This window comes from Peromyscus leucopus, chromosome 11 (genome assembly GCF_004664715.2).
Source record: "Peromyscus leucopus breed LL Stock chromosome 11, UCI_PerLeu_2.1, whole genome shotgun sequence".
NCBI lineage: Eukaryota > Metazoa > Chordata > Mammalia > Rodentia > Cricetidae > Peromyscus > Peromyscus leucopus.
Genome location: NC_051072.1, coordinates 26569461 through 26641549, shown reverse-complemented (window position 1 = coordinate 26641549; position 72089 = coordinate 26569461).

The following is a 72089-nucleotide window of genomic DNA, read 5'->3' as shown; positions in this document are numbered from 1 at the left end:
ACGTTTTCTCTACTGCCAATGTCTTTAGTGTGGAAAAGACAATATCTCTAGTTGGTGGCTAATTGTCTCATCTAAAAGTAAAGATGGATGTCCAGGATGGTGGAACATGTGTGAACCTAGAACTTGGGAAGCAGGAGCAGAAAGAACAGGAGTTGAATGCCAGCATCAGTTAGATAGCAAATCCCAGTCAACCTTGGTAACATGAGACCCAGCCTCAAACAGGCCAAACCAGGGGTTGGCTCAGAGGTTAACAGTGGGTATTGTTTTCACAAAAGGCCTGAGGTTAGTTCCTGGAACCCACATCAGTTGGCTCACACCTCCTGTATTTTCAGTTCCAGAGGATCCTCTGCTCTTTTCTGGACTCTATAGGCACCTGCATTCACATGCACACACCCAGAGAAACACACATAAGTGTAATTTAAAATCATTACAACATTTTTTAATTATAAAGAATAAAGATGTGCTGGGGGCACACTCTATGGTAGAATACTCACCTAGTCTATACAGGATTCTGGGTTCAATTCCAGTAGTGTCAAATTAACAAAAAACAGTAACAATAATGACAAAAGATTTCGAAGTATTAGGACAAATGGCCCCAGTATTCCTTTGGAGGACTGAACTGATGTTGAGTTCAGTACACTCTGCAGAGGGCTTTGGACTTGTCTTCTCTGAGATTCACTTTCCTCCTGTACAATGCCCCAGTGCTCAGCAGAACAGGAAACAGAGTCCAGTTCCCAAGCTTTGGATCTAAAAATTATGGTGTCACTTTCTCATCATTGGTTCCAATTTTGTATTTTGGTTTATGTTGCATAAAACGTATTACGAAAAACAAACTTTCAAGTTGTACTGCTGAGCCCTTAAAAGTAACCTCATTTGCTGAATATAAAGTTTTATGACTTCAGAAAATAAGCTTTAGTTATCTAAAATATCTTAAATCCACAAATCATAATTTGATAGCATGTGTAAGTGAATAATAGCCACAGTGGCAAGAGAAGTAATTCCATTACTTCCTATGAACATCTTGTTTAAGACTCATATTGGCAATGTGGGATTATTTGCTCCACCAACATACTTAAAACACAGCACACAGTTTGTAGACTGTAACATTAATCTCCATCCTTCACTCAGTCTTGACCCTCCAAATTCCTACTTGCTGAGAACAGCTGTATGCCCTGTTCTTTCTCTGGGACAGGCTTTAAACATTGGTTCTGGCCTTTTCCTGTCTGTGCTGAACTTCTCTGTATTTTGAAGTGATGGAAACTGCAATACTATTTGTTAAATGCGCATTCTACCACAGATTCTGTTGAAGTGTTTTGCTCTTTGTTAGAGTGATGCTTGGGTCTAGGTTTTCTTCCTGTGAACATTATCATGAAATTTTCAGTGAGTGAGTCCCACAGGTCTCATATCAAAGCCTAGAATCTCTATTTTGCAGGCAGGAAATAACTCCTTTTTGATAAATTCCAAATTCTAGTCTTCTGTTGCATGTAGAGTGTTGCCAAATCAGAGTGCCCTGTCTCAATAAACTATCCAATATTGTAGAAAACAAAATTCAACTCTTCCAGGGCTATATAGTCTTGATCTGCCATTCTCCCCCCTCCCTCCCCCACTCCTTCCCTCTCATCCCATATAACTGGCATACATCCTAAGAAAAAAGGGAGAAAAACAATTTTTCTATAAAGGTCAGGTTGGAAATCGTCTTTGCGTATGGATGTCAAGTGTATTTGGTATATTTCTTTGGAAACTACAACTGATAAAGTTGTTTGCACAACCCTGTGAAATTATAGTGGAGTGTTACTCTTTAACCTACCTTTGATCTGATTTGTGAGATTCATTTTGGAGCAAATGACCTCCCTAGTGAGGGGGTGATCTGCATTCTCATTCCTTACACCAGATCATTCATTTGACTGAAATAAGAGCAGGGCTCCAGGAGCACACCATAATGGGTAGTGCCCTTAGTGATACTGCTGGGCCTGTACTTGAGGTTATAACCAGAAGAGAAAACACAGCACAACAAAAACAGCTCTCACCACCTTTTTTTTCCTTTCTACTCACCTGGATTTCTATGTTCTGCAATGCAGATCAGCTTTTCCTGTTCACAGCAGTTCTGGGGGGAAAAAAACGACATTAGACCTGGTAAGAGGGCTTAGCAGGTAAAGAAACATGCTATCAGGCTTAAAAAACTGTGTTCACCAGAGTTAATGCAGTTTGTTTTTTAAAGAGAACAATCTGTTCTTTATTAGAGGGAGGAGTATATATGGAGCTGTTTACACATGTGTAGAAAATATATATATATATACACACATACACACACACACACACACACACACACACACACATATATATATATATATATATATATATATATATATATATATGCTGTGATATATATGCTGTAATAACTAAAAAGAAAGAAAAACCTAGATTCACATGATGGAACAAGAGAACTGACTCCTGTAAAACTCTGACATCCACATTCACAGAGTGGCAGGCATGTCTCCACACACATAAACACATATACACACAGTAAATAAACTATTACAATTTCTTTCCCAGGAAAAAATGACATTCTTCAGCCCAGAGGAGATGATATGGGGTCTCCGATAAAGTTAGCACAAGAATGTAGACTGCTTTTTGTGTGTATGTTTTTGTCTTCCCCCTCCCCCGCCACTTTAAGTTAGTCTTTGCCCATGAGGACACTGTAAGCACCTTGAGGAGTTCCTGTCTCATCTGTTGCTCACTCTCTTTCTTCCTTTCCTTCTCCCTCCTAATCTTCTTCGTCCTCATCCTTCTCATTCTCCTTCTTCTTTCTCACTGCCCACTACCCCTGAGGATAGGAGCCCATACTTAGCAGGTACTCCATATTCATTTAATTGATTAATTTGGAGTAGAAAAAATAGACAAATCTAAAACTATCCCTTAAATCATTAATTTATTTTGTAGTTCAGCGTATTATTACCAACACTGTGTTACTTCTATGACATAAAAATAATAGATACACACGTCTTGTCTATCATTAAGCTTATCTGTAGATATTCAATGGGAAGACTTAAGTACTACAGTGGTACTTTAATCGCCATGACCCTAAAATACTACATTACTAAATTTTTATAATGATTCATTGGAGTGTTATAGACAATGTAAGCACTGATATTAGTCAAAATGATAATTTTGCACTACAAACAATATTATTATAAGTAATGATACTTAATTTTTGAAAGAGACCACTGATGTATTTCCCTATTTTAAATAATTTAAAATAGTATTCAATATTGAGTTTTATATAGCTATAATTTTTGTTTTGACTTTTAAAATATTTTTATTCTTTAGAAATTTCATACAATGTATTTTGGTCATATATATTCCCATGACCCTAACTCATTTCAAGTCTACTTCCACTTTCTTACTACCCAACATTGTGCCCTTCTTTAAAAAAACAAAATTAAAACTCATCAACTTTATATTGTACTGCCAATGTGTTCCTGGATATGTGGTCATTCACTTGAGCATGGTCAACCTACAGGAGCCATACACTTAAAGAAAACTGATTCCCTTTCCCACAGAAGTCTCAGTTGTGGGTGACTTAGCTCCTTAATTATGGTTGAGAGCTCACGAACCACTTCTTCTTGCTAGAATATTCACCAGCTTGATCTTGCACAGGTCTTATGTAGGCAACCATAGCTACTATGAGTTCTTTAGTACAGTGATGCTATCATGTCCAAAAGACACTGTTTTGTTTTGGTAGTCCCCAACCTATGACTCCTGCAATGTTTTCACCCCTGTTTCATGACAGTCTCTGAACCTTGAAGAGGGGTGTGATATAGATGGCTCATCTTTGACTGACCACTCTATTGGTGTTTTGACAAGTTGTGAGGTTAACTGTGTTAACTGTGTTAACTGTGTTAACTGCTGTCCAAGACACAAAGAAATTTCTCTGATGATGTCTGAAAGCTGTACACATCTATGGGTAGATAGAGATGAATTTCACAAGCAGTTTGGTACTATATTCACATATATAGGTTCCTGTCTAAGGACTGTGAACTCTCAGCCATTGTTTCTTGGTTATATTTACTCTACCAATACTGTTTTTATTTTCTGTGGAGTAGACCTTAAACTAAGCTATGGGTTACTCCCATAGCTTTTGGGCTACCATTGCACTAATGAGTATACCTTGCTTGGCTGCTCATCATTGAATTTACATTGGTCACAAGTGGGTACAACTATTGATTTTTTTTTTTTGCCCCAGCAGCCTGCAAAGCACCTTCCAGTACTCTCAAAGCTAAACATCAAGGATGAAGCTTCCTGGTCAGTAGTAACTTGATTTCTCCATGTCATGTCACTAATGTATATGGTATCAACAGTAACAGGGTCTTACAATTAAGTACTTTTATTGACAACCAAGAGCAATAATAATAAGTTATACTTTTTTGTAGGGTTTCCAGGATACCCTTGATAAACAACTCAAGGAAAGAATTCACACACCTGGTACTGTGTATGGTTTCCTATGAAGCTTATAATAAAACAATAGGTTTAGCCGGGCGGTGGTGGCGCACGCCTTTAATCCCAGCACTCGGGAGGCAGAGGCAGGCGGATCTCTGTGAGTTCGAGGCCAGCCTGGTCTACCAAGTGAGTTCCAGGAAAGGCGCAAAGCTACACAGAGAAACCCTGTCTCGAAAAACCAAAAAAAAAAAAAAAAAAAAAAAAAAATAGGTATAAAAATAGTAAGCTTACATATAGCTTTTCCAAACATCCTTAGCATGAATTCTCCCTCTCCTATCCATGCCTCTGCCTGTTTTGACTTTTTTTTAAAAAAAAAGTTTTACTCTGTATTCTAAGTCAGATGGAACTTGTGATCTTACTGCCTCTGCCTACAGAGTTTATGGTATTACAGGCATGGAAGACATGTTTCCTGGCTCAAATCAGAACAATTTAATCAATTCCTGTTAATAATCAAATTAGCAATTTCATTATTTAAACAAAATAATCCAAACAATTGTGATCAATTCCTCATTAATGAGGAAATATCCATAGACAATTTTGTCCAACATTTTTGATTAAATGTTGACTCCTTTCATACTGATGAAAAAAATCTACCAGTGTCCCTCAGCACCATGGTGCTTTCCAAATGTCACTTTATGAGCTATTTGTACAAATTCTTAGGTCTCAGTCATGAAGAAAATCTTAATCAAAAAGAAAGTAAAAGCTACACTTCAGTGAAATAATAACTGATAAGCACAAAGTTCAGCCCTGTCATACAACTAATTCAAGACACCACTGCCTGACAATTAGGCAAGAAAAACTACAAGAATGTAGAGCTGAGGATTCACAGATTAAATTTCAACCAGGGCGCTTGGGAAATCACGTGATCAGAATTGGTCTGTTGTCTTTAAATAAGCCATGGTGATCTCTGGAAGCAAGAGATGAAAGATTGAGGGTGACTCTCATGGAAAATTCCACTTGTTTGGGAATCAATTTCTCTTTCTGTAAAAAGAAAATGAAATGTTCTATCTACCTGAATAAGAATGCCTTGAATGGCTTCACAAAAACCAACTCAATGCTGGGAGCAGCTACTGCCCAGAAAGAACACTAATGAGGAGCCACAAGAGCTATCATGACCCCAGCACACATGTTATTTAAATAGCAGGATATCTGGTTAGGTTGTAATACAAATTCTGAGCTCCTGAATGACCTCTGGGTTTTTTTTTCTTTATTTTAGTCCCCAAACTCCAGATAACATTGAAAATTACATGTGATAAGGGTGGGAAAGCACCTTTCTCTCTTGGAAAATTCCAAAAGATAATTTTAAATATTTTCTATAGTTTGTCATTTCAATGTAACTCATGGATATACACTTAAATATATGACCAGGCTTTTGTTATCAGAAATGATATCAGAGATGATAGAGTACTCCCCTATTTTTATCTATTATCGGCCTCTTAAAGGAATGCATACACTTTGTCATAGCACTAAGGGAACGTCAGAACTCCCTAACTGAAAATAACGTAATTTAACTTTGAGATATAAGATAAATGTAGTTCCAAGAAGGCATGAATTAGAAGACATACATTCTCCACTGATGCAGATTTTACCAATTTGTATGGGTTAAAAGTGGACTGGAAAATTCTTTCGAGACTTTCATTTGGACATTTTCCTACAAATCCATTTGTGTAACTTTGAGTAATTGTGGATTTTCACACTTATTTCTTTCCCAAATTCTCCCCACAAACAGTGATTTAATTAATTGCATTCTTACATTCATTGGTAAACACAACCAACATAAAGTAAGGGTAACTACCAGGGGAAAAAGATGTTTGGTTTCCAAGTTTAGTCTGACTTCCCCACATGGTATTTGTTAAAAAGCCTGTATCTGAGCTGTGCTATTAATCAAGGTGTTATGTTAGGAACCTGGAAACTTAGGGATCCAAATGCCTTTTACCCACAAAGACAAATGTTATACTCTATTTAAAAGCATCAGGAATATCCCCAAACTTTTAACTTAGTTATCCTTTCTCTTTTCACATATATATACAAAATCCATTATTGTAAAAGTGAACATATGATATTGTGCTTATATTCTGTGAAAAATTCCAAAAATTATAAAATTATAACTACTTCTTACAGCTCAGTGGTTAAATGTGTTAATTTCATTTCGTACTGCTGTGGTAAAATAGCATGACAGAAGCAGGAAGTCATGCAAGGAAAAAAATTGTCAAGGCCTGTGAGTATCATCACTGTGATATCTATTGTTGGGAGAGGGTTTCATGTGGCTCCAAATTCTAGGTTACTGTCCATCACTATGAGAAACTTGAAGTAGACAGTCACATTACATTCACAGTCAAGACCAGAGAACAATGAATTAATGCATGCTAGTGTTCAGCTTGTGTTCTCTACTCATTTACAGTTCAGAATCCCTTGCTTAGGGAATGGTGCCACCCATACTGAACTGGCTTTTCCCATCTCTGTTAACATAATCAAGATAATGCCCCACTGACAGTCCCTCATTTAGACTGTTTCTAGGGTGATTATAGATTGTACCAATTGACAATTTAAACTAATCATCTCATTAACATATTTTTCTATTGATACAGAAGCATGTGTGTTTTCCAGTATTTGAACGATGGGTTTGTAATTCATCTCAAACTAACATTTTTAGGCAAGCTAGTTCAAATACCTGAGATGAAAATAATTCTAGGATAAAATATCACATGCAAAAAACAAGTAAAAATTGCAATATACATTAAAAGGGGCTATCTAGTCACTGTAGATTTAAAAGATAATTATTTCAAATAGTAACTTGAAAATCTTCAAAGAGAAATATTATAAACTCTGATATCCTTTGTATCACATAGCTCCCTACAGCTTCTTCAAAGTATAAAAGAGATATCTAGAAGTCATGGGAAAAAGAAAATGAGGAGAAATGAGGAAAAGAAAACCAGGACATAGTAAAAAGACATCACAATGATGATAGTTACATGTCTTGATTTTTTTCCTTTTCTGCCTTGCTGCTTGATACTTGTGTCTAATTAAAAACTAGTTCAGTGTTTTGTGAGTCTTCTGCCTCACAAGAGCAGAGTTCTTTTCTATCCAACTCATGATTTAGGTTGTGGAAGTGGGAATAGGATGGTTCTTCATGCTGTTGCAGTCTCCCAAATGTAATATAGCACAGAGAGATGAACACATCAACTTCCACGATATTGCAACCATCAATTTTTTTTCTTAATTTTTTTTGAAACTCAGATAGTAAACAGCCCCTATATCCAAAGAATGAGGTTGATAATTCTGAAACAAATGCCATGACACTTTCACTCTTGATATCTTCCTGCTGGAAAGGAAGGGAGGGAGGGAGGGAGGGAGGGAGGGAGGGAGGGAGGGAGGGAGGGAGGGAGGGAGGGAGGAAGAGGAATAATGAGACAATGAGAGAACTTTTTTCTTTTTGTTTGTTTGTTAGTTTGTTTAAGACTGGATTTCTCTGTGTAGTTTTGGTGCCTTTCCTGGATCTCGCTTTGTAGACCAGGCTGGCCTCAAACTCACAGTTTCTCCTAGCTCTGCCTCCAGAGTGCTGGGATTAAATGCATGTGCCATCATCGCCCGGCTGCCATTTTACTTATATAAGAGTTTAAAATGTAATATTTTAGGATGAGCCCTTTATTAGTTCTTTGTAAACTACAAAACAGCCACACAAGAAATGTGTATTTTTTTCTGGCATAATTCAGGATATTGGTGAATCAATGTCAGTCTTTCAATTTCACCCTCTGCTCATTCACATAAACATGACAAACAGATTTCCTGGAAACTAGAAATTCTATGCTGGGAAATATGAATTCTTGAAAGAGGAGAAATACTCACTCATTTTGGTCTTCATGGAAGTGTTTGCATGTCAGGATCTTTAAAGTGGCCTCTATGCTACAACTGGTTTTTGTTTTGCTCCAATAACCCCCAAATAACCTAGATTTGTGATTCTGTAGATAAGATTTTTGGTAGTCCACATTTGCCCACACATAAATCAAGTACTTTTTAAGATTCCGATTACATGCAATATATTAGAGTGAATGCTGTATGGCATATAAAAATAGTGTGCCTATCAAGTAAATTGGAATAAAATAGAAGACATTAATACCCATACAAAACAGCATTTACACATGTATTATTCTTTCTCAGATAATGACACTGCTAATAATTGATCTCAAGCTAGAAAACTCATGGACAACTGAGGTATCATAGCCAATTTTCCCTTCTCCCTTGTACATTATTTACCACTGGGGATAAGACCTTGTATAATTCTAAAGTGTCTCTGGTGTTTTCACCGCCATTGTTCATAAACTTAATGATTTAGTGTGGTTGATAACTTACTGTCTGTGTCAGGAATAAGCACTTTTCATAGAAGTAACAAAGTCATTGATGAAGAGAAACAAGAAAGGATTTAAATTAAAAATTGATTGCAACATAGAATTCTCAAAAACTTAGTTTATTGTCTTATTTAGGGTCATGAGAAACAGGACATGGTAGTTTGAATGTGATTGGCCCCTATAATCTCATAGGGAGTGACACATTAGGAGGTGTGGCTTTGTTGTAGTGGGTGTGGCCTTGTTAGAGGAAGTGTGTCACTGTGGGGGTGGGCTTTGAGGTTTGCTATGTTTTGGATACTGCCCAGTGTGTCAGTCCACTTTCTGTTGCCTGCAAGATGGAGGATGTTAACTAATCCTGCAGCACCATGTCTGCTTGCATTCTGCCATGCTCCCTGCTATAACGATAATGGACTAACCCTCTGAAATTGTAAGCAAGCCCCCTCAATTAAATTTTTCCTTGTAAGAATTGCCATGGTCCTGGTGTCTTTTCACAGCAGTAGAAAGTCTTAACTAAGACATAGTCCACATTAGAACTTCTTGACAAGTCAGCTGAGCATCTGTGAACTCACTGTGTTATAATGGGTATGTGTGTTAAAACAAGGGTATGCAACTCAAGTTCTCTTTTAAGATGTAGGGGTAAACTGCAAAAGATATGCCAGAAAGCTATAAAAATCCTTATGTGTGGTCTGGGACTTTGATCCAAGGAGTACCACAATGGGGAAAGTCGGATGAACATGACAAAATCTTGCTTCTCTGTTCTTGAACCACAGAACCAAAAGAATTCAAAAGATGCAGCTGTACTTGGAGGCTTTTCTCTGTCCTGCCCCATCCCATAGCCATTTCCAAATAATCACTCAGAGGCTTATATTAATTATAAATGTTTGGCTGGTAGCTCAGGCTTATTACTAACTAGCTCTTATACTTAACCGATTTCTATTCATCTGTGCATCACCATGTGGCCCATGGCTTACCAGTGCTCTGGCATCTTGCTCTTTGGGAGGCTGCTGGCATCTCCTCACCCCACCATTCTCTTCCCTTTCTTTGTTTGGTGGTCTCACCCATATTTCCTGCCTGGCTACCAGCCAATCAGCTTTATTATTAACAATGAGAGCAACACATATTCACAGCATACAGAAGGATATCCCATAGCAGCAGCAAATAATTCAGCTGTTTTCAACACTAGCATTTGGGAGCTGAGGCAGGAGGTTTGTGGGTGAATTCAATGTCAGGCTACAATATATGGCAAGTACCAAAACCTCCAAAAAATATATTTGGGTCAAACATATTTATCTGAGCCTGGCTGTGGTGCCACATGCCTTTAATCCCAGCACTCGGGAGGCAGAGCCAGGCAGGTCTCTATGAGTTTGAGGCCAGTCTGGTCTACAGAGCAAGATCCAGGACAGCCACCAAAACTACACGGAGAAACCCTGTCTCAAAAAACAATAACAACAACAAAATGATCTGAATCTGTAGAAAGACACACTAAATGTGAAGGTTTTGCATCATCTGTTAACATGTGCAAGAAGTCAATGTTCACAAGTGAAATACTAAACCACTAAGTGCGCAAAATTATTTGATCAGAGCAACTATCATTGTCCACACAGGCCTGGCAAAAAAAGTACCAGAAAAGCTGGCCATAGTGGAAAATAGTATCAAGAATCAGAGCACCACTCCTACTAAATATGCACTTTGCCAAAAATGAACAACACTAGAATTCCAACGTGTTGTAATCCCTAAAGAAACCCAATAGACACTTGTTGCACCATTAATTACTAGTACACATAGCCCAGAGAATTGTATTTATAGAAATATGTGAATATTGTTTGCATGTTTTCTTCCCTCTTCCTAGGCTCTCAACCAATATCACTATTCAAAATCTCAAATTTGATTTATTAATATGTGATCCAATATAATATAGCAACCATGAGTAAGATACCTAGATAACTAGGAGTAATCACAAAAACTGGGAGAGTAAAAAAGGATCATGGTGGGAAGCTGCTCTAGAATAATAGTCCATGAGTACTCTGCAGGGGGCCATGGGAAGGACTTTAACTGGAAAAGAGGGAGGAGGGACATACAGTGAGAGTGAGGAATGATAAATATCTCTAAGGAAGTTTAAAAAATCCCTTCTGGCACTCTTGGTGGCACCATGGTGGTCAGCACTGCAATCACCCAATAAAAGAAGGCAAGAAGGGAGTCAAGAGGAAAGAGGTGTAGCACCTTCAGATACCACAAGGATCAGTCCTCAGGGAGGACCTCCAGATCATTTCCATCTTGATTCTGCCTAGTCCTGTGACTGGAGTGCATGGTGTCTTCAGCAATAGGATCTTTATGTCCTGGGAGGTGACCAAAGGCAACAATAACACATTGTTTTGAGAGTCTCCTGGGTAACCCTGACAAATAATTTGAAGAGATGTTTGCCATGCTGAGCACTGGAAGTTCCATTGATAGTCTATGGCTCTTAAAAGGGGCCAAGTGGCATAACTCCATTGAAAAACACAAATAAGTATTTAATACATATTTAAATATGTGTGTTTTTAAAGTACTATATATAATGTACTTTTAAATATACATATTTAATATATGTGTACTTTTAAGTAAATGCAAAACATTTCCCTATGGAATTAGTCAGTTTGGTTTCACAAAGTGAACTTTTTATTTGTCATTATTAACACTGGGTTTTAAAATGGATTCTTGGACCATTTGTTCATCTCCATCAGCTGATTCAACTTTAGAGCTTGTCTGCTCATCAGCACCCTTCTCAGAACTTCTACCTACACATGGAACTCTGACAGTTTCCCAACTGAAATATAGCCTTCTCTTCTTTAGCACATTTACTTTTCTAATGAAGACATTGTAGAAATGATAAGTGGACTAGCAAGCCTCTTCTATGTCATTACCAATGCTGCCCAGAATCAATTCATTAGTCATCTTTTCCTGAGTCATTTGTCTCCACTTCTCCAGCCATGATTTGCAACATCTTCTTCTGGATCAGGTGGACCTGTTGGTACTGTGCCTGAGAGGTCCTGAATATCTGGTCATTGCATAACCCTGGAATCTTCATAGTTAGGAATTCACAACCTTTAAAAAGGAGGAACATTTTATGCACAACACAAAATTTTTCCACCAGTCTATCAATTATGATTCCACTTTGGGCACTTTAAACAATTCTCAGCAGGTAAAATGGAGCCTATTCAACGGTCGAGGGAAAGAGAGTGGGAGATCCTAGCTGGATCAAGAAAAGAGAGGGAGAACAAGGAATAGGAGACCATGGTAAATGAAGACCACATGAGAACGGGAGGGAGCAGAGAGTTAGGGAGGCCCACGGAGATCCACAAAGATACCCCCACAAAAGACTGCTGGCAATGGTCGAGAGACGGCCGGGACTGACCTACTCTGGTGATGGGATGGCCAGACACCCTAATAGTTGTGCCATAAACCCCATCCAAGGACTGAGGAATCTGGATGCAGACATCCATGGCTGGGCCCCTGGTGGAGCACTGGGAGTCTAATTAGTGAGAACGAAGAGGGTTTATATGAGCGAGAATTGTTGAAGCCAAGGTTGGATAAAGCACAGGGACAAATAACCAAATGAATGGAAGCACAGGATCTATGAACCAAAGGCTGAGGGGCCCCAACTGGATCAGGCCCCTGAATGGGTGAGACAGTCATTTGGCTTGATCTGTTTGGGAGGCAGCTGTGCGTTGGTGCCGGGTCCTGGGCTCGTTGCATGAGTTGGCTGTTTGAATCCTGGGACTTATGCAGGGACGCTTGGCTCAGTCTGGGAGGGGGGGACTGGACCTGCCTGGACTGAGTCTACCAGGTCGATCCCGGTCCTCGGGGGAGACCTTGATCTGGAGGAGGTGGGAATGGGGGGTAGGTTGGGGGGAGGGGGAGGGGGCGACAGGGGGAGAACAGGGGAATCTGTGGCTATTATGTTGAACTGAATGGTGTTGTAAAATAAATAAAAAAATAGAGATTTAAAAAAAATGGAGCCTATTGACTAGTAACAAACATTGGCTATTCAAGGGAAGGGAGGCATGCTGTTACAGAAGGTAGAAAGGGAAGAGTATATTTAATTTAGAATTGAAGTTTTTATTATAACCTTTCCTAATTGTGATATTGAATGGATGAGTACAGCAATCATGGTTTGATAAAGCATTTTCATAAAAAATAATGAAATTCCCCATAATCTAGAACATACCCTGCAACTATAATAAAGAGTTGGTCATGACCACAAAATTAGATACCATGGAGAGAGCTATAACATTAGCATAATGGAGTTATTTCCCAATTATAATAGGTCTCAGCAGTGTGTGCATACACTGGTAGACACTAAGATATCTTATATGGTGCCTAATTATAGGGTCTGTGGTCAATAGGCAGTCTTAGACTGTCAGTCACTTCATTAGAGGACAGCCAATTTCCATGAGGTCATGTCTTTCCCTGGGTACCTATTCAATTACTAACTGAGATTAGGTTAATCCATTTCTGTCCAGTGCAATCTATGGGCCACTTTGGCTGCAGTTCCCTAAAGGAAGCTGTTACCATGCCCTTGCTTTGCTCTGAGTGTGGTGGCACAATCATTGCATGTACCACTACATTCAGAGTGCATTCCCAAGAAAACTCTCAATGTAGAAAGTAACATTATGTTTGGTACCAACCTTGGTAGGTGAAATATAGCATTAAACTGCAATGAATTAAATCATCCTGAATCAGAATGCTGGAATAAGATTGAATTTGTAATACTTTAGAAATTCATTTTCTATTATTCACTCTACATGAGCTTATAGTATAAGTATAGCAAAATATTATTTGATTGTAAAGAACAAAAACGTAAGGTAACGATAGCCAACATCTCATTATGATGCTATGCTCTTGCAATTTAAGAGATTCTGATCCACGATTCCAGTTCTATGAACAAATATCCATGAAAGATGCATTTACACCCTCTTTTTCTACCTCCTTCTCTGATTGTGAGAAGCAATGGCATGAATGGTTGTCCTTTTATAATTTAGAATAATCTTCCCATGGCTGGTACACATTACTTCCTCTCTGGTAGGAAAGCTAACGAGTCCTCACCTACTTGGGAAATTATTCTGATGTGAGAGAATAAGAGTAACTTTTAGTCAATTTGTTTGCTTTTAGTCTGATCTACAATCTCCAAAAGTGCTCCATCAGTTGGAAAGGTACTTTTCTACATACGTATCTCTGATAGGTAGAGGCTATTTAAACCATGACCCCTACCTGACCCCTAGCCATTGAGTCCTTGCCTAACATTTTACAAGACTCTGTTCTGCTTGGGCCTTCATCACCTCTGCCAACACTTTTGATCAATTCCTTTTCACATCTTTTATGACAAAATGTCAGCTTGGGTCTTTACTCTCGGGGAGGCAGGGAAATTCAGAGCTAACACATATAAACAGAATCAAAAATATTTTTGCTTCTTAACCCATGTGTTTCCTCTACCTGTAGCCTCCATGACAGGAAACCAGTCCTAATAGGCATGCATTTCTCTGTTAAGGTAGGAAGGCCTATCTGATGTCATAAATTCATGACTACCCATCGATCTTTCATTCTATGGTTTGCTTTTGAAGACTTCTAACGATGACTTTTTTCTTATTATTTTACTGCACTTTTTAAGGGGGGTTAAACTTTGCTTCACAAAAATCTGTCTTAAATAACAATTATAGCAGCTTTGAAAAATAGTTAAATAGCAAGTTACATTATTTTCCAATATTCAGTTTGCCTAGTGGCTCTCCACTGGCTTCACATAGCATCTAGAAAAGAGAAGCAAATAAATAATTTAAGTTCTCAGATATATTTTGAGGTAATAATGATGTTACAGTCCCTAAAGACAGTTTTTAATGATATTTTTAATTAAAAAAAGATTTTTCATATTTAAAAAGATTTCTATCTGAGGCTGACTCTACCAGAGAGAATCCATGCCTAAAATACTCTCTTTCTGGGGAGCTTCTGGGCATTCTCCTAACCCTGGTCAAAAACCTATGCCTGGGGAGATTAAAGGACCTGCTAGAAGACATTGATTATATTGATTAACATATAACAAATTAACAGAATATCAAACAAGATTCCAAATATTTTTATTTTTATATAGAGAAAGACAAATGTGATCACCAAACTTAATCAGAGAACCAAACTTGATGCTTGCAAGCCAAGCACTTTATCTGCTTAGCTATATCCTCAGTCCACATCCTAAAATTGAAAATTGTGAGACCTCATGTGCCACTCTTTACTGACATCACTTTGACTATGAGCAGTCTTGAGAGCCTACATGAATATTAGCAAAAAATGTATTTATTTCTGCAAAAACAATGCATTAAAATTTGGCAGAAATTGCACTGCCTCATCAATTGCTTTGGGTTGTTTAAGTATATCGTCAATATTGCTTTTCAGTCCATGAGCATACTGTTCTCTTTTCAGAAGAGTGCATCTTCCTTATTCTCTTTTAACAATAGTTTAAAGTTTCAAATATACAGTTATTCTTCCTTAACTGTCTCTTACATAATTTTTTTTGGTTTTTGATGCCATTAAAATTGAACCTGCCATCTTAATTTACTTTTCAGATTGTTCATTGTTATTATGTATGAACAAAAATCATCTTGAAGAGTTGATTTTTGTTCAGAATAATTTGTGAGTTTCTTTGACTAATTATAATTCTCTTTGTGTGTGAGAGATAGAGGGAGAAAGAGAGGTGTGTATGTGTGTGAGAGAAAGAAAAAGAGAGAGAGAGACAGAGACAGAGAGACAGATATCACTTACAGGGTCCATTTAGTGTTGCTTATATACTTGCATTTTTCTGGTCCAGCCACTTGATATTAAGTCACCAATTATGGGGCTCATTCCTGGGAAAGACTCATTCTCTCTCATTTAGCAATTCTTACTTGTTGGAGCCCACCTAGTTTTTCTAGAGGCTTTACGCAGCAAGACTGCATAAGAGGAAGACTGGACCATGGGCCTGAGTACCAGGTATGTGGAAGGATCTATACTTGGCTGTATCTAGCAAGGGGGAAGTCTTTTGCCCCTCCCCTTGGCATTGTTATAAAAAGCCCTTTTGAATAAAGCTCTGGGCCCAATGGATTAGGATCCAGGCCCTCCTGAGACTACTCTCTTGTTTCTGTCTATCTCTCTCTAGCTATATTTCTATCTAATATTTCCTGCTGCTCTTGCTCAAGAGTACCCTGGGTAAAGTTGAGGGGGGATGGTCCCCCACACTTACTTACCTGTAGTTCTGTGTCTGGAGGTAGAGGTCCCCCGAGACTTCCCTTTCCACATTAACATGCCTATTAATGTTGTCATTAATTTAGTCATATTTATGCAGCCATATTGTTGTGGTAGAGGGTAGCTCCTCTGTCACTTCTAGGAGACACATCTCACTGCAGACTTTGGGTTCCTCTGGTTCGCATGATCTTTCCATCCCCTCTTCCATGATGAGCCCCAAGCCTTAGGTTCAGGAATTGTGTTGTAGATGTGCCCATTGGGGCTGGATACTCCAGGACAAGTTGCTGTCTTATTTTGACTAGTTGCAGTATTCTGTGATGGTTTCCTACCATTGTCATTTTACTAGACCAGCATAATTCCTTATCATTATATCTATGAATAAATGTAGCTTTTACACATCATCAAAGAAGCTTTTCTTTGTATCAGGTCCTTCAGTTTCTTCCTATTGCAGAATGTTCGCCCTTAAGAGCCTAGGTATATTTTAAAAAGTGGTTTCTCTACTCAGTAGAGAAAAACAATGACATCATGAGGTTTGCAGGCAAATGGATAGATCTAGAAAAAATCATTCTGAGTGAGGTAACCCAGACTCAGAAAGACAAACATGGTATTTACTCACTCATAGGAGGATACTAGATGTAAAACAAAGATGACTAGACTGCTACTCACAACTCCAGGGAGGCTACCTAGAAAACAGAACCCCAAGAAAGACACAGGGATTGCCCAATGACAGAGAAATGGATGAGATCTACATGAACAACCTGGACGTGAGTGGGAGTAAGGAAGGGCAAGGGTCGAGGTAAAGAGAGCTTAGGGGAGCAGGAGATCCTACCTGGATCAAGAACAGAGAGGGAAAACAAGGAATAAAAGACCATGATAAACGAAGACCACATGAGAACAGGAAGAAGCAAAATCCTAGAGAGGTCCACAAAAATCCACAAAGATAGCCCCACAATAGACTACTGGCAATGGTCGAGAGACAACTGGAACTGACCTATGCTGATGATAGGATGGCCAAACATCCTAATTGTCATGCTAGAAACCCCATCCAATGACTGAGAGAACTGGATGCAGAGATCCACAGCCAGGCCCCAGGTGGCGCTCCAGGAGTCCAACTGGTGAGAAAGAGGAGGGTTTGTATGAGCGAGAATTGTTGAGACCAAGGTTGGAAAAAGCACAGGGACAAATATACAAATGAAAGGAAACACATGAACTATGAACCAATAGCTGAGGAGCCCCAACTGAATCAGGCCCTCTGGATAAATAAGACAGTTGATTAGCTTGATCTGCTTGGGAGGCATCCAGGCAGTGGGACTGGGTCCTGTCCTCAGTGCATGAACTGACTGTTTGGAACCTGGGGCTTATACAGGGACACTTGGCTCAGCCTGGGAGGAGAGGACTGGACCTGCCTGGACTGAATCTACCAGGTTGAACTCAATCCTCAGGGAAGTCTTTGCCCTGGAGGAGATGGGAATGGGGGCGGGGGCGCTGGAGGGAAGATGGAGGAAGTGGGAGGGGGGAGAACAAGGAAATCCATGGCTGATATGTAAAATTAAATTTAATAAATAATTTTTTTTTTAAAAAGTGGTGCAAGTAAGCATCCTTGTCTGGTTTCTAATCTGAAGAAAAACTTTGTGTTACACCATTGAGTATGAGTATGATATTAACAGCAGATTTTCATAGGTAGTCTTTGTTATGTCAACATAATTTCCTTCCACTTATAATTAACTGAGTGCTTTTATTATTGGCATTTATCAAGTTCTTTAACCCTGCATCAAGTAGATGAACATATAGGTTTCATTTTTCATTTTCTAAACATGGTATACTTACTGTTTTGATTTATTTCATGTGATGAGTCATCCTTTCATACAGGGATAAAACCCTGTAAAACACATTATGGATAATGCCTTTAATGTATCATTTAATTTGGTTTGCTGGCATTTTATTGAAGATATTGCAACTGATAGTCATGGGGAATGTTGGGCTGTACCTTGCCCTTCTTGTAAATACTTTTTCTCCCTGGGGTATCATAGTATGGCTAGCTGTACAGAATTTATTCACAAATAAACTATCTCGCTTAATTTTTTCAAGAGTTTAATAGAGGGAGGTGGCTTGTTTTGATTCTTGTTTTATATTTTTGTTTTTTTTTTAAGTTATTGATTCAATCTCAGTTGTAGGTTCATGCCAAGTTTGTGTTTTTTACATGCCAGTATTAGCAGGCTGTATTTTCCCTTCTGTGGCCTAGGCTTCACTTTTATTGAGGATGTGGGTTTCTGGCTCTCTTCTGCATTACCTCCCATATCCTCTGAGTCTCTCTCAGCTCTTAGGCCTTGTTGGGCTACATATTTCTGGGAATTTGTCTGTCTTACATAGGTTATTTGATCTATTAGCATGACACTATCTGTAGTAGTTTGTCTGTAACTCCAGAAGTTTAGAGACTAAGCCAGGAAGACTATGATTTGAGACTGTCCCAAATCTTGCCTATTTCTTCTTGTAGTTTTACCAAGCCTTACATCCACTTGCATCCAACAGTCTAAATGTGCAAATAGGTTACACAAAAGTCAGTCACCAGGCAGCTTGCATACAGGTTAGAACATCACAAATTTCATCCTCTCTTCTCTCAGGCTCCCCAAAGAAAAGGGAGAACGTGGAACAAGAGTGGATGTATACATGTCATAAGCTTCATATAATTTTTAATATAGACTCTTATAGTTGGGATTTTAATTGGTTCATGTATCAAGCATGCCAAGCCCTTTGACACTGCAGCATGACAGACTGACCTCTATGAAGGTCGCTCAAAAATCTTAGAATCAAGTTGCAAAAGATAATGAAAAAAAAACACATGTTTTAAATAAGCAAGGTTACAATTTTGTGTTGAGCCATACTGATAGCTATCCTTGGCTACATGTGGTTCATGGGCTATTGATTGAGTATCCCTGGAAACTCTACTGATTTTCAGAGATCATATATGATTAATTTAATGAATTTAATGCTGCTTTGGAGAACTAGCACCTAGATCTTCCCAGTCCTCCATCCTGGGGCTAGAAGATTAGGTAAATAAGAAATTTCTGGCCTCATATGAATGTGGGTGCTATGTTCAAACCTCAGTAAGAAAAAAACAGTTCTCCATCTTGGTGAGTTCACTAGTGTAACTTTTTGATGGGCTTTGCACCCTTACTAGAGCATTCCTTATAATTGTCACCTGAATGCCTCTAAAGATAGTGTTCATGAATTAAAAAGATGTAAAGCCACTGTCTTTCATTATTTTAATAACTGTACTTGTGATAACAATCTAAGTATGGTATGCCAGGGAGTCTAGTTCTGACAGGACTGAACACAGAATAGATTTCTTAGAGACAGACCCCATTGATAAATACTACAATAGGCAATGTAATAGGGCACATTATGATGGACATACTTGACCTTCATCAACCAGTAAAGACTGTTTTAAATGGGTATCAGCTAAAAGTGGGCCATGTTTGCCTCCTATAGAGCTTTGCTTTAAATATTCTCTGTAGAAACAATTACAACCTACTACCATTAAATCACACTCCTTCAAAAAGAGAGTAGGAAAGTAGCAGCCAGGAATCCAATGGCAAACAGTTGCCATGTTCAAAAAAAAGATAATTTGAGGAGGGTTAATTTTGACAGTAAGAGGAACCATGAAGATTATTATAATGCTCTGGTGTTGGTGATAAGTGATCCATTGCTATCCTTTCAGAAGTTACCCAAAACTTACAAAGAAGGAGTCATAGAAAGTCCACAGCATTTCAAGACCAGTGACCTTTGCAAAGTGTTATTCCAAAATTTTTGGCAGGGAGGAAGCAAGAGTAAGAGATGTCCTGATATGACCCTCTCTCCTTCCAGTTTCCCTGAGATCCCAAAGGACAGAACACAATAGCAAATCAGAGGCCCAGATAGCCTGGTATATTGCGTGCAAGTGTTGGAGATAATTCAGAACAGGGTGGAGAATCTTCAATGTCCAAACAGTAGATGTCCTACATTGGGGACCAGCAGTATTGTTCCAAGGGCTAAAATGCAGGAATCTTGTTTTTTCTCTCTTTATGGGTCTCCTGTTCCTCCTCTTTCTCTTCCTCCTCCTCCATGGATGTGAATAATAAGTATAGTAATAAATCTTTGGGAAAATCACAACAAAATATTTATACAAGCAGAAAGCCTATAAATAGGAAATTGTCAGCAACAAAATGTTTTGCATAGACTATATATCAAGTATGCTGTTGGTCCCCTAGAGGCATTTTCACCAGTAAAGTAGTGACCTAAACAGACTCAGTATAAGCAGTTTGGATAATACTGTTTGACGCTTAGTCAGTGAGCAGTTTGAGAATGTTACCATATAGAAGCCAGTATTGATAAGCTTATGAAAACCTGCAACCTACATGCTCTAATGAGATATTTTTCATTAATTTTGACAGAAAATATTGCTCAGAGATGAATATTACAAGTTTTCAGAGGCAAGTTTGCAGCCAGTCAACACAGGAAGAGCCTGAGAATGAGACTGGGCTACGCAACCATCTGTTTGCACTGTCCCCATAGCTTTGGGTGAAACACTATCCCAGTTGTGGTTTTCGACATAGGACATGAGGAAATCTGAGTTTAGCTGGAGCCTTTTAGTCTCCTCTTACCCCCTATATTTAGTAATCTGGAGCCTTTGTGTCTAGATAAAATGTCTTAAGTGCCTCTGAAGCTCACTATCTGAAGAGCTACAAAAAAAGTTAATAACTATTTTTATCTTGTTTCTTTTCTTTCAATAAAATAGGAATTGATACCACACTTGGAACAACAATTTAAAAATTAACACATGCACATTTTGATATTTGAGACATTTATCTCTCATGAGAAAAAGCGATATTACTACTTGGCCAGGTTACTCCTCTAGGGAGAAAACATCTACATTCCCAATGTGTTTAAAAAGAGCCAATAACTGTTAGTGACAAGACTTCTTCATTATGTGCTCTCAGTTCCCCAGAAGACTTCAAAGAAACCTCTGTTGACTAAATCAGTCTAAATTAACTAGGTTTACCTACAGATGTGTAGAGTAACAACAGAACAGAATCTTAATAGTGTCTTGGAATGGAAAGTCCAAGAATATGTATACTGTAATTAGCATGACTATCAACCAAGAAAATTATTTATTAGAGTTTAATCAGAAGATGGTATGCTCATACTCTCATAGTTTTGAATCAATAGAAGATAGCAAAATGGTAAGTGGTGGAGACAGAGGAAGAGAGAGCTTCCTACACTCATTCTGTATTATAAAAATGATTTTCTTCTTTCCCATTGAATAAAAAAGTAATTCCATGCCAAAGGGATGGGAATTAAATGTGAATTCAGTTGGTTTCTGTGTATGTCACTCCATAGACATGTTCAAGAATCCTTCTGGAAGAAATGTGCATCTCTCTGATCTTTAAATTATTTCCTCAGAACTAGATGGAATATAAATCCTATAAAAGTCATGTCCTATAACTAACCTTTGTCATTTTTACTTAATAGTGGACATTTGTGCAATTTACTTTTCTCCTTATTGGGGCCAAGGTCTGACAAGACGTAACTTCAAGAGGGAAGGGTTTGCTTTGGCTTAGAAGGGATACACTCTATCATGATGGAGAAAACATGGCAGCCAGAGCAAGATGGAGCTCTGGTAACAGGGCAGTTAGGGAAGTAGTTATGAAACCTTAAGGTCTGCCCCAGAAAATCGCTTCTCCAGCAAGACTCCATCTCCTAAATGGTCCACAACCTTGCAAAACAGTGCCACCCTCTGGAGAACAAGTGTTTACAAACATGTAAGCTTATAGGGGGAAGTTTCACATTCAAACCACATTATTAGTATCTTCGTTTTTGTTATTGAAGTCTGAAGCAACCGTTTTAGGGGCAAATGTTTACTTTCCCCTGAAATTGTTTCCCAAACATTTAATAATGATAACTAAAAGGTAATCAAAGGAAATTATAATTTCAAGAATGTACACTGAAATCCCAGAGTAATTCTCATTTTTATATAAAGAAACATCCATTAGAAAGACACTATCCACTTAAAGGTAAAAAAAATATATATTTAAATTAATCTAGAACCTGGAGATTAAAATGGAACAGATTTTATCCTTGTAACTCAAAAAGGACCAGAAATGACAGCACATTGGTTTTACTCTTCTGTCCTCTATATAAAACTATAAGAAAAGAAATTTGCATGATTTTTAAACAACCAAGTTTGTAGTCAGTCCTGACAGCCTCACAAAGAAATTAATGCACCCATTTTGCCTGTCTTTTCTGAATCCTGGAGAATATACTGGAAAATGCAGTGTTTTGGAAAGGGAAAATAATTCTCGACAGGGAAATACCACAATAGAGAGGTAGCAGCCCATAGAGACTCTTCCAACTGTGGGTCTGCCTCAAAGAATTTCATTTCTTTGCAGACTATCAAATGCAATTTGAAAAGTGTTTTGAATTGCCTAAATGTTGAGACTTGTACTCTCTTCACTCCAAGGTCAAGAGTAGGCAAGGCTGGGTAAGTAATGAAAATATTCATAGAGTGGTCTTCTGGTTAGAGCCTATGAAATATTTGTCTTAGGGTTTCTATTGCTAGGGTGAAGCACCATGTCCAAAGCAAATTGGGAAGGAAAAGGTTTAGCTTAAACTTCCAAATCATTGTTCATTATTGAAGCAAATCAGAACAGGAACTCAACAGGAGCTATAGTTGGAAGTTTTTCTATGTCCCACAGCCACTCAGTCCCACATAAACACTCAGAGGTTTATGATTAATTCCAAACTGTTTGGTCTATGGCTCAGGCTTATTGCTAACTAGTCTGACATCTTAAATGAATCCATTTCTATTAATCTACATTTTGTCACATAGCTGTGGCGTTACTTGTATGCTTGCATCTTGTTCCTTGGGCAGCTGATGGTGTCTGCCTTGACTCCACCCTTCTGCCTGTCTCTCTGCTTGGATTTCCCACCTGGCTCTTATCCTGCCTTACCTTAGGTCAAAGTAGCTTTATTTATTAACCAATGGGAGCAACACATATTCACAGCATACAGAAAGATTATCCCACAGCACTCCCCCTTTCTGTCTAATCAGAAAGGACGGTTTTCATTTTAACATAGTAAAATTATACATAACAAAACAGTTACCAAATAAGAATTACAGTTATAATATCTAGTCTATTTGTATTTGGCAAAATTATATAAAATAATCTATCATCTATCCTATCTTTGTAAGTCTAAAGTTTTATATGTAATTTACCTTTTATCATAACTAAGAAAAACTATAATTGTAATTATCTAGTCTTCAACTCCATCAAGTACTTCCAAAGGACATAATATTACCTAACTAAACAGGAGGTGCATCGTAAGCAACTTTCAAAATTCTAGAAATGACAGAGACATTTGGCTACCTGGACAGTTGTGGTGGAACTGTGTTCCCCAAAATATTGTGTACCTTAATAAACTTATCTGGGGTCAGAGAACAGAAAAGCCACTAGATACTTAAGATAGGCAGTGATAGCACATGCCATTAATCCTAGCATTCCAGAGGCAGAAATCCATGTGTTCAAGGATACAGCCAAGCATGGTGATTCACACCTTTAATCCCAGAAAGCGAGCCTTTAATCCCAGGGAGTGATGGTAGAAAGCAGAAAGGTATGTAAGGCATGAGGATCAGAAACTAGAAGCATTTGGCCTGGCTAAGCATTTGGCCTGGTTAAGCATTCAGGCTTTTGAGCAACAGTTCAGCTGAGACCCATTCTGGATGAGGACTCAGAGGCCTCCAGTCTGAGGAAGCAAGACCAGCTGAGGATCCGGCGAGGTGAGGTAGCTGTGGCTTGTTCTGTCTCTCCAATCTTTCAGAATTCACCCCAATAACTGGTGTCAGGTTTGATTTTATTAATAAGAACTTTTAAGATTCATGCCACAGACAGTCATCCAAATTTTCTCTGTAACATTGGGGCACCTATCAACAGCCTACAGGCTTAGAGTCTCTGGAATACTTTTCAGTGAAGCAGAAATTAGAAGGACTGTTCCATCTAATAGCAAAGTTCAGTCACTTTCCTCTGTGTTCTGCAGAATATCTGGTAGTTTCTTTTGCAAAGCAGGAATCTGAAGGACCATCCAGCCTTGTTTTGGCAAAGTTCAGTGGCCAATTTCCTATGGGTCCTGCATGTCCAGTTTATACAACACTGTCAAGTAGTCCAAGCAAGAGCAGTTTCTTGCCCAAATGGCTAGCCTTTTCTATATTGCAAGCAAACTCCATAGCAAGTTCCTTCAACACCCATCTTCCTCTTTGAAGTAAATTGGTGCTGCCAGGAGCAGACGTGTCTCATTGTCCAGAAAAGCCTAAGTTCTTAAAACATTTTAAATGCCATATTCTGTAGGTCTTTGAAGTGTTTAAAGACAATCTATCTAATTAAAATATATCTTTGTATACCAAAAAACTTAACTAACATGTCTATAAGTTTGATTATCATAAATGACTATTAATTTGTATTTCTTAATGATATATTCCAATTTTAAATGAGTTACATAAACATAATTCCTTAAACAAAAGTATAAACATACATACAGTATAACAAAATTGACCTTAAATTTGTATTAATAAGCCAAAATCCATACAATGTAAAGAATTTTGAGATCAAGAGTGGTTTTTATGGATTAAAATAGATTTAATAATCTTTTTTCACCTATATCATATCCACCTTTAAATAAAAACAAATATTTATAAACAATATTTTGGGAATTTGGGCATAGCTTTCTATCTATGCTACTTCCTGCTGACTGGTGGCACAGACAACCTTAAGGGGATCCTGAGAAAATTTAGGATTATAGTCAAGTCCTGACTAAGGTAGTCTGTGAGGCTGCATCATCTCAGACAGCTGACTTGAAGCTGTTCTGGATGTTGAATCATCTGAAGACCTCTCAGGGAGTCTTCCTTGATGGAACCATATTAACATGGAAGGAATCCACAGCTTCTCATCTTCTGTGGAAAAAAAGCAAAACCTCTTTTCCAAAGCAACACACCCTTAGACCAAAATTTTGAAGTCAAGATACCTTTAAGATATGTACGTTGGTTTAACTGAGCAGCCCCTAAAATCAAATGTTTCTCTGCAGTTAAAAAAAAATCCAAATACAACACAGTAATATACAGTATCCAGATTCTCTGTGTATTTTCCATCTTTACGTGGCCTTTTTTAAATTACTCTATTTCTTTAAGTACTTTCTCTACCAATTTTCTTTTCTCTCTCAAGCCTACATATGTTTTTAAACACACCATTTAGAGGGTTTTTTCTGAATCTGTTTTATTGTGTATCTGTAATCATTTTCTGACCATTGCTTTAAACTTCAGCATGGCTAGGACCAAAACAGTGGCTCTGTCCCACTCTGCCTTCCAACATGGTGGAGGTACGTTCACTGCCAGCTCTGGGAGTCATGCTCTCCAACCCAACTCTGGGAAACAGAAGGTTCATGCCATCACCAAACAGCTTGCAGCATGCTGCCCACAACTCCCAAAAGAGCTGTCCATGCCATCAGCACAAACCAGAAAGCTGTCTCTTAAAGTAGCCATGAATCTTTTAGCTGCCAGCAACAGAGCCTATCTAAAAATTTTCAGCTACCAAGAAGCTGCGCTTGACTCCTGTTTCTTGTGGATCTAGAAACCCTCTTTTTTAAGTTTTTTTAGGCTTTATGTGGATACACATGCACCACATTGGTGTCAAATGTGGATGGAAGTTTTCCTGTGTCCTGCAGCTGCTCAATCCCAAATAAACACACAGAGGCTTATTATTAATTATAAACTGTTTGGTGCATGACTCAGGCTTATTGCTAGCTACCTCTGACATTTTAAATTAACCCATTTCTATTAATCTATATTTTGCCATTTGGCTGCAGCATTACTGGTCTGCTGGCATCTTGTTCCTTGGGCAGCTGGATGATGTCTGCATTGACTCCACCCTTCTTCTCCCTATTTCTCTGCTTGGATTTTCCACCTGGTTCTTATTCTGCCTTACCATAGGCCAAGGCAGCTTTATTTATTAACCAATGAGAGCAACATATACTCACAGCATACAGAAAGATCATCCCACAGAGGGATAGAGAAACTTCAGTCTACAGGAACCTCCAGGGAGGAGCTGATGCAGAGGACATGTAGCTCCTTGAGTTGTTTCTTATGGTTTCCTCGGTCTGCTTTCTTGTGGAACCCAGATACTCCACCCTGCTGAAAGGGCACTCACAATAGGCTTTCCCCATCAATCACTAATTAAGAAAATGCCTTCTCTGCAAGCTTGCTTAGATTTTATTGAGGCATTTTCTCAATTACAGCTCTCTCTTGTCTAGTGACTCTAGCTTGTGTCAAGTGGACATAAAACTAGCCAGCACACTTAATGACATCATTGTTTTTTAACAGCTGAATAATAAATATTCCATTGTGAGAATAATATTCCATCTAGCTATTCTTCCATTGAGGGGCATCTAAGGTATTTCCAGTTTCTGTCTATTATGAATAAAGCTGCTATGAATAAAGTTGAGCAAGTATCCTTGTGGTATCTGTGGAGCATTCTTTGGGGATGTGCCTAAGAGTGGTATAGCTGGGTCTTAAGGTAGGCTGATTTCCAGTTTTCTGAGAAACTGCCGTATTGATTTCCAAAGTGGCTGTAAAAGTTTGTACTCCCACCAGCAATAGAGGAGTTCTCCCCTTGCTCTACATTCTTGACAGTGTGAGCTGTTACTTCAGTTTTTGATCTTATCCATTATGACAAGTATAAGATGGAATCTCAGAGTCATTTTGATTTGCATTTGCCTGATGGCTAAGGATGGTGAATATTTAAGTGTTTCTCAGCCATTTGAGACTCCTCTGTTGAGAATCCTTTGTTTATATATGTACCCCATTTTTAAATTGGATTATTTAGTTTGTTGAGGTCTAGTTTCTTGGGTTCTTTATATATTTTGGATATCAGCTCTCTGTCAGATGTGGGATTCATGATCTTTTCCCATTCTATAGGGTACCATTTTGTCTATTTGATGATGTCCTTTGTCTTACAGAAGCTTTTCAGTTTTATGAGGTTAGGCAGAGCTTGGGGAATCCTGTGGAAGAGGAAGGATTGTAGGAGCCAGAGGGGTCAAGGACACCATAAGAAAACCCAGAGAATCAACTAACCTTGGCTCGTAGGGTTCAAAGAGGTTGAACCAACAACCAGGGAGCCTGTATGGGACTGAGCTTGGCCCTCTGCATACATGTTACAGTTGTATAGTTTGGTCTTCTTATGGGACTCCTAACTGTGGAAGCAGGGGCTCTCTCTGAATCTACTGCCTGCTTTTGGGACCCTTTCCTCCTACTGGGTTGCCTTGTCCAGCTTTAATAGGAGAGGAAGTGCCTAGTCTTACTGCAACTTTATATGCCATGGATGGTTGATATCTGCTCTTTCCTGAAGAGAAATGTAGGAAAAGTGGTGGGGAGGTCAGAGGCCAGGACTTGGAGGAGGGGAGAAAGGGGAAACTGCTTTAAGGATGTATGATGGATAGATAGATAGATAGATAGATAGATAGATAGATAGATACATACATACATACATACATACATACATACATACAACTAGCTAGCACACTCTTCTGTTTTGAAAATTGTAACATCATAAGGGAGCAGAGTCCATGTTGAGTTAGATGACTATTCCATTGCCTTGTGGTTCTTTAGAGCTTGCACTTTGTCAGTAATACTGATTTTGTGGATCTTACAAAAGGATTAGAAACTGCCTCCTTTTACCAGTACAATATGCCTGTGAAATTCTGGGTGTGTCACACCCATGGTACTACATTTGATTCACTTGTTTCCTGTGGTATCAGCCTTTCTTTATCTCTTTCTCTTCCTTATAACAATAATAATAGCTTTGATGGTTGTGGTGGTTTGAAAGAAAATGGCCCCCAAAGGGAATGGTACTTGTTAGAGTAAGTGTAGCCTTTTTGGAGGAAGTGAGGGCAGGCTTTGAGGTCTCATATATGCTCAGGCTACACCCAGTATGGTAGGCAGCTCACTTCCTGTTGCCAGTAGATCAAGATGTAGAAGTCTCAGCTCCTTCTCCAGCACTATGTCTGCCTGCATGCAACCATGTTTCTTGCCATAATGGACTAAGCCTCTGAAACTGTAAGCAAGCCTCAATTAAATGTTTTCCTTTATTTCTTTTTTTTATTAAGAAATTGTCTATTCACTTTACATACCAACCACAGATCTCTCCTCTTCCCTCTTCCCTCTTCCCACCCCCAGCCTTCCCCCTCATGTCACCCCCCACCCCCAGATTTTCCAAGTCAAGGTCAGCAGAGCCTGGCACACTCAGCTGAGGCAGGTCCAAGCCCCTCCCCCCTGCACCAAGGCTGTGCAAGATGTCACACCCTAGGCTGGGCTCCAAAAAGCCCACCCATGCACCAGGGATGGATACTGATCCTCCTGCCCGGGGGCCTCCTAAACAGTTCAAGCTTTTCCTTTATAAAAGTTGCTGTGGTCATGGTGTTTCTTCACAACAATAGAAGCCCTAAATAAGACAATGATTGTCAAAGAATAATGTAAAAACATTCACCACATCATTTTCATACATTTAAATAATAATCACACTGTTTTATTTAATCCATGAGTAAAGGAAAACTTTAAAAACAAGAATTACTAAATTACTAAATAGCATTCCTAAATTCGATGCCAAATGAGTGGTGTCTTACAAGGCAACCTACTACCTGTTCATTTGGGGATCATTAACCACATAATTACATTTTATCTCTTATACAACTTAAATTCTTGTCTTGGGGCTCCCTAATTCTCTCTAATTTTACAATTGAATGCCACTTAGGATTGAAGTCATTGTACTTTTCATAATCCTGAGCAATGAACTTTCCTAGCACTGGTCAGAACATTCAGAGCTTAGCAAAGGCTCCCTGTGCATAGCCACTGGTAGGGCAAGTTGCTGGAGAAACAGCAGTTTCAGTTGAGCACTCCAGTTGAAAATGAGTGCTTAGAAAATCAGGAAAACAAACTTTAACAGAGGGGATTCTAATTTTTACATTATGAAAAGAGAACAACAAATGTAAGTCTGGCTGACTGATGGTGGTGATGCCCGTGAGGTAGCTCAGCTTTGTTTTGGTGGAGCACAAATGAAAAGTTCTAATATTGTGCCAACTGAGATCAAGCTCACTCATAAGTGTAAGAAAGAAATCTCAAACAGCATTGGCTTAAACACAGGGAAATTTAATATTTTCCTTTAAGTTAAAGTTCAGATACTGATTTTTAAGATGTTCCCATGCATCCAGGATATTGAAGGATTCTGACAGGACATTGTTCCATCATCTTTGAGTATCAGTCTCAGAATAGCAAGAGATACAGTGATATTCAGTGTTATTGCTTTTTGTTTGTTTTTTGTTTTGTTTTTCATTCTTAAATAAAATAAGCAACGAATGTGTTGAGGTGGGGATTAGAGTTAGAAACTCTCTCCCTCTCCCTCTCCCTCTCCCTCTCCCTCTCCCTCTCCCTCTCCCTCTCCCTCTCCCTCTTCCTCTCCCCCTCCCTCCCTCCCTCCCTCCCACCCCCTCTCTCTCTCCCCTTCTCTGTAAAACTAGATGACTCTATTATTGCACATTCAACTTCATAGAGCCACTGTTTTCGATGCAATAAGTCTTGCAAATGAAAATCAAGTTAACTAGCCAGTCTGAAATAGAGACTCCAAAATAATGAATAACAAATGGCAATAGACAGCAGGATACAACAGTCCAGTTTCGTTCACATGTCTTCATTTTGGGAAGTTCTGTTTCTATTCACTTACATCTGAGGGATTCAACCATGAGAAAACAAACTTTAAACTTCCAGAAATTGCCTTCATGTTCATAAACTTGGGATCACAGCCTGGTTTCTAGAGTTTTAATTACTGCAGTGTGATAGGGCCTTACTCTACAGTAAACACATCTTTAAGACTATCTCCACATTGATATAGACCTAGGCCAAATTATAGTGGGTTGTATGGTGCAAGAATTTCTAGGTACATGTTTAACTTTCTTATGCATACTAATCTTGTATTAAATTTGCTGCTACTATATTGAATGACAACATGCTAGTTTCATTTCTTAGCTTTAAGAAAGAGGAATGTTTTCTGTTTCAGTGATCCTGAGTTAATCTACACGAGATGATTTGTCAACACTTTCCAAAATGTACTCATAGACTTGATCACTTGAGAAAGGACTAATCAGATGAGAGGAAACAATTCTTTTATGCCTCTAAATATATGCCTTCTCATTTTAAATTTGTGACTGGTTACTCTTTTATTGAATAATGATCAATGGATCACTTGGAAAGAAAACATTTATTTTGAAGGGTTGAATGGGGTTTCGACTTTAGAATATTGACTTACCAAACAAAACTAAAACAGACACTTGGTGATATGATCTTTAAATCTTAAACCATTGAGGTTAGACTTGGACAATCTGTGGTAAAGAACAATTTCTCCTGTGAATACTACACCCACAAGCATCTTCCTATCATTAGGGATATGTCTCTGGAGAAGAAAACAGGATGGTTGTGAGTTAGAGGCCAAAAAGGGCTATGTAGCAAGGCTCTAAATCAAATTGTCTATTATCATCATTGTCCTCACCATCATCAAATAATTATTCTCCTTGTTTCTTGGAAGAAAATTCACTTCACAACAGAGAAAGGTATTGGTTTGTCCTATGATCTGTTGTACAAAATATTTTACATTATTTTAAGTAATTAAAAGAAAATAAGAATTGCATGCAGAATGGTATGAAAAAAAGAAGACATCTAAGAAAATCAACCAATAGTCTCTATAATAAATACAGTGTAGTAAGAAATACAGAAAAAACAATGAATAAAAATATATAGCTCTTTGGAATATCCCCCTGAAAATGAGAAATGAAGGCTCATACTATTCTATAAGAGCTGAAATCTAACTGGAGGATTTGAGGTTATTTAAATATGTACTCTCCATTCTCAAAGAGACAAGTTAGGATAAATAAATATACAAGCAGTGTTTTAGATTCAAAGTCGGCCTACATTTTTTTCACCTTAAATTACAATCTATATCTTAGTACCAGTTTTTGGAAAATAGCCTCTTGAGCCAAAAGAACCTCTATGCACATAGCATTCAGACTCTTACATTTTTTGAAAGGAAAGAGAGTGATTTTTATTTTCTTTTAGATCAAAATTAATTTTGTAATGCATATTGTCTTTTTTTGTAACGTCTAATTTTGTAATGCAAATTGCTAATAAAAAGCCAACTGTATCCCTTGGAGAATTATTCTAATATACACAGGTCTGATATTCAAGATTTGTCCAGTCCCCTCACTAGGTTACTGCTTTCTGTCTCCATTTCTCGTTCTTATTCATCTTAATGAATGCATTGAAAAAAGGGAGTGTGTATCTACCTGGAGTCATCCTGTAGGCAAATGTTCTTCAGAAGATCAACACAATCCAGTGGACATCTCTATTAGGTTTGTGTTTACTGAGGATACTTCCTCTCTGAGATTCTAGAGTGCAATTTCCTTCTATCCAACAACTTTTAAGGCCATCAGAATTCTCTCCTAGGTCTCAGAAGGTGGGCAGAAACTGGAGGAAGAAAATAAGTTCACACACAAACTTTCTTGCCAAGACATTTAAGATACAAGCACTTTTCCTTCCATATTTCATAAGGCCACACCTAATCAGCTTCACGGGAAGATAGATTTACAGTCTAGGTGTTCAGAAAGAAAAACAAAGGGTGTAGGTAACATCTGGCTAGACACTTCAAAAGCATAGAATGTGTTCTTTCTCAAACATACATATTTAACAAATTTACATAAAATAATTTCAATTCCCAGCATGTAGATATTAGAGTAAAATTCAAAAAGGAAAAACTGTTCCACCAGCAATTATATTATGTGATTGTGGCTGTTTGGGATGTCTCCTGTTCTTGCTCACATCTTTTTGTACTTACTGCACTCTGAATATGAAAGATGTATTTCATAAAAGGACATCTGGCTCTCCTTAATATCTAAATTATTGAATTTTTATGCATCTATGTCATACCCTTGGGTGTTTACTTTGAAAGAGGTTCAAGTAAAGTTCACTTTGATAGAGAGCCAGAATGCCTTCATGCATTAATTAGCATATTCTAATCTTGAAAGCACTAAATGAATCATCACTTCTGCTTATTAGTCCTTTCAGGACCAGCTTTGCCACTGTCTTGGCTGTATTTTTTTTTTAATATCTGAGGCTCATTGTTCCCAGCTGTGACTCAGCAGTGATCCGTGGGTAGGTATAGTGGGTCATTATAATTCTCTAATGTCTACCAAACTCCAATACTTCTGAAGCTTGCCAGTGACTCCAGAGGACTGCAGAGTAGAGAAGCAAAATGAACACCAGAAAGTTTGTGTTCAATGTGGTGGTATTGTGTTCACCAAAATATTGTGTACTCTAATAAATTTATCTGGGGTCAGAGAACAGACAGTCACTAGCTACAAAGGCTAGAAAATGGTGGCACTCACACCTTTAATCCTAGCATTCCAGAGATAGAAATCCCTCTGGATCTCTGTAAGTTCAAGGCCACATTGGAAAAAGCCAAGCATGGTGACACACGCCTTTAATCCCAGAAAGCCAGCCTTTAATCCCAGGGAGTGGTGGTAGAAAGCAGGAAGATATATAAGGCATGAGGGCGAGAAACTAGAAGCATTTTGGCCTGGTTAGGCATTTTGACTGGTTAAGCATTCAGGCTTCTAGCAGCAATCAGCTGAGAGCCATTGGGATGAGGACACAGAAGCTTCCAGTCTGAGGAAACAGGACCAGCTGAGGAACTGGCAAGGTGAGATAGCTGTGGCTTGTTCTGTCTCTCTGACCTACCAGCATGAACCCCAATAACTCGCCTCAGGTTTGATTAATAAGAACTTTTAAGATTCCTGCAACAGTTCAACAGCTTACACTCATACCTATGACTGAAGTGGTGTTCCAATCCTGAGTGATCTGACTCATTTGAGTCAGTTAAAATTTCTCCACCAGTAGATCCATGGGTCTATTTTTTCCCAAAGTGAGTATGCACACACACTAATAGGTCAGCCACTAGCTAGAAGAAGAGATCAAAATATCAGAGTTTGTATATATGTATTAGATACTTTTTTTTGTCATCGAGACAAAATAGCTAACAACATCATAATGAGGGATGGGTTTATTTTGGCTCACAGTGTGAGGGTACAGTCCATCACTGAAGGGAAGGCATGCAGCAGGAGGGGGAGGTAGCTAATCATATTACATCTATGCTCAGAGGGAGACAAATACTGCTGCCCAGTTCACTTTCTCTCTCAATTTTTTTTATTCAGTCTAAGCCTCCATCCCATGAAGTGACACTGCTTGATGTTTAGAGTGGTTTCTGCATATCAGTTAAGCTAATATAGAACATCCTCCACAGATAGGATCAGAGGTTTGTCTCCTGGTTGGTTCTAGTCACTGTCAAGTTGAAGGATAAATTAAATTATGTTATATTAACATTTAATTTATCAGTTCCTGCAGTTGAATTCATGTAGTACGCTGTGGCCTAAGAGAAGGAGTTATTCTGAAATAAAAGGGAAAGTCTTGTCCCTGGAGGAGAATCCAGGTAGGTAGATTAGTGGATCAGCATAGGCACTTATAATTAATGTAAATTTCATTTAACAAACGTGAGGATGTGTCCTTAAGGTATTCCTCCAAGATGGTGACACATACTTGTAATCCTAACACTTGGAAGGCTGAGGCAGGAGGCTTAAAGTTTAAAAACCAGCCTAAGCTATAGAGAGAGTTCTCAAAACAAACTAATAAAATAGTCTAAGAAATTGGAATTGAACATAAACACATATACATAAACATGTCACGTCATACACCACAAAATGGGAGAACTGATTTCCCTTGCTGTCTTTGGGAATGACTACCGGGAGGAAATGAAAAGTAATGGTCTGATCAGCTACACAGCAAGTGCTTGAGGGAAGAAAGGCAAAGGCTTATCATCATTCCTACACTATAAAGAAGATGTATATATGAGTCATTGAAGGAAGAAGTAATTGCTTTTTTTTGAAGAATCTATACTATAAAAAAAGAGCATTTTGAAAACAAATTGGAAAAGTTCCCATTGCTGCCTGACTTAGACACAGAATGCAATTACAGTGTATAATGTTGAAAAAGCAAGCAAGCAAACAAACAAGGATTTGCTGTGATGATTAATTGTGTTTTGACTTGATTGGCTATTTCATGTGCAGATAAATGGTAAAGTATTATTTCTGTTATGTGTCTGAGAGGATGTTTCTGCAAAATTAGCATTTAAGACAGTAGATTTATTAAACATTCCCCACGAATTTGGCAGGTATTATCCAATCCACTGAAGGTAGAGAGAAAGTACCGAAGGAGTGATTCATTTTCTTATTAATTCTCTCTCTCTACCCCATGTCTTCCCCTCCTTCTCTAGCACTCTTCCTTCCTTGCACACTCACTGACTCACTGATTCATCCCACACCCCCTCCTCTTTCTCCTTGATCTGAAACACTCACTTCTACCTCAGACAAAGTTCTCTGACTGACTGGGTATATTACCAGATTCCTTGATTCTCCAGCATGTTCATGGCAGAAAGTGAGACTTGATGATCATAATCCATAAACCAACTCCCATCATAAATGATTTATTCTCTGTTCTCTAACCAATTGTTAGTTCCTGCGTGAAATACCACCCACTTTACAAAGAAACTTCTTTGATGAGGTCTGATAGTATACAAATATTGGCCATAATACTGACATGTTGAGCTAAATGTGCTTACTGGCACAATAGTGACATGATGTGATGAGGTAACTTCCCACTCCCTGATTGGATTGGAGACCTGCTCTTCAGGAGGGAATTATACGTCCAGTTCTGCAATCCTGCTCCAAACCCATGGATGGAAAGAGAGGTCATAGGCCCTAGAATAGAGCCTCCCATTGTTATTTTGTTAAATGGTTGTGCTGTCAAATTGCCTTCTAAATATTTATGTTTGCACCCATAGACTTCAGATGCTTTCAATCTTGATCAGAGATGCTTCTTTTGCTGCGGGCAGCAGTTAATGGAGAGATGCATAACTGGTCAAAATGCTAAGAATAAGAAACTCCATGCTCAGCCCTACAAAGGACATCTATTTTAAGCCCCTCCCCCCACACACACCAAGGCTCAGGGAACATCTCAAAAAAGGAAGAGAAAGGAATGGGAGAGTTGGAACATGGAAAGGAGTGTTACGAAATGCTGTCATCTGGACATAATATAGCTATCACAATTATCAGCTTATAGCAGCTGTGTTACTTGAATATAAACTGCATGAGATCAAGACAGCTAACATCCGGGCATAGGTCCAGTATCCATCACATACTGAGTGTCTATTCACAGTAGACAGCTGCAGGGGGAAGTGGAATCACTCCTTTTGAAGATGTGGTAGGTTTTCAATGCTCTACTATGTGGTTCTATGCCCATAAACACATAGATAGCATTAACTAGACTTAGGAAATTATCAAAAATAAGAGATGAAGTTGGGAGGAACTTCATATATATGAGGATATTGGGGATAATTAAGGGGAAATGAATGGTTAGATATGATCATATCCCACTGTGTATATGTATGAAAAATAGTTTCTTAAATCAAAATTGTATTAATATTGGATATCATGAAATTATCATAGATAAACAGATAAAATTTTAAGTCTAAATATTTAAACAGATGAACAGATGTAAACTGGAGAAAGTATGTTCTTAACATCATGGTACCATATCTGAGGATACATAAAAAGGAGTTTCTCAAAATATATGACATCCTAATAAATACATACTCCTAGTTCTCTCATAGCTTGAAGGAAAAGCTCTCTGGATTTTGAAGATTGTTAAATTATCTGTGTGTGTGTGTGTGTGTGTGTGTGTGTGTGTGTGTGTCTGTGTATGTTACAGCAATTTCCCATGTTGGTTCCAAATATCACCTTGTTGTTCAGGATGTGGTGACTTAACTTCATCTAATAAACCATTGGCCTCAAGAGTTTGGAAGGGATTAATCAGAGGGAAGACAGAGTTAGAAAGTAGGAGTCCAAAGACCTATTTTTCTCATATGTTAGATAAAATTCTTCTAGAAGGTTCTATAATTTCCAATTCAAGTTTGTTGACCTGTTTTTTCAAAGTCCATGTTAAAACTTCATTTAAAGTAATGAGAACATAGAAAAAGAATAGGAGCAAGGAAATGAGAAGGCATTGTGTTTAATTTTCATTCACAGACATCTTGGAAATTTATAGGACTAATTTTAGTGACCTACATCTAGTAGAACAATAGGTTATCAGTTTTGTATCAGTACAGTTGTCACATAGACTGATACAAATATATTTTGATCCTTCAGAAGTCAGGATTCAAATCAAGGAAAAATACAAAACAAAGCAAAGAAAGAACCATTAACTAGAAATTGTACAAAATTAGACTAAAGAGTTATCTTGGAGCTTTATTTATAATTCTGTTTTGGAGGGACAACTGCCATATTCTTTTCCTAATGTGGCTTCTCCCTAATTGGTTTGAATATTTACTTATTAAAATAAATAAAAGGTACATATGTTTTTTTTCACAGATAAGTTATTATGGAGAGGCAAAAGTAAAAGTTAGAATTGCATTTAATCTTAGCATACTGTTTGGCTTCAGTTTTGTTTTGTTTTTTTTTTTTTTTTTTGTGTGTGTGTTTGTGTGTGTGTGTGTGTGGTTATGGTGAATTTATTCCCACAATGATGTCAGTGACATGGAAATGATTTATTAATATGATCATGTCACTAAATTCAATTAAATGATTCAAAAATATATCTACTGTGCAGAAAAACAAGTCAAATGAGGAGTATTACTAATGCCTTATAATAATTCAACAATTATATACAATATAGCTTTTTCAAAACATTTGATGTAGTTAAATAGCATGCAATTTATTGAGGTCTTGGAAGGTTATATTAATTATTTTCCTCATCACCAGGCCACAGACCTAACAGAAGCAGAAGAATTTGCTTTAGATGATGATGGTTCAGGGGAAACAGTCCATCATAGTGGGAAGGCATGCTGCCTTAGTGGCCCTGTCAATCACTGTGGGAGCTTGTGACAGATGATGCTACAGCTACAAACAAGAACGAGAGAGAACAAAATGCAAGCAGACCCAGGTACTTCCCACAGTCTATGTGGCCAACCAGGTGCCACAACTTCCCTAAAGAGTGCCACTATTGTGGGCCCAGTGTTCAAACTCATGAACTAGTCACTAAGCTGTTCTCAAGATCCTTTAAAAAAAATAATGTGTGTGACATTTTGGAGACCACTAAAAAGTCCACTTCCAGCTTCTCACTAGACAGCAGTCAAGAGGAATCATCAGGACAATGTGGACAATGGTACAGGGCTTAGGTGAGTCCTGATCAGATGGCCTAGTTGGAAGCAGAATGCCAAGCACTGGGGAAAGAAGATGCTGCAATGCACCACAATGGGAAAAATGAATCAGCATGCATAGCTGAAGCATATCAATTTTATCTGTTCTCTTTTACTTTACTGACAGGTATGTGAATGGTCTACCTCTAATCACTGAATTAACTACATAGCTTTCTTGGCAGACCAGCTAACCCCAACAAAAGTTAGTCCTTTAGCAAAAATGTTTCTGTAGCCATGGATCCCATTCCAGTACCTTACTTCTCCTGACTAGAATAAACTACCTCATGCATGCCTAGACCAGATTCAAGGCCAGTGCTGTGGCATAGACAACATGATTTCCGGATTTTTTTAAATTGTTTTTGATATGATATCATACTAATATGATATTAGTAATTATTCCTTATGGTAGTATTTTATTTGTGCTGAATGTGATTTTATTTGTATGTTAATAAATAAAGTTGCCTGGGGATCAATGCTAAGAGCAAGTCATTAAGCAGAAGTCTGGTAGTGGTAGTACACGCCCTTAATCCGATCACATGGCAGGCAAAGTCTCTGTGTGTTCAAAATGGCAGACAAAGTCTCTGTGTGTTCAAGGACATAGTCAGCATGGTGACACAAGTCTTTAATCCTCGTACCAACCATAGAGACCTGGAGGTCTATATATATAGACAGGCAGTGATGAGGAAGTCATGTGGTTGGGTTTAGAACCAATGAGAAGTCAGAAGAGAAAGGCAATAAAAAGACAGGACACAGGAAGAAGTTCTCTCTCGAAGGGGAAGGACAGCAGCAAGTGTTAAGATAAGGTGGTCTTAGCTCTTGGCTACTGCTCAATCTCTGTGCTTTTAACTCTTTATTTGGATCTGTGTTTCTTATTTAGTAAGACCGTTTAGAATTACTTCTACAATTCCTCTCAAGTGTCACTATACAATTAGTCACTATACAATTAGTTTAATAACATTTAATAACTGAGAAGCAGGAAGACAGTTTAGTTAAGCAGCTCAAATTGTGGATTCAAACTGGCCTTGGATTATACTCCAATGCCTCATTTATTGTTTCTGGTATAACTATTCACAAAGATTACATTTCTCTAAATTGATGAAGGGCAACAATACTGATATTGTGATCAGATAATCATGCAATCACAACCTTGTATTGCCTGGTGCCCAAATGTAGAGAAAACTCTAGTGTTCTTGTTGTTTTGTGTGTGTGTGTGTGCGTGCGCGCGCGACCATGCACATGCCACATACACGCATGCATACTGATGTTGATAAAATTCAGTGCCTGGTGCATACTAGTATGTTCTAGCACTGAGATATACTCCATTTACTGACAAAATTAAAAACTGTAAGCAACTGTAACTTCCCCAGGCCATTCCATTTTTAATTATAGATTTTAAATATATAGTTTTAGCATGCCATAATGCTAAGTTCATGTGAGTGTGAAACTCTAGTCCCAAAGAGAGTAATCATCATGTCAAAGAAATGATGCACTAAAATTCTATGATTCGTAGAACACATTGGCCTCATTAAGAGAAAAAAGTCTGTGAAATCTATTGATGATGACACTATTACTTCAAATTTGCATTCCATGTCGGAGGGGCAATATGGTTAAGCTCTTAGAAGCCCGTGGAAAATGCTGACACTCAAGAATACATTTTTCCTCAATCCTTCCCATTCACCCTGTGAATGTGAGCAATGTTTTAGAGTTTCTTCTTTATACGCATGTTTAGATCCTATCAACTGAACAAGGTAAGAAGCCTCAGGAAATCTATTGCTTACTCAGTTTTTCAACATGGTATGCCTATTTTTAAAAGGAAACAGACATCCAAAATATTTTCATAATTTCTTTTTATAACTTATGATTAGTTGCATCCGATTTATTACAGAAAGTGTCTTCATTTCCTTAAAACATGATACATGTCCTTGCCCTTCTTGCATTAATCGTATCTTTCTAAGCCAGAAGTTTACTGGTCTAAATGTGCTTGCACTTTCTGAGACATTTCAACTTCCTGGCAAAGCTCTTGTATACTTGGTTATGAGTTTCATTATTTTATTTATATTAATTTATACTTAAACTAAGTTAGCATGGGAAAACACTGCTGTATAAACAGCTCCATTTCCCTTTAGCTTACTTAAAATGAATAGACTAGTATGTTATTTGCAAAATTTCTAGTGCAAATTCAAGAATTTAAGTCACGTATATTCTCTGCATAATCACCAGAATTATCATTCAGAAGTTCAATTATTATCCATTTTAGAGCCACCTCAGAATTATTTCTCATAATTAAGAATATCAGCTATCTACAGCTCCAAATGCTTCCCTAGTTCTTGGACTCTGTTGTGGCTTTTCTCTACTTTATTAACTTCCTGCCAAGCACTCTCCTATCCCTCACTGCTTCAGGTTACTGACCTATGATCTACGGTGCTTCTAATACAGCTTTCAGTATCTGTCCTTCAACTCCATAGATGTCAGTACACTCATATGTAAGACACAAGCTTCATTTATTGTCCTTGCCATCAGAGACCATCTTAGATACAGAACACAGGTAAGTGAACCACCAAATGTATTGTTTGATTGACTCATTAGTGTCTTGTGGTGCCGGCACTCAAGCCCTGGTGACGAACGTTTGTCATCCCTGACTTGAGAAGTTCAAGTGGGAATGTGAATTCAGTGCCAGTAAGAGCTGAGCAGGAAGTGTCTCAAGATAAAAAAAAAAAAAAATGCTCCCATATGTGAAGAACTCCCAGAACATGTCAAATGAGAATAAATCAGCAAACTAATTTGGAGAAAACACAGAGTGTGCCAAGATAGTAGAAAATGAGAGGGGGGGTTGTGTCCTCGAGCCCTGGTGGTAGACAGCTGTGAAAATGCACCAGCAGCACAGTGTTTGTGTGATGAAGGGATCAAGAAGAGCCTTCAGCTATCAAGAGAGTGGTTACAGAGAGGAGTGGATCAGGGGTCTCAGAGATTGCTATGGTTGAAGGAAATCTGCTCTAGATTAAGTAACAGAAGCAAATAACTAAAACAGAGGCTCACCTACATGGAAATTTTAAAAGAGCACATCAATAGATAAATTATAAAGAAAGATTGTTAAAGGAAAGATGGAAAAATAATAACTGCAGATAAATGACAGTGGAAAATCTTCCAAGTTGTTGCTAAGGAGTTCTTTTACATGAAAAAAGAAAATGGCTATAGTCTCATTAGAAAGAAAACCCAGTACAGGAAAATCAAGCCATTTCCTCGCCACAAAAGGAAGGAAAACAGAAAAATCAGTGAAACTCATCTTGTATCATCTGCAATTTTCTTGCTATAGGCCAAGTGCTGACACATAGTAAGTGTCCAATGACTATTGAGTGAATGAATGAAGAGCCTTCTGTGGATGACCTCAGCGGGGCTGCAAAACAGGATGCTTCCCCTCGTGATGCTAACCATCTCCCCACTATATGTAATTACTGAACTAAAGCCGGAAAATGTAAGGGGCATCCTCAGGAAAGGAATGACTGCATTTACGTAGCAAATAGGATGCTCATTAGAAGTGGGCAGGAAATCTCACAAAACCAGTGGAAATATGAAGATGACTTTCTCTTTCTGAACCCTATAGTGAGGTGAAGAACAGTATAAGATTCAGAGGATTTATTGCATGCATTTTATCCAGAACTATCCTCTAACCCTGTGTATCATACATTAAGCTAAGGCAGTTGGGTACATACTAGAATGAACTCAAGTGCTACCTTCCTTCCTGCTCTCTCTCTCTCCAGTCCTAGACTCAGATAAACACCCTCTGAATGACGGAGACCTGAACTCCAAACCCCAGTGTTATGCAATCATAATATGTATACAGGCTTTTTGAGGCCTAAATTCCCAAAATAAAGTCAAAGTAGATGTCTCAACTAAAATTCTATTTTCATAGCAAGAAATTCTAAAAATGATAGTATTATTCTTTTATAAAAATATTTTATTAATTTAAGTGTGTGTGTGTGTGTGTGTGTGTGTGTGTGTGTGTGTGTGTGTTTTCTGGGAATGGGGGAATATGTATATGAGTACAGTTGTGCCTGGAAGCCAGAGGTATCAGTGTCAAATCCCTTTGGAGCTGGAGTTACAGGTATTTATAAAGCACCTGACATGATGCTTGAAACTAAACTCAGGTCCTCTGCAAGAGCAATATGTGCTTTTAATTGCTGAACCATCTCTCAAGCCCTAATAATATTCTTTAGAAACGAGACACTGATCTCTTTCTCACTTTTTTGTTTTTAAATTGAAAGTAGATTCTTCTCTCATACATTACATTCCTACCACAGTTCCCCCTCCCTCTACTCCTCCCAGCTCCCCCGCACCCCCCCATACACACATGCCCCTTGCCCAGATCCACTCCTCCTCTGCTTCCCTTCAGGAAAGAACAGGTCTCCAAGGGACAACAACCAAACAGAACAAAGCAAGATACAATAAGATAAGGCAATAACCCTTATATCAAGGACAAGAATGCCCAACAGGATGTAAAGAGTCCTAAGAACAGCCAGACACACACCCACTCCCACTGAGGGGAGATACCGTGATCACAGAGGTGGTTTTCCCAGGCTGAGGTTCATTCATTGCACTCTTTCTCATTTCAGAACTCAGGCTCTGTCAGCATGTGGCACACTTGAGCTGAGAGCCATCCAGTCTGAGGAGACAGGATCAGCTGAGGAACTGGCAAGGTGAGGTATCTGTGGCTTGTTCTGCTTCTCTGATCTTTCAGCATTCACCCCAATAACTGGCCTCAGGTTTGATTTTATTAATAAGACCATTTAAGATTCATGCTACATAGTTATTTTGCTTGGTTGGTTTTTTCTTTTTACTTATTTCTTTTTTTGTTGTTGTTGGTTTTTTATTTTTGTTTTGTTTTTTGTTGTTGTTGCTTTTTTGCTTGTTTTAAGTTAGAGCTTCATGTAACCAAGGTCTTTGTATGTAGCTGTGACTGGCCTTGAACTCCTAACTTTTCTGCCTACACCTCCAGAATGCTTGGATTACAGTCATTCACCACTACACTCAACCCAATTTGTCTTCCTAAACAAAACTTTAGTAGATGCCAAAAATGAAAGGACTAGAGATGTATGTGAGTGACAGAGCACTGGCCTGGCACCTCTAAGGCCCTGGGTCCAACCCCCAGCACCTTTCTCCCCAAAGAAATACTGTATGAGAACACAGACAAACCTACTTAATTACATATTGTCTACATATTTCAAGCTACAAAGGCAAACATAATTAGCTGTGACAGAAGCAGTTTGGCTCACAAAACCTAAAGTACTGTCTGCCCCTTCCAAAGAAAGGTCATCAGTTGCTAACCTAGTATCCCAAAACTAGAACCAGTGTAGAAATGAGCTGGTGTGTGTGTTCTCAACTTTCACCCTTCAGGAAATACAGTGCTTTGTTTCCCTCAAAATGTCTTTTTCCTTTAAAATTTGTGTCTATCAACAATGTTTATTAATTAGATAATCAATGCATGAAACTATTTTGAATCAGAATAATTACTCAACAAAAAAAATGATCTATAAGAACACAGTGAGCTGTTATTATGGCTGTTGACTTTAAGATAGATACAAAAATTGACTCAATTAATTAAAATACAAGGGAGAGGGGGCCGGGCAGACAACTCAGCTGGTAAGGTACAGTTTGCAAAATGAAGTTGTGATTTTGATGCCAGGAACCCATGGGGGAAAAACACACACACACACACACACACATATGGCAGAAGATAGTGTAATTAATACTGAGAAGACAGCCAAGGGCATCTCCCTGGGGCTCAGTGACCAGCTAAACTAGCCTAGTGGGTGAGCCCCAGGATGCTGTGAGAGAGCTTGTCTCAAAAAACAAGGAAGCTGACTCCAGAAGAACATTGCCCTAGCATCAAAATCCACAAGAAAAGGAACTAAAGAAGTGTTTTCTCAGCATCACCTATGAGAATCAACAGTCTCTAAGATCCAGGAGCTCTGGTACCTTTTTTCTTTCTTTTTTACTGTGAAAATATTTTTTATTCTTCTCTCATGCATTACATCCAGACTGCAGTTTCCCCTCCCTGCACCCTTCCCTGTCTTCCCTCACTACTTCCCCCTCTCCCCCGATCCATTCCTCCATTTTCCTTCAAACAAAAGAGCAGGCCTCCCAGGACATCAACCAAATACAGCATAAACAGTTACAATAAGACTAGGCACAAACCCTCTTAGGAAGACTGGATGAGGCAACCTAGTAGGAAGAAAAGGGTCCCAAGAGCAGGCAAAAGAGTCAGAGACACCCCTCACTCCCACTGTTAGGAGTCCCACAAGAACACCCAGCTATACAACCATAATGTTTATGGCAGAGGACCTAGTTCAGACCCACACAAGGCCCATGATTGTCACTTCAGTCTCTGTGATCCCCTATGAGCCATTCTTAGTTTATTCTGTAGGCTGTGTTCTTATGGTGCCCTTGACTCTTCTGGCTCCTGCAGTCCACCACCTGCCTCTTCTGCAGGGTTCCCCTGGTTCCACCTAGTGTTTGGCTGTGGACCTCTTCATCTGCTCCCATCAGTTACTGGATGATGCCTCTCTGATGACAGTTGGGCTAGGCACTGATCTATGAGTATAGCAGAATATCATTAGTAGTCATTTCATTTAATTTTTTTTCCCAGTCAGGTTTCAATCTCTCTTGGGTCTCTGGACGGTCCAGCCTCTGGTTTCTGGCCATCAGACAGTGTCAGCCATGGACTCCCTCTTGCGGTGTAGGTCTCAAATGGGATGAGTCATTGGTTGGCCACGGTCCTAGGTTCTGTGCCACTGTTACCACAGCACATCCTACAGGCAGGACTGACGATAGGTTGAGGGTTTTGTAGCTAGGGTTGGTGTCCCAGGCCCATTGCTGGAAGCCTTGTCTAGGTATAGAAGATGACCAGTTCAAACTTCATACCTCCATTACTAGGAATCTTGCTAGGGTCACCCTTGAAAATTCCAGGGAGTTTCCAATGCCCTAGGCTTCCATGTTGCCCCCTCCCCAATTCCGGTTGTCTCTCCCAGTACTCTCTCCCTCCACCCCACTTTCTGCCACCTGATCCCCCCTGTTCCTATCCCTACCCTCACCAGCCCACCTGCAAAATATGTTCTATTTCTCCTTCCCGGGGAAATCTATGCCCTCCTCCCTCTTTGAGCTCTCCTTGTAACTTAGCCTCTCTGGATCTGTGGATTATAGGATCGCTCAACTATTAAAAATGACGTCATTGTGAAATTTGCAGGCAAATGGATGGAACTAGAAAAGGTCATCCTGAGTGAGGTAACCCAGACTCAGAAAGACAAACATGGTATGTACTCACTTATATGTGGACATTGGTTGGCACTTTTCTATGTATGCCTTCCTGGCTACACGTTAAGGAGCAGGGCAACCTGAAGACCAATGAAGATGTGGATCACTCAGAAGACACAGTCAACTTTAAAAGGTCAGGGTCAGTCCAAACTTCTTATGACATCAGTTTTTAAACACAGGAAATATTTTAAAACATTAATGTAAATTCAATTTGTTTTCATACCCAACTTTCATTTTTTTTCCCTCTCTCAATTTCTAAGGCACATTTAAAAAACAAATTGCAGCATTTTTAATCATTACCAGACAATACATTTCAGAGATGTTTGTGTTCTACAAAAGAATTCCAGCGATTCTCTGATATTGCTGCTTCTCTTGTCAACATGGCATTTTCTTTCTAGATTTACCTCTTTGCTGAGGTCACGGCTGTCAGTGTGGTCCCTTCCCCATGGTGTGCTGACTTGCAGAACCAACTGCTCAAGTTACCAGGAGGGCTGCCAGAGCTGTGTGATCTCCATGCACAAGCAACTTCGGATGTGTTTTTCCCTTGTAATAGGAGTAAGCCTTATACGAGTTGGAATGGGAGCCGGCCACACAGATTTCTTGGCAAAAAGATTTCAGAATCAAACTATCCTACTTCTTGCTTTGCATGCATTAACAAGTTATTGTTTAGTTGCTTGGTTGCTTTATTAAGAAGGAAAAGGGTTAGAAAGTTGATAAGTATTGCCGAAAGCTGTTTTTTTTTTTCATCTGTCTGTTGAACTGATGATTCTTATTCTAATTTGTTGTGCAGGTACTTTACAATTTCATGCAATCACATTTGCCAATGTTTAGATGTTCCTTCATACCAAGCAAATGGAGTCCTTTGCAATTCTTACACTTTGTGGTGTTTTTCCAGTGTGTTCCTCTAATGGTTTCAGAATTTCAGGAAGGTGTTGGACCCATTTTTTATGCATTTTTGTGCTGAGTAAAAGGCAGGGATCTATTTCAGTCCACATGGACATTCAGCTTTCTCAAAATCATTTGCTGAAAAGGCTTTTCTTTTCTACTTTTATTCCATTCTTCAGAGAGAACACAAGATAATTTTCAATTTTCTTCTATTTGGGAAGATTTGCTTTGTGTCCTAATCGCCCCGTGTGTGTGTGTGTGTGTGTGTGTGTGTGTGTGTGTGTGTGTGTGTTGTCCATCTTCTGAAGTTATCCACTATGAAGTCATGAAGTTATCCACTGTCCATGTTGCAGTTAATCTGAGCCTTTATATGCAGTAGCCTTTGTTTTACAGTACACAATGTCCCCAGAGTCCATTGTTCTCTTAGGATTTAATGACATTTGTCTCTTCTGGCTAATTTTGGTTTGCAGTCTATTTTGTCAGATAGCTATGGAACTACAGCTGCTTGCTTTCTAGTTCTGTTTTGCTTGACTGGAATGCCTTTTTTTCCTTCATTCACTCTCAGGTTGTGTTTGTCTTTGACAGTGAGGGCCATTATTTTCAGACAGTAAATGCTATGCTTCTGATTTTCAATCCAATCTTCTGGTCTTCATTTCTCAATGTGACTCGCGACAGTTAGTATTCAGTTATTGTCAAATGGGAGTGATTAATTCCTGTCATTTTACTGGTACTTTACTAATCCTCATTTGCCTAGCCATTGTTCTAACCTAGTTTATTCTTTCCTGTGATCTCATGGGTGCATATGCTTTTTTTTTTTCAGTACAAGATTCCTTTGTGTATCTTCTGTAGTAATGACTTAGCTAGTATTAATCAAAATTGAAAGCTTTTATACTCTTTCATTTATGAAGGCGATAATAGTTTGGGTTGATAGTTGTTTCTCGGTGTGTGAAATGCTCTATTCCACACCCTGACTGCTCTTACAGTTTCTACATAAAAATCTGCTCTTATTCTGATGGTTTTCCTTTATATGTGACATGGAATTTCTCAACTGCAGCTCTTTAATACTCCTTCCTCTGTTCTATTCACTCAATGTTTTAACTAAAATAGAACATAGGGAAGTGTTTCTTGTCTTTTCTATTTGGCATTCTAAATGTTTCCAATATCTAGATAGTCATAACTTCCCTTAGAATTGGAGAATTTTCTTTGATTTCATTGCAAATATTTTTAATATCTTTAGTATGTATTTCTCCTTTCTCTATGCCCATAATTTATACATTGGACTTTTTAATTGTTTTTCTACAATTCTTGACTATTTTGTTTATGATTTGTTATTATTTTATATTTATCATTTCCTGAATGTTCTTATTTATCTGTCTTGTCATCACTGTGATATGCTGCCTTCTGCTTAGTCCATTTTATTGATGAGTCTTTTGCTGGGGTTTCTTTATTAACTATTGAACTCTTCACATATTAATTTTTTAGTATTTCTGTCTCTTGTTTCTTTTCTTATCCTATCATATCCTCCTTACTTCATTCAGCTCTTTTCTGCACTCTCCATGAATTTTTTCTAGGGTCTTGTGTATTTTTTTATATTCTCTTGAACATTTTTATGATTGTTCTTTTGAATTCTCTGGGAGTTTTTCTGCTTCACTGTCGTTGATATTCATTGTTGCCATTGGAATTTGCCCTATTTTTTCATGCTTTTTGTTGCTGTTGGTGTTACATTTTCACCAACTGGAAATAACAGTTTTCTTTTATGCTCAAAGGAGGGCCAGAGACTATAAAAAACATAAATATGAAGGTGAGGAGTATGGGAGCTGTAATATTACGTTGTTGACCTTTAATAAAACACACTGCCACTGCCAGCTTCTTTTCTACTCTCTCACCCAGCTAATATCTAAACATCTTCAGATCTCACTGAACATATTATTTCCTCACATTATTCTTTTATGATTATTCTGTTAAAATGATTCCATCTTTTCCCATGATACAGTAGTATTTTAACAATTTCTTTGAGATAGAATCAATATACCACACAACTCTTTCATTTGAAATGAACAAATAGATTTTAGTAGATACATAGATTTAGAAAGCCTTATCAGAATCTAATGTTAGGATATTTCTATCATCCCAAGAAATAAAGACCAGTTCATTAGCAGTTATGTTCATTCCTTTTTGCATCAGCTCTAAGCACGTGACCTTCTACTTCCTAGTTCTACATATGTACCTACGCTGGACTTCAAGTCGAATCCTACTAGTACTGGGTTTGGGAATTAGTTCCTTCTGTTCAGCATATTTTAAGCTTTAATCACATTACCACATGTATCAGCATTATATAATTGTATCATTATATAAGCATGCCACATTTTGTTCATTAATCTATCATTCAATGGGCCTTTGGATTGTTCTTAGTTCGGGGTCATTATAAACAATGATGCAGTGAACATTCATGCACAAACTTTTAAATGGTCAAGTGCTTTCAATTCTCATAGATATACCCCTAGGATTAGAATTATTGAGTCCCATTGTGATACTGTATTTAATACTTTCAAGAACTACCAACCATGCGTCAAAGTATTTTTGGACCATTTTGCACCCTTTTTTGCTCATGTATGAGGCTACCCAAGTCAAACAGATTCTGATATCTGTTGAGCAGTGGAGAAACTGTCATTAATAGTAACACATTACCAATTTCAAAATATCAAAGAGAGAAAATTTAAAATATTTCACCCTCGGATTTATACATAAGAAAAATAAGTATGTCAGTTAGCTTTATATAACATCATAGATATACATTAAAACAACACATTGTATACTATAAATGGATACATCTGTGATTTGTCAATCAAAAATAATATTAGTATTAAATGCTGTCTTGAATTTTAAAAGAAACCACATCTAATACCAAGTCACAAACATATACTTCTATTTTTCTTTCAGGTGATTTTTAGAATTGTTGTAAAGCATATACTAGATATCTATATTCTCTCTTTGTCACATCACAGAATCATCTGTATTAATGCTACTCATCTTTTCCCCACTGTGCCAGCACAATGAATACTATTTCAAAGTGAATTGGCCAAATATATGGGCTCAATTCTAACCAACTCTAATATAATCATCTACATGTCCGTCTTTATGTTAATACCACAATTCTGATTGCTGTAGCTTCACAGTATATTTTAAAACTGTGAGTTAGGAGGCATTGCATTTTGTCACTCCTGGCTCATGTCTTCTCCCTCAAGCCTTAATGAATACATGTTCATGGTTTTTTTTTTGTAGTTCTAAACTGAAATATCATTTTTATATCTTTTCTAAATGTCAGACCATTCACCCTTTTGTTGGAAACTATGTTGCATCTCACCCCAATTACTCACTGCTAATAACCAACATGACACCCCCCCAAAGCAACTAGAAATTGGGGACAGAATGCAAAAGAGGGCTTATTACAAGAGGGTGGCAGATTGGGGTCACACTAAATTGCGTAGGATAGAATGTTATGGGAATGAAGTGACAGTACAGTGAAAAACTGGGCCATAAATCTCAGGATAAAGGTCCAAAATAGTTCCCTTGTGTGTTTTTCTCTTCCTGGTGTGGACTGAGCAGCTTGTGTTGAGTAAGTCAGCTCATTTTCTCAGACTCTTCCAAAATGAGATACATCTGTTCTGTTTCTCAGGATCTTGTTGTAGATCCTGCCATTGACCTTTTCTAGTCAGTTTTATGAGGCTTCTGGAGCACAGATTAGGCACTTCATTCTTTAATTATTCACAAAAGGGAAACAAAGGAGCCATTAGCAAAGTGTAGGCTATTAGCCTCTGAACAGTGTACACGTAGAAGACATGTTGAATTCCTATGTCTTGATACTTGTGAATGAGACTTCATTGAGAGATGAGAAGTTTGTAAAATTATATTTAAGCTGAGAACAATAAAGTAATCTTGAATCAAGTATGATTGGTGTCTTATGGGAAGAACACTATTCTGAAAACATAGACAGAGTTTGGGTTTATTCATATTCAAACCAAGGAATGTCAGGCTTGAACTCAAATCATCAGAAGCTTGGAAAAGGAAGAGAAGAATTTTCAGCTACAGATTTGAGAAGCAGCATGGTCCTGCACCAACCTGAATGGGATGATTGGATGAATAGCCTCTAGACTGTTTCTGTCGCCAAAGTCACCTAGCTGTGTCATTTTGTCACAGAAGCTTAAGGAAATTAATACAAACACTAAGAACACCTTAAACCACAATTTCATAGCAGGAATTCAGACTTCTCAGAACACCAAGTACTGCTTCATGGTTTTCAGCATTGCCTACTATTCATACTCAACTCTACTGAGTAGAAGAAAGTCAATCTTCAACAACAGCCTTAGCAAAACTGCTCTCTTGCTTAAGTACTGACCAGGAGGACACGATTCCTGTATCTTGATTATGAGAATCCCACTTTTGCACAATTGTAATGTTCAGTGATTTTTTTTTTCTGCTTAAACTCATTTGGTTTCTTCCCATGCCACCCAGTAATACTGATTAAGTCATTTGAGAGCACCAGGATTAATCTAATTTCTTTTCTATATACCAAGCTTCGAATATTTAAAAGCAGATAGATGACTATCCTGCCCTCTTCTAAGAAATTTGCTCATTCCTAGTGTTTTCAAAACCATTGTCCATCCTTAATGGGCAAATGTCAGCAAATCCATGCCCTGAGTGAAGAGTAGATACCTGGATTATCTAAGGCAGCCCTCTCAACGGGCCAAGGTTCAGTGAATTAACACTGAGTGCCAGGCCCTAGATAATGTGCCCTGGTCTCACAGTCACTACTATTTTTGCCTCTGAAGGTCTGCACTCACCCAGTGAGTGGTATTTGAGAATAAATGTGCCAATAAGTGCACTTAATTTAGGCCTTGCTCCATATGAAGCTGAAAGGTAAAATATAAGCTAATAATGGAACATCTACATTTTTCATTATCTAGAATGTTGTCAAAGCAAATAAAAGAAAAAAAAAAAAAACAACAACAATGACCATGTGGGAGCAAAACCATGGGAAAATGACCAAAAACTTTAATGTACTCTAACCACAATGTTTTTCTGCTTTTGAAAACCAGGCTTTGCACTTTCATTTTACACTTATGCGGCCAGGATGATTACAAAGAACACTTTCTCTGTTTGTTTGGTTGGTTTTTTTCCCTGTAATTCTCACAGTATTTAGATGGATTTCTACTTGGTGTTGTGTCTTTTCACTTATATAAGAACTCTCACGTACTTTAATGTTCTTTCTCTTCCTCCCTCTCACTCTCCTCTTCCCTCTCTTCCCAACACACACATTGATACACGTAAACATGTCAAAATGCCATATTCTAATTCCAGTTACCACTAAACATCTACTGACTGTTTCTTTTCTTTTTTTTTTTTTTTTTTGCTATTCTAATCAATTATAATCAAAAGATATCTTAGGCATCCATTTCTTTCATTTTTATTTATATGCATGTATTTGTCTAATTTTAAAATAATTTACACTCTACTCTTAAAGAGTAGAGTGAAATTCTCTAGCTTATTGCTAGCAGACTCGAGTACTTCATTCCCTTGCACAATATCCTTTACAATTTAAAGCTTTAAAAAGGACCCTAACACAGCAAAAATTTTTCTCCCTGTCTCTTTCATTTTAGGAGTTACAAAGTTTGCCTTTGGTACCCTTTTTCATATCCTCCAAGTGTACCACAGAGTGAGCTGCCACTGTAGAAATTCACTCTATAATAATATAAATAGGAAGTTATTATCTCAACAGCACATGTAAGACTTTTCTCATTTCTTTCCTGGCACTCATCTGGTGGAAGCCCTAAAAACTACTTAATGCTTACACACAGAGTCCCTGGAAAGAAAGGGGAATTGGTGTATTATCAAGGTGACCCTTGAACAGCAGATGGTTGATCAAGAGGGACATTGGCTAAACAGCATCACACACCCTTAGAGGAACCAGGAGTTCTGACTGCGTTCATTGTGATCAACAACTCTAGGGCTTTCTGCGTTTCATGTTACACACTGCTATTTGTATACTTTGGTTACTGGGTTTTAGTTTCCAAATGGATTAGCTCTACATCTAAGCCTTATTTCATGTTCTGTATCCAAGAGAAGGAAAACCAAATCTAATGTAATTATGTCATTGAACAGTAGAGATCACTGTCCCTAGACAGAAACCTTCAGAAAGGAATAATGTAGGCCATCTCTGTGATTTCTGAGTTCCTTTCCATGGATACTTTCCTTAGCTAAGATAGTCGATTTGAGCCACATTTTTTAATCAACACCATTCAGAATTTCAGATATTGATGCTGTGACAAAGCATAAGATGTACAGTGTAGTAGATGATATTATGAACTTTTCAAATGAATATTAAGGCTGATTATCAATAAATCATCACCTCAATGTATATGATCAATGATCTTTAGGGAGAAAGTCACAGAAGAAAAATTATACTTCTAAAGACATAAAAATTGGACTCAAATAAGATGTGCTTTCAGTAAAGAAAACCAAGTTTTGAAAGAAAAAAATACTACAAGTTAAATCAAGCATAAATCAAATTATAGAATTAATAGGAGTTAACTTGTAGCAGAGAAAAAGATGATTCCCTAGGACCTGTTAAGTAGGTCAAAGGTTACTTCTACTGTTCATGAGACTGAAGCAAGTCCAGAATAAACAAACGTAATTTCCTTTTCCCTAGATGTTTCTAGAAAAAACAGACAAGCAAGGATTTATAATAGACTGGCCCAAGTACAGACATTATCTCACATTTATGCAAGTCTTTCTGAAGCTGCACAATTGTTTTTAGGTCCTTTGTATCTGTTTGCATCTCAGTTCATCTCAGGGTAAAGAAACTTCCAGAAATATATTACAATTTGTAATTATAAGTGTTCCATGAACACACAGAAACACTTGATACATATTTTAGTACTTTTTGTTAAATAATAAATCACTTAAAAATAAAGTGGCACAAAACCACACCAATGGTTCGTTTAGGATGTAGGTCTTCATTCTTCGGTCAAAGGCCCAAGTTTGTTCCAGATGGTGTCAGTGGGAAGCTTATCAAAGGATTTCGGGGAATGCTTCAAAGACCATTCCTTAGAGTGGCCAGCAAGTTGATGCTCACTAGTGGTTTGCAAGTCTCATCATTCATATTGATGGTCAAACTATCAAGTTCTCCCCAGAAGGACTTCTCTGAAGTCAACTTAGACCTTTTGACAGTATGTTCCTTGGGCTGACTGAGTTTCCCAAGAGAATAAGTTTAAAATTCATCTTTGCTTATTCAGTCTTGAACTTCAGGAAATGTCACTACCTTTGACAGCCAGATTCCAGAAAAAGAACACAGTTCTTGCTTCTGGATGGCAGCAGTGTCCAAGTCCAGTTAAAATGATGGGAGAATTAACATCTTGTTGCAGTTAACATGGTTCTGAGGGTGAAGAAGTAGAGGGGAGATTTGCTGCAGAGCAAGTTTAATCCAGCAACCTTTCAGTAACAATATTTGGCACATTAGTCTTCTAAAACCTGTACACCCAACTATACCAGCAAAATAGCATGTGGTCTTTTGCAAATTCTGCAAAATAAATAAATAAATAATCAACTTGAAATGTAGTAAAACAAACATTAATACTTATTAAATATGAATTTGACCATGCTTTTAAACATCTATGAATCATAACTTCTTCATCTCTAAATCAGATTTGATTGTATTTATGACAGGAATATAGAGTAAAATGTTTCGTGTATGGCACAAAGAGAGCAAAGGCATTCAAATAACATTATTCTCCTTATTAATACTGCCATTTGAGCTCCACAATGTGATACAAGTTAAATAATAAGAAAGGATACAGTTTCAGAGCAATATCTCACTCCAGATGCTGGAGCATAGAGCAGTGTACTATAGTTCATCTTTGTTTTACCTCTTAATCAAGCATTTCCATTTTAAAAGACATTTAACAAGTTCCATGCTATGTGAGCATATTTGAGTCATGACTTAAATATTCAGAGGCAAGACGTTGCTTACTCAAGAAAAACACAATTAACTGAGCCATGGGGAATAGTAAAATTAAAGCAAAATAGAAAACACCCTGCTCTGCTCAAGCAAAAACATCAATCAGATAGGTTATATAAAGGAAACAAGCAGAATGTGAATATGAAAATCACTTCTATGTCAAATTAGAAATAGCTACATTAATTTAACTGGAATCAAGATCAATCAGCTGCATAATAGGAGTGGCCAAGTGGGTTCAAAATTTTTCATTATGGATTTGCTAATCATATCAAGTAAGAATAAATGTTTTAAGAAATGCAGACAAGTAAAAAAACAATAAACACAGAAAATTAAAGAGCAAAGGAAGTGATTAAACTTTGGGAAAAAGTCTCACAAAGCAAAGTTTAACAAGTGAGTGTCATATAATAGGGTTATGTAACAACAATTAATAAAAAGGAGTGATGAATCTGAAGGAAAGCAAGGAAGGGTGTGTTGGAGGGTTTGGAGGGAGGAAAGGGAAGGGGGAATAATGTAATTATATTATAACCTCAAAAATTGAAAATAAATAAATAAAATAATAATTTTAAAGACATTAATCACTTCAAAGTTGATGGCAAATGTACAGAGTCCTTACAAAACAGAGCTGAGTGTGAGGATTTGTCACTATCCAAGACCAGCAATGAAGTTAGAATTACAATAAAGGGACCATTTCACTTTCCTTCATGAGCTTGACTGATATGGTTGCCATAAATGATTTGTTCTAGGAACTAGGGCCTATGAGAAAAATCATTGTACTAAACCGTGTATGCTTCATGATCTATATAATATATTGAAAATGCCATCCTTTTGTCATGATACATAAGAAATGCTTTTGTAGAGAAATACATAAATGTTAGAAATTGTCATGCTAATATGAATATGGAGGGGGGACCATGTAAGGGACTTCGGGGTAAATGCAGACAAGGGAAGAAAGGGGTTCTTTTGTTGCTCCTGAGAGGAAGAGGAAGATGGGTGAGGGTGGGGAGTGTACAAGTGACACCACTCTAAGACACAATCACTCTGATTCAATTATTTATAAACAACTGTTTAAATGAAGGAATACACATGACTACAAGTGACCTGAAATTGTTTCCACGACATATTAAAACCTGTGACAAATCTTTGGGAAAATAATAATAGGAAGCCAGCACAATCTAACTAAACAGAAGTTAATAGTTTCACAATTTCCCAAATATTGTTAAATAGGGCTTTTAGCTCTGCATCTAACTTGCTGATCTTGAAATATGAAAACAGCATTTGGGGCTGGGGAGATAGTTTATCTAGTAAAACATTTGCTGTTCCAGCATAATGACATAAGTTCAATTGCTAAAACCCATCAAAAAGAGCAAGGCATGGCAGCCCATGCTTATAATCCCAGAGCTGAAGAGACAGATGGATCCCTGGGGATCAATGGCCAGCCAGTCTAGCCTATTCCGCAAGCTCCAGGCCAACTAGGAACTCTGTCTCGTAAACCAGATAGATGGCCCCTGAAGAACAAAACCTAAGTTTGATCTCTGGCATCCTAACACATATGCACACACATGTACACACAAACAGGTACATGAATACATTACTGATATGCACCTACACACATATGCACTTCGAAGGAAAAAGAAATTAGATAAAAGTAAGAAATATGGCCTTTAATTATTACAACTGTTATGAATAAGAGAAACCATATATTTTTTCTGAAAATCTAAAATTAGTAAGTGAAGTATGAACAAATCTTTAAAATCTATTTCTATAACCATTTCTATATGCAAAGGAAGAATTTTTAAAATAGAAATCATTGAAGATTGTTCTTTGATTAATATTAAGAAAGAGTGAATGAACAGTCGGCAGTGTTATTGAACAGGAAGACACAGGGGAGGTTCATTTTTATGAGGTCATGTCAGACTTCCCAGAAATTACCAATAAATCAGATACTAATCAATGACATCATTATTCAACATTGTGACAGACCAATCTAAGAATTCATTTCCTTTGTTTCAGAAGATATCAATGTAATTTTAAAATATAGGGCTGATAGTTCCCCTTTCTTGTACTATTATTTCACATACCACGGCTTTCTTGATGCTGCAATCATTTCTGTATGTGTAAAGATGGGGAAATCTCAGTATCTTCTTTTCTGGCCTCTGGTATTACTTGTTTACATCTTGGCCCACTTTCCATTGCCCTAGCAAAATACCACTGACTAGGCAATTGGTTAAGAAAATACATTGATTTGGGCCTCTAGTCTGGAAACTAACAAGCTGGCAGGATAGCAGAGACTTCTGGAGAAGTCTTCCATGTCATGTCACAGCACAGTAGAAAAGGGACAGGGCAATGAAGTGTATGTAAAAGTGAAGAGCATGGAGGAAGGGCTTGAGCTATGACACTCAGGAAGGCAGGAATCCCATTACAGACCCAACTGCCTCCTAAAGATTTCACTGCTCCACAGCACCACAAGAGTAAAAGTCAACATGAGCTCTTATATTGGTCTGTGACAATGCCAAATAATGACATCATTGTGATTAGCGTCTGCTGCTTTGGTCTAGCTCTGGGGCTGACTGGTCCTCTAGCCAGAGTGGCACTCCTTCCCTTTCCAACGAAAGAGGTCAATAGCATTTGCAGTTCTGTTTCAGAACATCGTTGTCTCAGCGAACAATGGCCAGATTTATCCTTAGCAGCCAGCCTCATTGCCTCAACCCCTACTGACTGACATCCATGAGGGAGAAAAGAAGAAGAGGAAGAAAAGAAGGAAAGTGATGGGGATAGGTGTTCTCAACCACTTGAAAGGGAAATTCATGTTTAAGGCTCCTGCTTTTCACAGGCAGGGGTTTGCATCATTCCTGCGTTTCAGCCCTGATTTCCCTTTTCTACTTATAAGAACAGGCAATATCCACATAGTGCATAAATTCGAGCTCAAGTGGTTCTCAAATTATCAAGTACTAATAAAACTAAATTATTTTCCATTTTCTCCTTAGTGATAATCATATTTCCTGGTTATATGACCCTATTTTTATATGAAAGTAATATTGTTGTATCTACACATGTAATATTTCTTCCAACACAATAAGAGTAGTTTGAAGATGTTTGGTAACATAAGTACTCAATTAAAAAAAATCAAACACACTTAAATCCTGTGCAAAGAACTCAACTCTCTACAGTTCCTGTTATTTTTATAACTCTTCTATGAATAAGAATTTTTTTATTACAACATTAAGATACCAACAGAAAAGATTCTCTTTGTGGGGAAAAAAAAATCGCCACCAAATTCTGCCAAAAGTGTTTGGTTCTCTCAAATGCAACATAGGAGCCTATGTGTACTTGTGTATTTTTGCATTGAGACAGAGTCATATCAGTGAGTCTACCCTTGAACCCCTCATGCTCTTGCTTCCACATTTCAAAGACTGGTCTTATAAGTGTTTGCCGTCATGACCAGCTTCATGCAGCACTATTCAGGCACTCTACTAAGTGAGCTACATCTCCAACTCACGTGCTTTTACTGTAGTCGGGCTGGCAAAGTGACCCAGTGCCCTGCCAAATGCAAAGACAATTTGTTCTCTTCTAAAAACCTGTGTGTTTCATTCTCAGTTTCAGTTTTAATAAATTGTGTTCCAGACATTCATTGATTGAGCCTGTTTGGATTTGTACTAGATTTTCCCAGAGAAACGTGATGAGTCTGTTCCCATGCCTGCCCACAAACAATTTATTCATAGAATGTTGGAGCTGAGGAACAAGATGCATCATCTGGCCCAGCTATCTAAAAACCATAATGTTGCTGAAACTGTAATAGCAGTTGCCTCCAGAGAGCCCTGGGAGAAAGTCTACAGTCCAACTGAGGTTCCTTTGTGCCCTGACATCACCAGTTTATTTGGGGTTGAAGACAAAACCTGAGGAATGGCATTGAGAACTAGGCTTACCCTGGGAAAATCTTTGGGACAACAAGAGTGTTCTTTGGGTTTGAAGGTTCAGTTAGAAAGACTACATAGGCACGATACAGAGTGATTGTCTTGAGGTAGATGTCCCTCACTGGGAAGCTCCCTCACATCAGAATTCCTCTGGATAAATGAAACTTTATCTATTTTTTCAATGGTTTTCCTCAACTAACTTGGCTTTAAAACTGTGATTCTTATAAGTGATAGAGAAAGCATCAGGTCACCTTCCACAGACAATTGCTTGCCAGTGAGTAGAGAATGACAGCCCAGGCAGTCACATCCAGCCCTCAAGCTCCAGACTTGGGGTTACTTTTCACACTCCACACACTTCATAAAGTAGGATGGGGAGCAGGCTTCTTTTCTGTCCTGCAGACCCAACAGGGAAAAACAGCATTTAAAATAACCTTCCCAGCAAGAACAATCCAAGAATAAGGCTGTACAATCATTTCTTTCTAAGCTAGGTCCCTTTAGTTAATTAGCTAAAGAAAATCTCATCTCTCTTACTATCACTAGAGTCGCTTATTTTCCAGTGAGATGACATGCGCCATCATAAAGATTAACTACGCTGAGATCAAGGATGATTTTCATCGTACAATATCATGAGCTCTGCTGTTGTTGCTGTTGGTTTCATTTTTAAAACTCCTCCAGTGTTTCAGTGCATTTATCTTCCTCTTGGATTTGTCTTCCATGTAATGTTCAGTCATCTTTATGTCCAGTAATCTCTCCTGCTACACTACGAATCTCATTTATTTCCCTAAATATGCTTCATTGCAGTAGCCAAATTGATACAAGTCTACAATTTGTTAAAATACTTTAAAAAACAATTCTTTTTCCCTTAGCATATAATACATCCTCTTGCCTTTTCTATTTTCCACTCATTACAGCTTTGTTATGAAAACAGGAACATCATGATTGACATCAAACACATGGACGTTTAGTAACAAATGCTAGAACTTTTATTATTCAGAATATTCACAGAGGGCAAGGACATTGGGTTTCCTTTTTCTTTCTTTCCCTTGTGATACTTTTCCATCTTCAAACTGTACGTAAAACTTATATTAGTAGATGATTATTTAATATAGTAAACAAAACAGCTTTGAGTCTCTCAGTGGACTCTCAACAGCTCCCTATCATCTAGGCAATTGTCTACTCCTATTAGGGTCCCATGCCCTCTTCAGACGACAGTAGAGAAGACATTAAGTGCATTGAGTTTAAAGAAAAGATGCCTTGCCTTTTGTTACTGTTCCTTCCAGTCAAATATCACAGAACATAAGGGAACACATGCTAGCCTGAAATTCAATTTTCTGAGTCTGTTTCCTGACAGTTGGCTGTATCCTCAAATAGTACATTCTGTCCTCTACTGAAGTAGAGAGATCCTGAAATTAAAAAGGCTGATCAATTTTTCTAGACAGAACACTGCTTTAAATGGTTTTCCTTATCTTTTCCAGCATGCCATGCTTCAAATAAAAAGACTGGGGAAGATCTGACAAAGTACATCCAATAGTAAACACAGTATATTTTGAGATTTGAGATTTTTTTTTATTCAAAATGAAATGAAATCGCCTTGGGAGATTTTTAACAGAATTTACAGGAATTGGAGCATCTTAGATGCTTCTCAGTCTTCTGATTTGCCAGAAAATTTTTATGGCTTTTCCAATTTTCACTATCAAATACACATGTTTAATAATGGCCAGGCAGAACAGCTAATTGGCTCCCATTTAAAGAGCATGGAACATTAGTCATCAGTTAAGGATGGAAATGAGTAACACATTTCTGATGCTAAAGTTTATACATGTTTAAATTCATTTGTTCGGTCCCCTAGAGAAGATTTTATGTTGACTCTTCATTGCCTAGAGTTTTTCTATTTCTGTCTTCTATGTTCAAACACTATTTAATACGAAGATGACTTCTCTGAGTTCCTCGGTACCTGTACTGTGTTACCCTGCTTTATGCATTAGCAGTTTCGTGCCCAGTCTGCATGCTGGCCTCCATTGGCTCCAGTTTGCCCGTTTAGTTTGTTCTGAGCTATGAGCAGATGAAGTATTTGCCACTCTTGGGAACTCAGATCCTAATCACAGCATAAGGATGGGTTGCACCCAGTAACTGTTACCACAGGAAAAGATGTCAGTGTGACTATACTACGGGTTTTTATTTTACCCTTTTTTAACTTTATTTTTATTGGCATGACTGAATGGTTACTGCTCATGGGATTCAGTGGGATTTCTACACCTTAATACAGTGTGTGTTGGTCATATTCAACTACCCTCCTTCGACCTCTCCCTCCCCCCAGCCCTCTTGTCCTTCCCAGTCTCTAGTAATCATTATTGGACTTTCTGGTTGCTATTTTTTTAGTTTCTACAAATGTGATACTTGTCCTCCAGTTCACTAGTTCCATTCATTTTGCTGCAAACAACAGGATTTTTCTTAATGGTTTAATGAGATTCGTATCTCATATATACATATATACTATATATATATATATATATATAGTATACATGTATGCATATATATGTATATATGTATATACATATATATGTATATATATAATCTATTCATGGACATCTAGGTTGACTTCATATCTTAGCCTTCATGAATTCTGCTGCAATAAGCTAGTGTATGCATCTATAGCTTCTTTATGCTGATTTAGTTTTTCTTGTTTATCACTTTTGGTTCTTTTCAGAAATATCTACTCAGATAATTTTTAACTATAATACCCGTTGTTACAGTTCTTCTTTCTATATTCTGATATATTAACCCTTTATCCTCTTTTGACTCATAAACCCAGTGTGATGTCTTTTTAATCTCATTAAACTTAACCTTGTATTTTGAGTTGCTCTATCAACATTATTCTGGTTGTTATCTTAGTTCTACCTATTATCAACCTCACACTACCCAGCCATAGGGAAACACTTTCATAAACTTTCAAATGTTTTGTATTCAGACACATTCACCCTATGAAATTTCAACCAGTAATTCTGTAATTTGCCTCATTTTATTTTAATCTAATGTTCTGAGGATTTCAGGAGAAAAGCCACAAAACCACTGTCTTTCACTTAAGATGCTGTTAGCTTCAGTAGTGGGGAGGGGAAGGAAAATGATTTGAACAATGAAAATGTTTGTCATCTCATTTAACAAGAAATCCAAGGGGATGTTGCCTTGAGGATGGATTCATCAGCATGTTATTTTGGCTTGACATTTGATCTCAGACCTTCCCAACTGCAAAACAAGTACTACAATATACAAAGCAGATAGAGATTCACACCTCCCAGATACCAAAGTCCATGTCACTCAAGTACCTTATATGAATGATATTGTATTTGCATACAAGCTACACATCTTTTCATCTTTAAATTGTATCTAGATTACTTATAGCATTTAATATAACTCAAATGTTGTATGAGAGGGAATACATCTACACATGTTCAGTTCAGATGCAACTATTCATTGCAGGATAACCAAACAATACAACAATGAGAGTTAAGGTCTACACTACCCAAACAACCGGCACTATAGACAGAAAGGAAGCCTAAGACACAGTAGCTGGCCACAGCAGTGTGTCTACATATCACTTCATAGGTGAAAGATGGGGTTTAGTGCCTGGAAAATTCAAAGTTTGCTTTTGGAAACCTCTGGAATCCTTCAAATATTTTCAACCCACAGTGATTGACTCATAATGCATAATTCACGGGTATGCAGAGATAATTGTATTCTTTTGCATTCATTGCAATGAAGTGAAAGCCTATGCATAATTTCTTGAATTTTTTTAAGTGTCAGTGGTTGAGTGTGAGCCATAAACTCTTGCTGTAAATTCAGAAATGACTGAGAAAGCAAAGATCTGACATTGTAGTAGGAGCTGGGCTGTGTCTCCACATATAAAATGTCTTATTGTTGGCTAAAGTTAGGGTTCTCTAAATATGGATACAGGTATTTATAAATGTTCATTTTTCATTTCAAGCTTTCTAAAACTTTACAGTACATATAAACCATTCAGGGTGACTTGAAATGTAGATAGATGTGAAGTGAAAATAGTGGAGGGGGCAATATTAGAGGTTAAGAGTTGAAGTGAGGATAAGGGAAGAGGAGAAGAGCAGATGGGGTGGGTTTGAACAAACCAGGTATGTATGAAAAAGCCTGATGGAAACCCAATGTTTTGCAGGCTGATTTTTGGAACCTAGGGCCTATGCTGAGACACTTTGCTCAGCCTTGGTACAGGAAGGAGGGGATTGGACCTGCCTCAACTGAATCTACCAGGCTGGGCTGACTCCCCACAGGAGAGACCTTGCCTTGGAGGAGGTGGGAATGGGGGGTGGATTGGGGGAGAAGAATAGGGGGTGGGAGGAGGAAGGACAGGGGAATCCGTGGCTGATATGTAAAATAACTAGAAAATCTCTTATATAAAATAAAAAAAAATACAAAGAAAATAAAAGTTTTAACAGAGGTGCCTAACATGGGTGGGCAATGCGTCCCCCAAAGATAATGGCTTATTAAATGAAAATCTCAATGCTAAGCATGGAATACTGCCACACTTTAATTCTTTGGGGAGACTTAGAGGGTCCCCCAAACAACATAAACTATTGCCATTCCTTTTGATTGTTCATGATCGCTAGATGGTAAGCAAGCCCCTACTGTTGAAGACACTGTACATTTTGTTTATAGGACATGCAGAAATCAAACTGAAACCGTCCTAAAGACTTTCTTCCTAGCTAGCTTTCACAGTGCCCAACAGTGTTCTTCAAGCTGCTGGTGTGGGTGTGGGGAGAGTGTTTTTTAATGGATGCCTTCTGCATGCTACAAGAAGGAACCTGCTAGGCCAGATGTGGCCACCAGTGTAAGAGTGCCGTGAGCATTGTGGGGGTAATGACCACTTTCTGATATGATTTGAGACTTTATGAATGGTACTGTAAGTCTAAATAAAAGCCCATGCTTGGGAGATCATGGGCTTTAAAAAGGAATCCATTACCATTTGTCTTGCTAAATGGTCATGTTGTCAAACTGCCCTATAACCAAATATTTCTGGTTATACTCATAGGTTAGTGCTATTCTCAACTTAGTCAGAGAGCTTCTTTCTGCAGTCATCAGTAGTTAATGTAGATTCTCATCACTGGCCAAGGTGGTGATGATAAGTAACTGATGAACGTTTAGTCCTATGTGGGACATCTAGATAAATTTCTCCAATAAAAATACGGAAGAAATATTATGGAAGAGGGATCAGAAGGGATGTAAGAGCCAGAGGGGTAGGGTGAATGCTGTGAAATCCTATCTACTCTATGATACAGCCATTGCACGCCAACTCTCGGCAGCTATCGTCACCTGCACGAGACAAGCATGATACAAAGCCAACAAAGTCAGCCAGCATTTTAGTGGGTAGTACTGAATTGTATGCAAAGTGTTAAAGATAGAAAGGAGAGGGAGTGAGGTTAGCAGGGGGCCATGTCATGGGTGTCTTGGAGGAAACTGAGAGTCAATATAGTCAAGAGACATTGCATCTATGTTTGAAATAGCCAAAGGACAAAGACTAGCATTTTAAAAATGTAGATGAATTCAGCAGACAGTCTGGGGTGGGGTCTGAGATCTGGATACTTCTCAAGTTTCTGTAAGGGGATAGCAAAGTTACTGGACCAGCAACCACAGCTTGGGCCACAGGGCTTTTTCCATTTCTATTTTGAATATCATCAGGGAGCATTTAATGAGAGCAAAATATGGGAAAACTTGCCATTATGTGATTTTTGTCACTGTTTCAACATCCTAGAGTATATTGACACAAACCTAGATTGACTGGGGTCTGAAGAGATGGCTCACAGGCTAAGAACCCTTGTTGCTCTTATAGATGACCCATGTTCTATTCCCAGCACCTACACAGTAACTTACAACTGTCTGTTACTGAAATTCCTAAGGATATAATGTCCTCTTTGGCCTACGAGGACACAAAACATGTATAACAGACATACATGCAAGCCAAACAATCATACATGTAAAGAAAAAGTAAATAAACAAATCTTAAAAAACAAAATCTTAGATGCTGTGGATCAACTGCTGGGTATGGCCTTAATGCAACCAGAAGACTTAGTAGACATGAGGTATATGAAGCAACTCTGAGAAAACACTACATGCTGTTTTCCAATAACATTTTTGTATAACTTGGAGAAATATATAACTTATCAAATGCATAAACCAGTGACCGAAATATTATGTTCAAAAATAACTGTGCATGTCATACTTTTATATCACTAGAAACCTGGTAGGTGCATTTACTTCCTGACACCACAGCATTTGAGTTAATAATATATTGGGATATTAAGATTGCTTAGAACTTTCCAGCTCCATCTTAATCCCATGGGACTACTGTATGAATAAATAGACAGATGCCACTGACTATAACATCTTTTATTGCACAACTACATTCATGGTCACTCTGTACTATGCTAATAGCATTCTTACCATTCTCAGAAAATGATATTGTATCCTGTTAAGTTACAAAGAAAACCTTGAAAAAAGGAGAAGCCCATAGCTTAAGAGGCAATATTGTGTGAACATCAAGAAAATGGGCTCTGAACTAGGGAGATGGCTGGACAGGTAAAGTGTTTCCTGCACAAGTAAGAGGTACTGAGTTCAAATCCCCAGATCTCATTCACGTAGACATGAGTTCAAAAGGATGCATCTGTAATAGCCTAGTGCTCCTATGGCAAGATGGAAGGTGGGGATGGATGAATACCCAGAAACCTGAGGGCCGGCCAGCTTGATAGGGTGACAAGCAAAGTAAGGACTGACACCTGAGGTTACTCAGCTGCTCTCTGACCTCCACATGTGTAGCATGGCACAAGGATGCCCTCCTACATGTGCACACACATACACAATCTCTCTCTCTCTCTCTCTCTCTCTCTCTCTCTCTCTCTCTCTCTCACACACACACACACACACACACACACACACACCAAAATATTTGAGAGAGGAAAAGAGAAAGAGAAAAGGGGAGCCTATTTAATGAGCTCTGACATTTAACAGCTGAGGCTCTCACTTCCAGACTTGCTATTTATTCTCATGTGCTGCTTTGCAATATTCATAACCTTTCTGAGTTCCAGTTCCTTATCATATGAAACAAAAATGAGAATACTAGATAGACTCTTGGTGTTTGGGAAGATTAAGTAGTATAGATGTGTCTCACTTGTTTCTTCATTAAATAATTTTTAAAAAGCTTAATTTAGAAAAAAATGGAAGCATACTAAGTAATGAAATTCCTAAGATTTGTTCTAATGAGAGAAAAACCAAAAGCTTAGTGCCTTAAACAGGTTGGTAACTCAATACTGTCCCATTTTCAAGGTCTGGGGGCATTCTATACACAGAAGATGCCTTTGCAGTCTGGGCAGGGATTCCACTTGTTATTGAGTGTATGTTTCTACAGACTTAGAATGACTGCCAAGCCTACTGTGAGGTCCAATCAGATGTAATTGCTTTATCAGCTCAGGTCACACTCCTTCTGACTGGCTACAGTTTTCTGGGTGTCAAGAACCAGAATTGACTGAGAGTCTCTGGCCAATTAAAGTCAGAGGTCCAGGTATTTTCTTCATCCCAGGACATGTTCTCTATGATAAATGAATATAGAAATAATTGTAGAGAAAAATACAGAGAAAGCTTACAGAATGTACTTGAGAACTAGGCTATCTATCCAGCCTCGAGTAACCAGCTTCTCTTTAATTGGATAGATGTTAATTCTGGGTCTGGAGTGAGAGAACTGGCTCCACTCAATAATGGAGAAGTGTCTATGAAACAGTTATATCAATTCATGACTACTGGAAAACACAATGAGTCATTTGAGAAGCATTGGTAATCCATTTACAATCTCTAAAGATTCATGAACTCCAAATTATGGGAAAGATGGCTGGGGGCTGGGAGGAGGGAGGAGGGGGTTCTGTGGATAGCATGAGGAGTGAGTAGAAAATTTCTTAATAAAGAAAAATAAAAAAAACTTCAGCACAAAGAATAGACATTGACAAATGATATTAAATACATTTATGTTTCCTTATCTAAATATAGTGTTTTCTCACCACACCTTACTATTTCAGTTATTTATGAGTAACCTAAGATATATATGATAAGGAGTCCTTGGTCAGTTTCATAAAGTAACTGTTTGAACTGTTGAATTTTTCTTGAGAATTTGTGTGTCCAAATGAGACATTGGCTGATTATTCTTAAACCTTCTCTGACTGCCAAATATCTATTAAAGTAAGACTCTTTTACATTTTTTTCATTGTCACCTATACCATTTCTAGTGAAACTTTTATATTACAATCATGTTAAAGCTTTTGAACCCAGGAAGTTCTTACGAGGACCTTGAAAAGTTGACATTGGGTCAATAGTTATTATAATTGAAGAGGAGAGCTATTTAAATAATATCAGGGATATCACATAACAAGGGAAATAAACGAAGAAGACAAAGCATAGAGCAGAGAGAATGTTTACAGATGGCATCTCTGGTACTGGGGGTGGGATGGGGGTGAGATGCACAAGGAACTCTCAAACTCAGTAAGAAATGAATGAAAATCCAATAAAATTACATAAAAAGCTGTGAATACAGGTGAAAATATGCAGCATAAAATGCAGTTAGCATAGATCATTTGGGGGTTACAAATTAAGATAAAATGAAATATCTCAAATTACCTGGTAAAACAGCCAAATAATCTAGAACGCTGGCCCCAAATGCTGCTGAGGAGGTGTTTTTGGTAAGAAAGTAAGGTAGCAGAAAGCCATTTGGTATTTTGTTATAAAAGTAAGCACAGTCACATGTGGTAGCACGCATCTGTAATCCCAACACTTAGAAGCTGGAAGCAGAATGATCCAGTCTTCTAGGTTATTCTCAGCCACAGAGCAAGTCCCAGACTAACCTGATCTCTATGGGGCCCTATTCTGACAAACAAATAACAAGTCACTAAGCATATTCTCAATGTATTATCCAGGATCATATTTCTTGGTATTTGCACAAATGAAGTAAAAAGTCATATTACTCAGGTAGTTATGACAACTGTGTTTGGTTGTAACCTCTGGCTTGCCCCTGCACTCTGCCACTCTGCATGTCTGAGAAGCCTCCCCCCCCCCCCCCCCCCCCCCCCCCGCCTCTTTCTTCTCTCTCCCTCCGCCTGCCTTAGAGTCTTCAAATGAAGTAAAGGCACCCCAGTTCCCCATTCTTAGTGGCTATTGCAGCTTCCTCACCTGAAGTTGCATCAGCACAGGAGACAATTTCCTGAACAGAACACTGATAGCACAGGCAATAAGAGCAACAATTAATAAATGACACCTCATGGAACTGAAAAGCTTCTTTCTGTGTGACAAAGAACACCATCAACAGGACAAAATGACAACCTACAGAATGGGAAAAGGTTTTCACCAATCCCACATCCAACAGAGGGCTAATATCCAAAACATATAAAGAACTCAAGAAACTAGACATCCACAAACTGAATAATCCAGTTAAAAAATAAGGTATGGATCTAAACTTAGAGTTCTTAACAGAGGAATCTCAAATGACTGAGAAACACTTAAAGAAATGTTCAGCATCCTTAGCCAGTCAGAGAAATGCAAATCAAAATGACTCTGAGATTTTGTCTTACACCTGTCAGAATAGCCAAGATCAAAAACACAAGTGATTGTTCATGCTAGCAAGGATATGGAGTAAGGGAAACACTCCTCCACCACCAGTGGGAGTACAAACTTGTACAGCCACTTTGGAAATCAATCCATATTGATTTCTCAGAAAATTGGGAAATGATATACCTCAAGACCCAGTTATACCACTCCTAGGCATATACCACAAGGACACTTGCTCAACTTTGTTCATTGCAGCTTTATTCATGATAGCCAGAAACTGGAAACAACCTAGATGTCCTCAGCTGAAAAATGCATAAGGAAAATGTAGTCCATTTACACAATAGAGTATTACTCTGCTCTTAAAAGAAATGACATCATGAAATTTACAGGCAAATTGATAAAACCAGAAAAAAAATCATCCTGAGTGAGGTAACCCAGATACAGAAAGACAAACATGATATGAACTCACTTATGGGTATTAGCTATTAAGCAAAGGATAATATGGCACAATCTAAAGACCCAAAGAGGCTAAGTAACAAGGAAGGCTCAAAGGGCGATGTTCTATCTCCCTGGGAAGGGCATTTTGTGGGTGGGCTAAGGGTAGGTGAGGATGGGGACAGGAGGGATCAGGCAGGGAGTGGATAGAGGGAGAGTGTTTCAAAGATGACTGGTCTGGTTCCAGGCCACAGTTCATTAGCTTTGTTATTTAGAACTTGTTATTCACAGAACCTATGACAAGTTTAAAGCAACTCTTGTATGAATGGGATCTGTGATCATCTCTACTGAGAGAGTAGGGTCTCTCACCTCCTCCTTTCTCCTTCTTCTCTGTCTCTCTTCCTCCTTCCCTCTCTCCCTCTATCCTGTGCTCTTGCTTCTTCCTTATTCGCTTGCTTTGTTTTCTCTCTGTTTCTTTTGATGTCATATCTTCTTCCTTCAGCGTGTGTGTGTGTGTGTGTGTGTGTGTGTGTGCGTGTGTGTGTGTGTGTGTGTGTGTGTGTGTGTGTAATATATCTGGTGTGTATACAGGTATCAAACATTGTGTTAAGTGAGAATATATATAACATATATATATATATATATAACATATACTATATATAAAGTAATGTCTTACACTTTACTAGAAAAGACTGTACATAAAGCATATGGCACAGTACCTGGCACACACAGAATACCTATGTGATAGCTGATATATTATAAGATTTGCATTCACCCTTATTTAACTTGTTAAATTCTCCTAAAATATGATATGGATCATATACAAGCATATCTGTATATAAATATACAAATATATATTTTACTAAAGTATATTTTTTGATTTTTTTAAAGTACTGGAGATTGAGCTTAGGATGTAATATGTTCATTAACTTTCTTGAATATTAGTCTGGTCACTTCTTCAATGCTGTAGGATATCTTTCTGTACGCTGTGAATATGTTTTGCTATGACTGGTTAATAAAGAAACTGCTCTGGCCTATGGCAAGTTAGGTTATAGCTGGGCAGGAAATCCAAGAGAGATACAGGAAGAAGAAAGGCAGAGACAGAGAGAGAGACTCCAGCCTTCCACCCAAGGAGCAATATGCCAGAAAACCAACCAGTAAAGCCACAGTCACATGGCAACATACAGATGAATAGAAATGACTTGAGTGAAGTTGTAATAGCTAGCTAGCAAGAAGCACTCAACGTGGTGGTGAGAATTTCCACCCAAAACCTGAGAAATCTTTAAAAAGAGGGTTCTAAAATGGAACCCAGAGCAGCACCCTAGTTGTGTCTCTCAGGCAAGCTGTGATACAAAGACACTGCAGCTTGTGGGCTTGGGCTACAAAAGGGTGGTTTTGCAAATGTGGGTTTGACCTACAGCATGGCGGAGTCCTGCTTCAGTACACAGAGCTGTCTCCAAGCTGCACAGCACACTGCATGCATGGTTTAGCTTTTACTCATACAGACAAAAAAAAAATGGTTTCTGGGCTACATGCTGCTGGCTAGAGGCATAGACCCACTGCTTCCCAGAATTGGCAGTGTGCATGACTCCCAGAGCTGGGGGTAAACGTACCTCCGCCATGTTGGAAAGCTGAGAAGGGCGGAGTCAGTAGCCGGGGCTGCAGCTTTCATCCTAGCCACACAGCTTATCAGTTTAAAAATCTCTCCTGGCCAGAGAAGGATTGTAGATACACAATCCGACAGAGTTAGATGGAATAAACCTCTAAATGGCTTACACTATGTGTAAAAATGTATGTAGGCTTGGAAGAGAGAAAAAAATGAATATAGACAGTTATATAGACAAATAAATAGTTTTAAAAAAATAAAATCTTTAAAGAGACAGTAAGAATAATATAAAAGTTAAGCCACATAAAGATGGAAATTACACAAAGAACTGCATATTATTATATTGTCTTTGGGATTTTTAACTGGAGAGAGACATTTGATTGTAAAGGCTGCTGAGTTAAACCAATTTTTATATTTTAAAGGTATCTTGACTTCAAAATTTGTGTCTAAGGATACATTGCTTTGGAAAACAGGTTCTGCTTTTATTTCTACAGAAGATGAGAACCTGTGGATTGCCTCTGGGCTAATATGGTTTGATCATTCAAGACCTCCTGAGAATTCTCCAGATGATCCAATATCCAGAACAGCTTCAAGATAAATGGCTCAGAGAATACAGCCTCACAGACTACTCCAGTCAAGACTTGACCATAATCCTAAAATTTTCTTTTTGTCCCTATAAGACCCTCAGTCAGCAGGAATTAGCCTAGAACACTATGCCCACATTCCCAAAAGCTGGATTATGGATGTTTGTCTTTGTTCAGGGGGTTGTTTATAAATTGTTATTGGTCATAGTCAATCTCTTTCTAAAAGAAAAAAGGGGTATATGCTATAGAAATGTATGATATAGAAATGAAAGGATGGAAGGATAGATTATTGAATCTACTTTTAAAGAGCAACAAGTTGCTTAAAATGTTTTACACTGCTATAGATTTTAGTTTATTAATGCAAGTTTAAAGTTAATTTTGTTATACTGTATGTATAGTTCTACTCTTCTTAAAGCTACTGGAATCTGTTTCCAATCTGTGCTTCAGAACTGGCAGTCACAAGATCCCACCATTTGAGCTGAATTTTTCAATTAGGTTTCAATGACTATGAACTTGAAAATAATAATCTTCTTTCTGGCTGTGTACTTAAAAGGCGAAGAAAACAACTTAGCCTTTTTAAAACATTCAGCCAGGAAACATAAAAACTGATCCAAAGTACAGAAGTAGTATTAATTTATGGAAACCGGTAGGAAGTAAGAGTCACAATGGAAATTAAGTGACAGTAAACACTTGGATAATAAACACATTCAATGATGTAGTTTTAAGAAATCTAATGAAATTCCAGCCAATTCAGACTTTGAGTTAGAGTATTTAACAATAGCATCTGTTTTGTTATTACAAAAATACTACTCACTATGGATTTTATATTATTCTGATTCTAAGTAACTTCTATTTTAAAGGAAAAACTATTTGTAAAGACAAAGAGATCACTTAGGGATAGAGGAAAAACATGACAGAAGAATGGGGTTAGTAAGCAAGATCAAAGCATTCGGTAGACTTGTACAGGAAAGTCATAATAAAACCCATCATTTTGCACAATAAATATATGCTAAGAAAAGAATTGCAATTTTGCATCAGTCTAATTTCAGTTTTGATTTATAGATGCTTCTATAAGCTAAGTCTTAATAGAAGTTGTAGATTCATGGGCATTCCACCCCTCCAAAACACACACACACACACACACACACACACACACACACACACACACTACAAAGGGGTGGTGAGAGGTTTGCACTCAGTAGAACATAGGAAAGATGGAAGGACACTAAACTAATATATATGCAGTGTGGAGGCCCATAAAGGTTTGCTAGTGAGATCTGAACTTGCTTTACCAGCAGGGTTGCATTAGAGGACTGTTTGACCAAGTGTGTGGTTACCAGATGATTGGAAGGGTCTGTACTTGGCTATGCTTAGAGACAGGTCTTTTGCTCCACCCCTTGGCATTCCTATAAAAGGCCCTTTAAAAGACATAGGAGGGGCCAGTGGACATTGCTTGAGGCCCTCCTGAGGCTATCTTGTGTTTCTGTTTCTCTCTCCCTCTATCTTTCTACCTAATATCTCTTATCCCTCTTTTCTCAAGAGTACCCTTGGGTAAAAGTGAGAGCGGGTCTCTCCACAATGTGACAGTGAACCTATGGCCTTATTTGAGGTAGAATGGCTAATACTACTGAGAATCCTCACTGTAGTGTGACACTTCATTATTTCTGGTTTCTTGTTTTACAAGTGATTTAAGCAGTTTGCAAAAAAAATGTGCCACCAAAGTACCAAATGCTCATAGAATAAATGTCTTCGTGTTGGGAAAGGGTCAGGGACTTGTGACCACATATATCTGCATGGTGAAGGCTGTTTCTACTTTCATTTACTCTATGTTAATAAATCATTCTAACTTCTTGATAATTCATATTAATTTCCAGTTGCTTTCCTCTTTCAGTTCATGTTAACTAATGGTCCTAATATCATATTTGGCATCTTTTAGGTGATGGGATCATTTTCCTTAGTTCTCTAGAAGGTAAGTCATTGGGTTGGGAAAATTGCTCAGTCAGTACAGTTCTTGCCACAAAAGCATGAGGACATGAATTCAATCCCTGGAATCCACATTTTAAAAGACAGGCATGGTGGCATATGTTCATAATCCTAGTGCTGTGAGGCAGAAACAGGCAAGTCCCTGGGGCTCATGGTCAGTTCTAGACTGAAGAGAACACCTGTCTCAAATGTGGTGCCTGGCCCAATTGTCATCCGAGAGGCATCACCCAGCAACTGGAAACAGATGCAG